The 72,089-nt window shown below is 40.5% G+C and overlaps 1 protein-coding gene across 1 annotated transcript; it reads right to left on the bottom strand.

The window, feature by feature from the left end:
* Nucleotides 1-17,167: 17,167 nt before the first annotated feature.
* On the bottom strand, nt 17,168-66,498 carry CLCF1 (cardiotrophin like cytokine factor 1). The gene is made up of 3 exons (XM_087920682.1): nt 66,233-66,498; nt 23,824-23,990; nt 17,168-18,288 (listed from the first exon to the last, which is right to left on the bottom strand). The coding sequence occupies exons 1-3, from the start codon at nt 66,258-66,260 to the stop codon at nt 17,806-17,808; spliced, it is 678 nt and encodes a 225-aa protein (XP_087776808.1). The 5' UTR covers nt 66,261-66,498; the 3' UTR covers nt 17,168-17,805.
* Nucleotides 66,499-72,089: the final 5,591 nt, after the last annotated feature.

Genomic DNA, 72,089 nt, shown 5'->3' with positions numbered 1-72,089 from the left:
CCAGCGCTTCTTTTCATTAAACTAGACCTAGTACCCAATGCCTGCAACCGATCTTCACATATTTTAGGCTCCAGTCTCCTAATCATCTTTGTTGCTCTTCTCTACACTCTTGCTAAAGTCCCAACATCTTTTTCATATCTTGGCAACCAAAATTGGAGCAGTATTCCAAGTGTGATCTTACCAAGGCATTATAAAGCGATACTAATACTTCATGTGACCTTGTTTCTATCCTTCTATTAATACAGCCCAGGACTGTGTTGGTTTTTTTTGGCAGCTGCAGCACACTGCTGGCTTATATTGAAGTGATTGTCTACCAAGACTTCCTCTGTTCAGAGTTTTTGGAAATGAAGAGATGCATCCTGTTTTAAAACATGAGAAAGAAATAGCAATTTTTTTTCTTCCTTTTTCCTTCCTGGGATAGCAGGCTCAAATGATTGTGGTTACTGAGTGAAAATATTCTGTATTGGAAAGCAAGTTCAGATTTACATGGTTCTTCAAACCATAAGAAAGAATTACCCATCAACTGTTAACGTTTGGGCAGCAGAACATATCTTACCCTGATCTTCAGTTAGAATAGAATAGCACCGGAATGGACTCTGGAGGTCTTCTAGTCCAGTCCCCTACTCAAGCACAAGAACCTATACCATTTCAGATAAATGGCTATTAGTCTCTTCTTAAAAACCTCCAGTGATGGTGTGTCCACAATTTCTGAAGGCAAGCTGTTCACTGGTTAATTGTCCTCACTGAGGCAGTTTCTCCTTAATTCCAGGTTGCTTCTCCCTTTGATTAGTTTCCAACCATTGTTTCTTGTTGCCCTCTGGTGCTTTGGAGAATAATTTGACTGGAATACTGCTATCATATCACCCCTAATTTTCTTTTCTTTAGACTAGCCAAACCCAAATCCCACAGCAGTACTTCATTTATTTTAGTCTCCAGGCCTTTGATCATCTTAGTTGCTCTACTTTCCAATTTTTCCAAAGTCTCAATGTCTTTTTTGTAATGTGGTGACCAAAACTGGATGCAGTATACCAGGTGTAGCTTACTAAGGCTTTATAAAGCAGTACTAATACTTCACGTGATGTTGCTTCTGTGCCTCTGTTTATACAATCCAGGATTGTATTAGCTTTTTTGGCGGCGGCTGCACACTGATCATATTCAAGTGATCATCCTGTGGAACTCCAAGGTCCTTCTCACAATTACTGTTTTTGAGGCAGGTCTCTTCTAATCTGTACATACCTTTGATTTTTTCCTGCCTAAATGTAAATCTGCTCACAGTCATTTTGATAAGATATGAGTAGATATAGATGCTCACTTTTCCCAGGCTTAAAAAAATGCTTTGGGCCCTCTGGCAGCCTTCTCTGTGGAAAACATTTTGAAAGTCACCTTAAATTAATTCCCTAAGGCAGAAGTGATTTAATAAGATGGTGTTACCGACATCCATCTGGTTCCACTGCCTGCTTCCTCTTTGACTTGTTCAAGGAATTCTTTCAAATTCAAATTAAAACTGTACGGTGCAAGAAAAAAACCCCAGACTTGTTGAGTGAACATTGCACCTCTGTTCCTATGACCAGGTATCAGGTCACATCAGGTTTAAAGCAGACTTCAACTCCCAGAATTTCTGGGAATCAAGCCAAGTTAAGACACAGTTAATGGTTCATTTAATCAAAAATAAAGGCTGTTTTCACCACACGACAGAGATGTCTCTTAAGGTAGCTCCTTAAAAGCTGACTTCTGTGACATTTTTCGTTTGCCTAATCTGAATTTAAGGTGAGCGGTCATTATCCATGGTATTATGAAGAGTACAGTCTTGCCCCCATCAAAAATGCAGTTAAAATACATTCTTTAAAATACTACTGAACATCAACAGTGGGCCATCAAATGGGTAAATGGGTAATAGTTGGCAACTCTTGGCAAATAGAATAGAAATAGAATAGAATAGAAAGAGGAATAGAATAGAATAGTTGGCTAAGAGAAGAGAAGAGAAGAGAAGAGAAGAGAAGAGAAGAGAAGAGAAGAGAAGAGAAGAGAAGAGACCTTTGAAGTCTTCTAGTCCAACCCTCTGCTTAGGCAGGAAACCCTACAGCACTTCAGATAAATGGTTATCCAATCTCTTCTTAAAAACTCCCAGTGTTGGGGCATTCACAATGGAGTTAAGTTGTTCCTAAAATGTAAATCTACAAGCAGTTAAAATACAAACATTAAATTTAACATGAAAGCATTGTGGTATTACAATGTTTCTCTTCCATGGAAAGTGAGAAAGTCTATAACATCATAATGTACAGTAAGAGTGGTTTTAAAAGCCTTTTTACTTATCATCTTTGTGGCAATGAAGTAGACATTTCATTTCTGTTTTTTAAATAATAATGTGACAACCTCAAGCATTTGAAACAAATTCTCGGGAAAAATATTTCAGCAATAAATCAAGGATTGATTAAAAAAAACAAAAACAAAAATTAAGTCATAAAAGAACATTGACCACAAAAGATATAATAGGGGTATATCTATCATGATCTTGCCCAGTCACCCACTCAGTACTGGGGTCAGAACTGTATAAAAGTCAGTTGCTTCTGGAGGACAACAAAAAAGCAATGCCTGATCCATGCTTGGAATCATCTGTCCGGAAGACTTGCTGAAGCCTGGTTCCAAATCATGAGTCCACTTCTGATGTAAATAATAGCTTGATAGGTCATTTATATAGTCAGATTTATTCCTGATTTGCTCCACCTGCAAAATTAATCAGGAAATTAAGTGGTAAAATGGATCCTTTCCAAATATTTTGACTACAAGTTATTTCCCTGTACAATCAAGCTGTGTGATAAAATAATGACTTCATTTTCTGCACAATTTTCTCCAGAGAGATCTGGAAGTAATTTAAAGTCAGAACTCCTTCCTTGTCTTCCTTTTTGAGGAAAAAAACAACCACCCTGCTTTCTGGTTCTAGTGGGTCACACACCCCAGATTATGCCTGGAAATCCTAAAGTTGCTTTCCATTTATTCATTTCTCTACTTGTTCCTGTATTTCAGGATAAAATGTGATGTCTTACAAATTGGCAACCACAAGTCAACCCATGCTGATCTTCTAAATGAAAATTAAGATTTTTCAGCACTGAAAAAACAATTTCAGCCACTGATTTCTTGTCTCATCAACTATCCTAAAATTTGCTTCCTGGGTAAGGAAGACCAACCAATTTCCTGGCTAGCAATCCACTTAGTTGCATGACAAAAGGTTATTTATTTTCCTCCATCTTGAGACTATGGCTATGCATAGCTATACTGTTACAAAAGCTAGTTGAAAAACTACATTCTCTTGGTTGCCAAGGAACTCTACCAGTCAGACTAGGGTAATCATAGGTCAGAGAGAATATCAGGCATCACTATAGAAAAAACAAAGCATGGACTGAAATCCAGAAAGAGACTTCTCAAGCAGGCTTTGGGAGGAGGAGGAGGAGGAGGAGGAGGAGGAGGAGGAGGAGGAGGAGGAGGAATGGTCTTTTATGGCAGGTAGCCCGGGATGTTGGTGGCTGGGAGTTGAAGCCACACTTCTTAAAATTGTCAAAGCTGAGAAACACTGGGGTAGTGTGAGCATTGGTAGGCAGTTTTTTTCCATGTCATAAATAAAGGTAACACATAAAGGTGCCCTCAACTCAAGTTTGTCTCTTGAAGACTACCTACCCACATCCATTAGACTTGCTTGGTAGCAACATGAAAATGACTTGCTATTCCCTTCTTACATTTTTAAGTGTTTTATTTTCTGCTTTAGCTTATAGCCCTGTGGTTTCTTAATAGTCACCTAAGTATTAGTACTTGCCTAGCTTCTTTTCAAGGTCAGCCAAGGTGAACTAGATGCTGTCACATCTGGTAGTGTGCAAAGCCAAATCTTTATGATTAGAAAAATAGCACACATTCAGAATTAAGCAGGCTCATCCTGTTCTTTTCTTTTTTGTATGACTAAACCTCAAGAGGAACTATTATTGCTGTTGATAACCTAGGAGCATATTTTAAATGTGAATGTTCCCACTATCCTCGGAAGTAACACAGTCCTAGCCTCTACAACTTAATTCTTCTGCATTTGTAGAGCAGACCTCTTTTTCCAAAACATTTTTTAAAAAAACAGGAAGAATGTTCTTTTAAATGGATTAGGTTTCTATTTGGGTTAATATGTTGATTTTTCAATTGCACAACTCTTCATGACACAATTTTCAATATCTATTGTTCCCAGGTAAGGGTGACCATTTGGTTTTGTATGGATGGCTTCTTTTTCGGAGCATAGCATCAACAACTGCCAATCCAAGCTTGAAATTTCATTTTAAAACTCCAAAAATTAGTCAATATTACTATATTATTTGTAGGAAGTTAGCACCCACCCCTCTTCTAGAAAAATGAAATATCCTGGGAAATATTAAAAAGGCAGCATATTTCCCCTAAAAAGAGTAGAAACTCAGAAGCAGAAACTCACCTCAGAAGCAGAAGTTCACCTCCACCTTTGTTAATGGGTGGGCACTCTCAGCACCTCAGCCTTTTTTTTCTTGATCTCTTCCTTCACCTTGAAGCATGTGATCATCCTTTTCACTCTGGAACTCCAGGCCATGTGGTCCTGTCCACCATTAAATCTTCCAAACAGTCTCCATGTTTCTAGTGTCTTTTTCCCCACTTGGAACTGAACCCAGAAGGAGTTTTCTTCCAACATATTAATACAAACTTAATTATAAACAAAAACCTCTAAGCCCATAACAGGAAGAGTATCAATCCAGTAACAACAAGACAAATAGTTAGGGTAAATTTACTAGAGGCTGAAAAATCCTTAAAAAGCTCTATTTGGGTAGAGAAATTGGTCAAGAGAACTTTTTAAAGGATGTCAAAATCAGAATAAGAGGAATATTTTTGTTCACAGAATATCAGTCCTACTGCCTCTCACCACCAGATGTCACATTTACTCCCATGAAAACTAAGTGACTGGCTTTATTGAAGAAATTCTGAAAATTATAAAAGTTAGAAGTTAACCCTCATTTGTCTGCCTCAACATACTCATGGAAACAGTTCATAAAATCACTGCAAATTATTTATAATTGCTGCAGTTTAACAACTTCTTCTTGTTGGAGATAAAGAAATATAGGTATACAGACATACCAATGCTTTCATTGAAATAAGTCTTACTGAACTCTGTACTCTAAGTGGACATAAGATTCAGAGGTGATATTCAGCAGCTTCTGACCAGTTCTGGAGAACCAGTAATAGAAATTTTGAGTAATTCAGAGAACCGGCAAATATCACCTCTGACTGACCTCGCCCCCATCTATTCTCTGCCTCTTGAGTCCCAGCCAATCAGGTGGGGCTTCTTTTGTTGCCCTGCACAGGAGTACGGAGCTGGAAAGCAGGTTAGTGGGGTGGGGAAGGAATGGGGATTTTGCAGTAACCTTCCCCTAGGAGTGGGGTGGGAATGGAGATTTTACGGCATTCTTCCCCTGCCACACCCACCAAGCTATGCCCACCAAGCCACACCCACAGAACCGGCAGTAAAACTTTTTGAACCTCACCACTGATAAGATTGTATTGGTACCCTCATCTTTACAGTTTTTTTTTCTTTGATTGATTGTTTGATTGACTGACTGAATTATTCATTTCATATGCCACATGCAAAGCCATAGATTATAGTATTTTCATCTGAATGACTTCACTTATCTGCAATAGTTGCTGGGCTGGGTCCAAATAAAAACAGAAAGTAGAAGTGGGTGATGGTGACAAATAGTCAAAAGGAGGAAAGGCAACTCATGAAGTCATATTGTTAAGTAACAGTGAGATGGGTGGAATATAAATTAAATAAATAAATAAAGTCAGGTTTTGCAGTGCAAAGTTGTCCCGAGTATATATGAATCACGGGAAGTGTTTGGCTTGAATTGAAAACAAGGAGGCATTTGCAAAAGACTCAGGCAGACAGCTTCTAATTTAAGTAAGGGCAGGGGGTTAGGGAGTGATGTAAAGATTTGCAAAATTCTGTTATTATAGCCAGAATTAATAACGTTAGTTTTAACCAGGTGGAGTTAATTTCTTGGTATGGTCTACATCAGGGGTTCCCAACCTGGGGTGCTCGCACCCCCTGAGGGTGCGAGATGATATTACAGGGGGTGCGAGAAAAGTCCAGGTAAATAATAGGATATTGGCTATATGTTGGCATTTTTATTTATTATGCAGTGGATTAACTTTGTTTTCATTTTAGAGTTAAGTATCGTTATTTAGGGGGTGCGAGGTTCGAGTGAAATTTCTTTAGGGGTGCGGGGTGAAAAAAGGTTGGGAACCACGGGTCTACATGGTGGGGCTGACTCACATGAAACATAACCAGGGGTATTCCAGAAGAGGTGGTCAAAATCAGAAAGATGGCAAATGGGATATTACAAGGCCAGTCCTGCTTTTTTATATAGTATGTGTTGGTGTTGCACAGATGTAGTTCTCAACTTATGTAGTTCTCAACTGGGACTGGAACCTCTGTTGCTAAGCAAGGCAGTCAATAACTGAGTTGTACAACCTCTTTGCCACAGGTGCTAAGCAAATCATTGCAGTTCTTAAATAAATCACATGGTCGGTAAGCAAATCTAGCTTTTCCCATTGACTTTGCTTAGGAAGTCAACTGGGAAGGTCACGAATGGTGTGCACGTGACCCTGGACACTCCAGCTGTTGAAAATACAGGGGTACTTGATGCTTTCTGACCTTGGTTGTTTTCTTGCAGACATTTCATTATCCAAACTAGGTAACATCATCAGTGTGAAAGTAAGGTGTGCTGTTTACTGTCAGTTTATATTCTGGTGACTTGCTGTCAGTGTTTTTGGGGCTGGTCTTAGAGATTCTCTGGTTGGGTTGTTTGCTTTTGCCTTCTTTGCCAGTTTCTTGATGGGGATATTGTTTATTATATTGTTGATCTGATGTTACCCTTGAAGTTAATCTATGCTTATCTGGGTACTGATTGCTGGGGGAGAAGTGCTTGGGTCTCTTTGTTCCTTTTTTGGCTTGTTGATTGTCTTCTTTCCATAGTCTATAGATGTGTTTGTGTCAATGTGGCTATCGATGGCTAATTTGTCTCTCAGACATCTTTTGGTTGATTTCAGATTTAGAAGTCATAAAGTGCAGACCCTCTGTAAATAATTTTGTTACAAAAATTCAGAAAGCCACTAAGAAATGACTGCAAACTAGAAAATGTCAGCTCTTTTTGCAGTGAATACAAAATCCAGTCTTTGCATCTTTCTCCCATAGGGCCATATATTCAAGGTGTCCTACTTGTATGTGGGAAGAAAGATTTTGACCTCTTCCTTATTACTGAAGTGGTCCAGTCCAGTGGGATTGTTGACTTTTGACCTTGTCAGTTTTAATTCTCACACAATGTGCATATTTTTTTCTCCTTTCAAGGACAGTGTAATATGATTTGAAGCCATAACCTATGAACTCATGCAACTTTAAAATGACAAATTTACTTGATTCCAGTTGGGATCATGACACTACAAGGATGTATGCCAAAGCTTCTCCCCAAACCATATTTCTGATTCTAGAGCAGGATGCACAATCTTTCCGGACCAAAGCGGTGGATGGATAATTCCAGGAGGACATAAACTACATTTTATTCATTCTTTTAAAAATGTAATTAAAATTAAATGCAATGATATGATTAACTTTCCAGGCATGTTTCTGGCACTTTACTCCTTCTGTCCCATCAAACACTGCAATTTGATGAGGCATTTTGGAATGCCTTGTTCAAGGTTATCAAGGGTCATGTGTACCTCCTGAGATTGTTCACTTTTATTCTAAGCCAAAGGGAAGGTGGGTGATTTCTCAGATCACATCATTTAATAAGATCAGGCATTTTTCTTTTTCTTTAGGCTTTGAAAATGAAAGGTTGAGAGTCAAATGCAGAAATCTGAGAGATTCCCTTCCTACAGACGCGCTCACACAGAAAGTGTCTCATTAGATCTGCTGTGAAAATTTCCCTCTGAATGGCCATGGTTTGGCATTGCCGTGTGCCAGCCTGTGAACAATAAGAGGGCAGATGGCGGAGGATGAAGGGTGGTGATGAAACAATAATGGTTAATTCAAGGTTGTTTCCTGGCCTGCTTTATGCTCTCCTCCCATTCTTGGCCATGGCCCCATCCTAGGTCTTGTCCCCTGCTGGGAATCAGAACCAAGTCAGCTGGCTTCCAGGACAAGAGAGCCCCTGAGACAAAGGCAGATGGCAGGAGGCGCCAGCCTCAGACCCTGCCCCAGGCTGAACTTTGCGATCCGGAATCCAATGCAACATGAGTCACCAGCCCCTCATTCTCTCACCAGCCCCTCTTCAACCCACAAAGAGCAAGCAGGGCTCAAGAGAAAGGAGCATGGAGCAAGTTGGACAACATTCAATATATCTTCTGCATCCCAGCCTTACTGCCCTCTCAACCCCTATTTCACCCTCAGTTTCTCCCATCTGCCCTTTATTCTTAGGCCTGTAACAGTGACTAATGTGTTTTATGAGACTGAGCTTCAGCCTTGTTTTATGGAGCAGCCGTGTGGGTCTGAGCCACTTTACTAAGCCAAGTCCACATCCTTAGCTCTTGACTCAGAAAAACAGAACTGCAATTACTGTTTCTAATATTTGTTCACATTCTTCAGTTTTTTGAACCAGTCCACTTCTTAGTCAAAGTCATGACTCTTCTAACAGGCAATTCATGTCCAAGAAAGAGGGCACAATTATTCCTTATTTATGGTCTCTTTGTACTGCTTGCCGTAATGTTTTCGGTCTATATTTCATATAGAAGAGCAGTTTCTGGCTTTAGCTGATAGAAATTAGCTTTCTTCTCTTGATAATAGTAGATGGACAAGGTTTGTATTACAGATCAATAACAGGATCACTTTAGATGAGAACTTCTTCTTCTTCCTCCTCCTCCTCCTCCTTTCCCAATGACTCTGATTGATTCAAAATTTAAAAAACATTTAAAAATACAACATAATGATGATGATAGATATCAATACAGCAAAACTATCCAGGAGTAAAAACCAGCCCACACAACTTAAAAAGGGGTTTCATTCACCCTCACCAAAGACCTGGGGAAGAGCTAGGTCTTCGCTGCCATTCGAAACGATGACAGAATAGGAGCCATCTGGCGCTCAGGGGAAACTTCTGGAGGGCGGATGCTGCTGCAGAGTATTCCAAGGACTCAATAGGTGGGATTGTTTAATTGAAGAAGCCCAGAGCCTCCATATTGGATCAACGGGGGCAGATGCTATGAGAGATAGATGGTCCCTCAAGTAAACAGGGCCTACATCATGTAGAGCTTTATAGGTGATGACCGGTGCCTTGAATCTGGCAACCAGTGAATCTCATGAAGCAGAAATGTTTACATGGACATAGCAAACTAGGTCCATCACTACCCATGCCAGTGCATTCTCTACCAAGTGGAAGTTCCAGATGATTTTTAGGGGCGGCCTCATGAAGAGTGTGTTACAGTAGTCAAGCTGTGACGAGATCAGAACACATGTGACTGTCTGACAGGACGAATGATTTAGCAAGGGGTACAACAGAATAATTTATATAAAGACATCCCTGGCCATACTTGCTACCTGCTTACTGAGCAGAAATAGTGAGTCCAGGAAAAAAAACACCAAATTATACATTTGAATGGGGAAATGTTATCCCATCCAAGATTAAAGATGAAATATCCCAGATCTAGGTGGCCCTAACAACCACAGCCATTTAATGTTGCTAGGATTGAATCAGAGACAATTCTTTACCATTCAAACCCATACAACTATGGTAAATGTGAACATCACTGATTTGCGTGCATAGCTGTTTTTTTGTTATCTGATTATAATATCTTCTCATTGATAAGGAAAAGAAAATTTGGGTTCCTTTTAAATCCCTTATTGCAGGGGTCTCCCACCTTGGCAACTTTAAGCCTGCAGACTTCAAAAAGCTGGCTGGGGAATTCTGGGAGTTGAAGTTCGCCAGGCTTAAAGTTGTCAAGGTTGGAGACCCCTGCTTTATTGCATACTAGACACCAGATCCCACGAGTCATTCCAACATGAGTAGTTCTGGAGGCCCTCGTGAGACGGCTGGTAATTGAAAATAAAGTGGAGCAAAACTCCCAGATTTGGGTGACGATTTGATAAATTCACACCACACTGGAGCACTGGAGCAAATAAATAGAGCTCATCTTTTGATTACCAGAACAACTTATCCAATGTGATTTCATTTATCAATAGCACAGCTGATGAAAACTAGACAGGATCTCAACTAAGTCATTCCGAAAGTAGATTTAGTCATAAATAATTCCTGATTTGCGCTCTAGACCCAGGACACCAGGGATCAGTCATGATTCATAACTGGGAAAAGTAATAGTCTCTCTCTTCCCAAAGAAGGTGACTTTCAATTATCCCTATCATTTTTTTTAGAACTTAAAACTGAGAATCTTCTCTAAAAGAGCATTAGACCCATCATGGTGGGTTTGTTTGTCAACATTCAAGCATAATTCTCTCTTACTATCTTCTCTGCAATGTTTTGCAAACATATTCTGAAATTCAGCATCTCAGGTACAGTGAGGTACAGTGCCAGAGTGTTATTCAGCAGTGTTCTAACCAGTTCTGGAGAACCAGTATCAAAAATTTTGAGTACTTCGGAGAACCTTCCCCCAGGAGTGGGGAGGGAATGGAGATTTTGCAGTATCCTTCCCCCACCACGCCCATCAAACCACACCCACCAAGCCAAACCACACCCACCAAGCCACACCCACAGAACCGATAGTAAATTTTTTTGAATCCCACCACTGTACACTGCATTGGTTTTATTTAAAATTGTCTGTCTGTGGTTGCTGCTTTTCCTCCTTTCCACCCCCTCCCAATCCATATTTCTAATTTCCCTTTAAACATTTTTTTTTTTTACATTTAAACATTTAGAAAGGAATTTTAGTGATATACAATACAGGTAGTCCTCGACCTACAACAGTTCTTTTAGTGACCATTCAAAGTTGCAATGGCACTGAAAAAGGTGGTTTATAACCGTTTTTCACACTTAGGACCAGAGGTGGGCTGCACTTATAATTACCAACTGGTTTGCCAGTTGTGAGAGGCTGAAAGGGAGCTTCAAACACGCAGCTAATCTACTTAGACAGCTCTGGTGAGTACAGCAGGGGCGGAAGTCAGCTGGGCAGCATGGGTGGGGGGAATGAGCCAGAAAGTTAGCTATATATGGAAAGGATAGCGCAGGGATGGGTGGGCAGGTGCAACCGGTGATCACAATTGCGGGTTCACCCGAACCGGTGCGACCAGGCAGCAGCGCCCCACTGCTTATCACCATTGAAGCACCCCCCCCCCCCATGATTATGTGATCAAAATTCAGATGTTTGGCAACTGGTTCATAGTTATGACCGTTGCTCTGTCCAAAGGTCATGTGACCCTCTTTTGTGATCTTCTGACAAGCCAAGTCAATGGGGAAGCCAAATTCACTTAACAACTGGGTTACTAACTTATCAACTGCAGGGATCACTTAACAACTGTGGCAAGAAAGGTCACAAAAATGGAGCAAAATTCAATTAAAAATGTCTCACTTAACAGAAATTTTGGGCTCAATTGTAGTCATAAATCAAGGCCTACCTGTACTATATAACCACCTGCTGAGTGTCCAGAATGACATGAAGTTTGTTAAGTCTTGTTTCTGGGCCTTTGGGTTGCCAGAACTACAGGACCTTTCTTCCTAGTTTCCTCAGAGCTCAGCCGAAGGATGAAACATCTGGTAAAACCAGTGTATCCACACCTACCGCAGGCTACTATTGGGAGGCTTAATCTAATTGGCAGCCTATCCCAAATAGCCATTATCTTCTTGAAAGGGATCTGCCAACCAATTTCTAAATTATCCCCACTTCCAGTTTGTAAAAGAAGTCATCTTGATTCTGAAATGAACTTCCAGAAATGTTACTTCTCTTCAGAAGTTGTCAAAATATAATTAACCCTCCCCCTCCACACACACACACACACACACACACACACACACACACACATCTAGGTTTCCAATTATTTTTCTCCCTGCTGGCTTTTTAATTTTATTGATTATTTTTACATTTATAATTATTTTTAAAAACCACCTTTTTTTTAAAATGACAGAAGCAGCCTAGAAAAGGTGATGATTTGCATTTCATTGAATAAAAATAGACGGAAATAAATATGAATATTTTCATTCCATTTACCAGGAGAATCCTTAGTGTATCTAGCAGTAATTTCTCTTTAATGATGCTGTTACACTGAAATGCAACATTTTACTTTAACTTTATATTTCAAGATTTTCAACTTTTGGTAATGAATATCACATTCATGGAAAGGCAAAGATCAAGTGTTCAGGTATGGGACCTGTGAAATTTATCTTTGTTTCAGGATATGTCTATGTCATAATATTAAGCCAATTTCATATGAATATTCAGTATGGTTCTTAATATTAGGATTTATCAACCAATGAAACCTTGATTTACCGGACTCCTATGCAACAGGCTTGGCACGGACAAATGCACACAACCACTTTTTGCCTTTTACAAAATGTCAATTACATTTCTGTAATTTAGCTAAAGAGGACTGGCACAATGGGCACATTTGCATAACCAACCATCCCTGTGACATACTTTCTAATTCAATGGCCATTGATTAATAATGGATCTCCCTCCCTCCCAATTAGTCTGTTGAAACAAGGTCTTAGAGTATAAATGATTCATGATGTTTCCTTGAAAGAAGCAATAGAAATACTGTAGATTAGCTCTGAAAAAGCAGAAGGTTGTATATTTACTCTGTTGAATAATACTCCCATTAAAATAAAGGCATGTTCTGTCCTTTATTTGTCCTTCTTGAGGTTTTCATTGTCTGAAACTTGGGCAAATACATATTGTCCCAGCACAGAGCAGAAAAGGCATGATTAAAAAAATACATCTTCTTCCTCTTAATGCAGCATGTTCAGTAGAAAAAGGATTACACAGGAAAGCCCAAATCTTGTTTATAAGAACTGTCACTTCTTTACAGAACAAGTTAAATGAGGAGTTTTTGAAACTCCCCCCCTTCTTTTCAAAATCTTAGGTTCCGATGGAATCCTGGAGGATATGCAGACCATGTAACTTGATGCTGTATGGGTCAAGGACAAATGTCCTTAGAAATTATCTCTCCTATTACATGTTGCTGGAGAAGATGCACTTGAGGTTTAGAGAAATTTTCAATCTACAAATCGTGAAAAGTTTTATATGATTTATGTTGACATTTTTTAAAAAATAAAATAAAAAGTTATACAATTTACTACCGGTGTAACTGTAAGAAAAAAAGAAAAAATTCAAAGAAAAAGCTAAAAGTGCAAGCAAGTTGGGGGGGGAAGGGGGAAAAATAGAAAAAAGATCCAAAAATGTGTCTTCCGATATTCTTCACAGCATTTCTAAGTTATATTACTGAATTATAATTATATATTACAATTATATTTGAATCTCTGACTCTAAAATTACATAATAGTGCTCTTCTCTCTATTATCCTGTCTAATCATCAAAGCCATAACTGACAAGTTCAATGAAATATTAATATTTCATGAATGCTGTGATGACAACACTTGAAAAGTCCTTCTTAGTAGGAAACAATGAGACATTTGGAAATCAAGGCATAGTAAAAGAGAGTGAAATTGTTGGGCACTAAGGGATTCTTACATCATAGAATCACATACTGTAATGCTTAACAGTTTTTTCCTACGAGATAATCTGAGACTTGAACTTCCATATCCTTGGAAGGAAGAATTTTATTTAATTCAGCACTGATCAATTTCCATCTTGAGTAGTGTGCCTTAATTCTGCACCAACAGGAAGGATTCAGACCTGCTCAGCAGTGGTGAGATTCATTTTTTTTTACTACCAGTTCTGTGGGCGTGGCTTGGTGGGCGTGGCAGGGGAAGGATACTGTAAAGTCTCCAGTCAGAGGTCATATTTGCATCTGATCATCATTCCCCTTAAGCTAGTGGCCTTGCAGAAAAGGCAATCTGCACAGTAAAAATACCACTTATGGATGAACAAAAAGATGGTAGTGGAAAATTGAAACAGCACAACTGTCTTACATACTTACCTATATTGTCTTACCATAGTGTACCTTGAGATAATATTTTGTTCCCCAGTGCAATTGTGAATATTCTTATTCATAAATATTAACAGTAGAGATTGGATATAAACATACAAAGGAAATGAACAAAAACAAGATTGTCCACAAACTAGCAAAGCTTAATTTAACATCTCAAGGAGCAGGTAGTCTCACTATGGCTAGGAGGGGTCTTTGCAGAAATTTACCCTGTGTACTGTTGGGAATGTAAGTCACCTAACAGCTATTTGGGTTGGAAATATATAAACCAGGATAGACATTTTAATACTGTATCTTTAAGAAAATGCAAAACTGTAATTGGGTGTAGTTTCTCAAATGGCCATAGGATGGAGCCAGAAACCTGGGTTGTCTTCGTCTTAGTCTCAGAAGAGAGTGTGTCTCAGTGAGTCTCTGTTTTCCTTCTGTTGGAGAGTTTTGCTGTTCCTCCATTTTTCCTAATTGACTGATATTCATGGATTTGATGAAGTCTGATACTGAACTGTTTTTGACACTGGACTTTGTTATTGGATTATCCCTGGATTGAAAACTGACTGATTTTACCTGTGAATGACTTTGGACTGCTTGTTTTTGAACTTTGCTTAAACCTTTCTGGAAGTAAAAACCTACATTTACTGTACAGTGTATCTGTGTACTGTGTGTGTATTATTCAAGCACTACTCTCAATACGTCTCCCTCTATGCGCTCATTCTCCTAACGGGGAATGTTACCAATTGTGCCATTTCTGGCTCAGGACGCCTTACAGCAATCTATGCTGTAGTTACCTCCAGATTGGATTACTATAACACACACTACATGCCTTGAAGAACATGTGGAAGATGTGGCTTGTCCAGAATATGGTATTAAGGGCAGTTTGGGATAACCCTCGACTGTGCAACCTTCGGTCTGCAAGCTGTGCCACTTCCTACTAGGTTTCTAGATGCAATTTAAGGGCTATCACCTATATAATTCTACATGGCACAGGGCCAGGTATTTTTGCTCATCCTACCAGAACCAGCAAAGTTTGCATGCTTCAGATCCATCTTTTCAGACAATGCCATCTTGTGAGATCTAGGAGTTGTGTCACTGTGCCTGCTCTGTGAGACAACATTCCCTCTCAGATTTGGCATCAAACCTACTGGTCTTTCACAAGCCATGAAAGACCTGGATGTTCTCACAAGCATTTTGGCTGGGTCAGTTCTTGTCTCAGTGACTGAAGTGAAACAATTTTTCTTTCAGCTCCAGCCATGTAGGATATTAAGCTTTCTCTATATACAGTTTATATTTTGTTCTTTTGGTTTTAATTTTTTTGTAAGACAACTAGAGTCACTGTGGTGAGAGATGGACAGCTATATAAATTGTTGAATGAAGGAATGAACATCACGGATACCAGATAATTAGATCAGAAGCTCATTACCACTGGATCCTCAGAAATAATTAAGAGATAACAAATATTGCTATGAAAAAAACCCCATTGGCACAATACACACAATTGTGACAAAATTAACTACAAGCATCTGGAAGCATCTGGCTGTAATTCTAGCTTTAAATCAACTTTCTAGCACTCAATGAAACAAATGGTAAACTTGTACAAAAGAGCTAGCGTACAAATCTAACAAGGATTTTGGAAAGCGCTGATGAGATGTCTCTGTAAAGGCCAGTTGCTCAGCCCTTCCTATAGTCCAACTCCAAATGGCCACAGAGGGAATGGGGTAAGCCCCAAGTGGTCTAAAATGGCTAATAGGAATTGGTCAGGGGCAGTCTCTGCCATGTCAGTCACCGAATGAAAACTCAAAGCTGTGGGAAAAAGAAATTCTTTGCTGGGATTATTGGAAAGGGGATTGACAATGGTCAATGCTGTCATGCCTACATTAAAAAAAAATCTATGGTATGTCCACAACTGGACTACTGCATTCAATTCTTATCATAACATTGGAGAAAAGATACAAGGCAAGGGCAACCAAGGAGATGGGGAAAGGGCTAAAGTGCTAGAACAGAAAAAAAGGAGAGGGAGGGAGAGAGAGAGAGAGATAACTGAGGTATAGCAAATAATGCATTATATGGAGAAAATAGTCATGGAAACTTTATTCTCCCTCTCTCAAAACCTTGGGAACATGGGTCATCTAATAAGGCTGAATGAAAAGAAGTTATAGACAAAAACCAAGCACTTCTTCACACTGTTCATGAACTAAGGAATTCATTACTATAAAGTACGGTGAGGGCTCTCAGCTTGGAGAACTTTAAAAAAGGAGTTGGAAAAAATCATGGCAGGCAGCTCTATCGACAGTGAGATTGAACTTGAGATTCTTGGCTATCTTCAGACTGGAGGCAGATTGCTTCAAGCCCCAGTTACAGAAACCATGACAGGAAAGGGATGTAACAGAAAAACAGAGTTGGGAGGGACTGCCCCCTGCTCAAGCAGTTGTGTGAAGAACAAAATGCTCGATTAAGGTGGAGCTTGGCCTGATTTATGCTGTTATGGGTTTTAATTCTAGAGTTACCGCTCTAAAATATTTTGAAAACATCAGGATGGATATGGCAGGTTTAGGATCTAGTTGATGAAAACTTAAATCATTATAAAAAAGATTGTAAGTCTAGTGCAAGAAAACAACATAATTACACCGTTTTCATGCAGCACCCACATACACAGAAATTATAGGTTTGAGCCTAAATGTGATAGTGACTAGAGTAGAGCATGCTGGGTTGAGAGAAAATAAAACCAATGTCACTCCTGGAGAAAGCATTTTATTTATTAATACAAGAATATAAATTCTGCAATAAATACAATCTAATAAATAACATCTGAAAATAAATAAATATTAATATAAACAAACTTAGAATAACAACCTGACAGGAGGAGGGAGTGGTGGGCAAAGATGGAGAGAACGGATGGTGGACGGGTCCACATGTGGGAAATTTCTCCTTTGCTAGTGACAGTGTAAACCACAGAGCTTCACCCATCCTGTTTTATGAACAGTGTAGACAAGCGGTGGCCACTACAGCTGGCTTAAACAATTATCCTAAGGTTAGGTCTGCACATGTGATGAATGAATGATCTTACCTAACTGGGGAGAGTAAGAAAGCTGAAAACCTCTACGTGATTGTGCTAAACCAAGTCTCTCATCTCTGGTTCAGTTTGGACATATTTTACAACCTGACTGGAGAGATGCTTCCCATGTAAGTGCCTGATCACTGAATGTCCTTGGTAAGCTTCTAATTGGCACAGCCCCTTAAACAGAATGGGGAGAATACAGAGAAATCCGGCTACGGGGAGAGTGAAGTTTAAGGCAACTGGAGCATCAGCAGTGGGGGCTGCAACTATTGGCTGCCCTGCAGCCAGGGCTTAATTGTTCATCCTGGAGGTGGGAAGGGAAGCACTCTTCCTCTCCTTCTGGAAATTGAATGGCCCCTCTAGAAGAAGAGAGAAAGAGAGAGAAAGAGAAAGGGAGGAGGAGGAGGAGGAAATATTAATTTTACACAAGGTGGAGAAGGAAGAGATGTGAAGAAACAGGCTGTATAGAGTGTATCTGCTCACCCAGAGGCACAGCTTAGTAGCAGAGAGCAGTGCAGCACCAAAAAAAGCACGGGAGGAGGAAGAGGAGGAGGGCAATTTTGAGGAGGAACTGGGAGAAGGCAGTGGGTTTAGAGTCTTTCAGAAGTGCTAGTCCTTGAATGGCAGGTCTGAATGATGTCAGTGAATGAGGTGAAGGCAGGAATCAAAAGCCTCTGGTTTCCAGATGCAGCATAACAGCGGAAGGAGGCACCCTTTTGCGCAGTCGGTTGAAGTCTTTGGCTGAGCGCCACAGCCAGGTCTGTAGCTCTTTGAGCAGCCAGAAGTCATCCATCTTGCGCAGGAAGTGGCTGGGTGGGGTAATCTCTAGAGGGGGCCCTGGAGTTGGGAGTGAATAACCCAGGGAAGCCATGATGCCTGCGATCGAGCCCAGCAGCCCTTGCAGGCTAGCCCGAAAGTGGGTGAGGCTGTGGCGCAGACTCGGCACTGCAGTTGGAGCTGTGCCATCCATGGTCCTCAGGTAGCAGAGCAGGTGGCTGTAGGCCTGGTAATTAGCCGCTAGCCGGGCATTGTCATTCAAGCTGTGCCATTCCTGAATGTCTACGGTGGCACTTGGCACAGCTTCTACCCCAATTATCCGGGGAGGGTCAAAGTCCGGCTCATTGAAAGGTGGCCCCAGGTAGTTGAGCTGAGGAGAAAAGACAAGAAAGTGTTAAACTCACTTGAACAGGAATACCTACTTTCCTAGTACTTTCCACCCACTGCCTCTTATGAATGCTTCCTCTCTCTCTTACAGGCAAGACAAGGAAATGTAAGTCTATGGCAGGGGTCTTCAAACTTGACAGCTTTAAGACTTGTGGACTTCAGCTCCCAGAATTCCTCCTCCAGTCATGTTAGCTCCAGAATTATGTTAGCCCACAAGTCTTAAACTTGCCAAGTCTGAAGACCCTTGGTCTATATGGGATCACAGGACATGTGTCCACTTGCACTTAACCATAAAACAAACAATATCATTTTTCTGCTGTGACCCACCCTCCTAATGTTGCTTCATTTGATCTCCAGTCCACTAGTGGGAAAGCTGCCATTTTTTAAGTTGTTCTCGTGTCCTGCTTATTTTAACAGTCTCAAGCTGTGCAAAAGCTGTCACGCCTTCCATGAGCTGGAAGGAAAACAAGTGACTTGGTAGTGGCCAGGAATACAGATAAGAGAAACTGAATATACATCAGTGGTGCGAGAAACTGGTAAGAGTTTCTGCTAATGGAAGGATGGATAAGACCTTAGCTTGGTTGTAGGAAAGATCATTTGCAGTACACGTAGTCCTGATAACTACAATCGGGACCAGAATTTCAGTGCCTAAGCCAGGCAATTGTTAAGTGAGTTATGCCCAATTTTATAATCTTTTTGCTACAGTTTGTGATCATAAGTCAAGGACTACCTGTACACAGTGCTACATGCAAGAGGACATATTTCTGTACACTGCTGTTGCCCAACTCTGCCTGCTGACCAACCCATCCCTGGGCATGGGCAAAGTGTCCCTGGATCCACTGATTTGCAAAGACCTCGCTGTTATCTGTTGCACTTCTTGCACTTCCATGCTGCCACTGCAGTTCATAAGTTTCTATCATTGAAAGATCCTTGCTTCCCGGCTGATCATCCTGCTACAAACACAGGCGCATGCTGGCTTTATTCACACCTGCCTGCCTGTCCTGCTGGGCTGCGTTCCTGGGATTCCCCCCCCCTCCCCGCCAACAGTGGTGTCCCGCAGGCAGCAGGATTGCCCAGGCAGTGGGGTAGATGAAGCACCAAGCGGAAGGGAGGTGTGTCAAACCCTGCGGGTGTGTGAAGAACCTGACAAGCTCAGGAGACAAATTAATTTCCTCTCCGTTGCCTGAGGGCAAGTAGAGGCTCCCCAAACAATTTTATAGCAGTAGCAGAGATCAGCTAACAGGCAGGCTGGGACGTGGCCATCACCATGAGACCAACAGGAGAAAAGGGGGAAAGGAGAAAGAGGAATTCTGTTATACAGTATTTAAGAATAGGGGTTTCATAGGGTGAAAGAATAGGGAAGGGAACTTGGTGCACTTGGAAGGTTTTTGAAAGATACAATGTTTAAGGAATGAAGTGATATGAGCCTGCCTCTGTCAGGGGCTTTCCTTCTCCTAATAATTTCAGCTTTCACACATGGACAATGAGCCAACTCTTATTAACCTCATTCACTGGTCTCGACTGTTGTCTCATTCCCTGCAAGATTGTGGGCTTAGACAGAAGGAGTGTCCGATCAACAAAAATGCTGATTTAAAATGTGTATGAATCTTAAACGTTAAAATTCTGCTTTACATTTCATCATTTATTTGGGATTTATTTAATTGGGAGGATCAAAAAGCTATCTAGAACACTACAGAAAACATTCTGTGCATAGATGCAATTAGACCTAATTTTGTGTAGAAGGGATCTAGGTAGGTTTTGGAGGATCAGCCAATCAGTGGCCACTAGTTTTGATAGCTATTCAGGCAATCCTTTTAGTGTTTAGAGGGATGTTGCAAAGAGAACTGGCTAGACAACAGCTTTCTTCAGCATGTCACAGGAAAAGGCAAGTACCTTTTAACACTTAATGAAGCCCTTGGTTACCACGGATTCCATTCCTTGCGTGTCCCACAAGCCCAGAAGACCAAGGAAAGGCCACGGTAGAGATCTGGTGCACTTAAACCTCACATTCACAGCCTCTAAAAAGCTTGTGTGGGAAGACCTTCTTGTGTTACCAGTCAATGTCCTTTCATTTCTCCTGGCTGCCTGAGCTGCTTTCTCTATCCATACCACAGGTGGTATTCAGCAGGTTCTGACCAGTTCTGGAGAACCGGTAGTGGAAATTTTGAGTAATTCGTAGAACCGGCAAATACCACCTCTGACTGGAGATTTTACAGTATCCTTCCCCTGGCACTCCCACCAAGCCACGCCCACAGAACCAGTAGTAAAAAAGTTTGAATCCCACCACTGATCCATACCGTCTACGTCAGCCTTTGGAAGTAGTTTTGCTTCTACGGAAATCACTTAGAGAAAGGTTTCTAACATCCCTTCAAAAGCTGCCAGCAGGATGGCCTGCCCAATTGTTTTCCTTCCCTGACAGATTCAGAGCAAAGATCTGGGGACTATGGGGCACTTTGCCTAGCTATCTTTGTGTTGTTTTGCTTTGTTTTCCCCTTCTCTTTGGTTGCCAGCCATAAAGCAGTTGTGAATGCTGACCTACTTAAGATAGCCTATGGGCGGTTCCCCTGACCCTTCACCCCAAGGTATCAACCCAACTTCCTCAACCATTAGACTCATCTCTTTGCCACTCTCTGAATTCCTCGTGTGTATTAATCTCCTGAATTTGCTCTCTCAGTTAGTTGATTTCTTTCTTCCATAATGAGAGGAATGGTAGTACTAACACGAGTCAACTTCAGGTGATTTCAGTAAATGGGATGCTATTTCCACAGGAAAGCGCGGGAAAAATAGTGCTTGGTTTTTCTTGGCAGGTAAGACAATGAACATATAGCCTTTCTATAGGATCTAATTTCCCAACTGCTGCACTTATTGGCCTCAGAAATCTCCTTCATATTGCTACAGTGCTGTTCCTTATCTTCATTTCATTTACCCTTACCTCTTCTGTTTCATTTTCAGATTGGTTTCTATATTAAACATTCTTTCCCAATCTGATAGTCTTCAAATGGTTTGAGTAGAAGTCCCATTAGCCCCTAGCTGAGTTATGAGGGGATATTTATTTATTATTAAGTTTATATTGCCACCAATTCACTAAAGAGTCTGATGCTTAGAATCACAGTTCCAAAGGTTTGGAAACTATTAGGTTGCAGGAAACAATTTTTACTTTGCTTTACTAAAATCTTAATCTGTTTGGCCTAGGTTATTTCTAAAGGCCTGGATCATGCTCTGATTTCTTGACAATTGCAATAGATGGAAGATAGTCTATTATGGTATTGACCTTTAATGCTAATGGCATGAGACTGGCTTATTTGAAGGAACACCTTTCTCCAATTTACCAGTCCCACCAGATCTCATAAAATAAGCATGTTACAGGTTCTAAATGTCTTGAGACCTACATTTGGCAGGTTCTAGGTCAGGGCTGTCAAACTCGCGGCCCACGAGCCAAATGCATCATGTGCTGGCCATGCTCATGCCCAGCCTTTATATATCATTAATCAATTTAGCCCTTGCAGGTGTGATAGGCCCTTCCCACCGCCTTCCATCTGTAATTAACTCTGTTGTTTTTGCTTTTGTCATGTTGGTCAAAGGAGCCTTATCTCTTCTTGTTTTTTCCTCCCTTGCCAGACCCAACCCAGAATGCTTATCTCTAGGAGGTGATGTTAAACTGCCAGCTATTGCAATTTGTTGCCTTGTGGTCGGCCTGGCTTGTTCTTCATTATTCCTGTCTAACTTGAGGCAGCTCTGCTGGACTCCTCTGTATTTGGACAGGCCTGGCTGTGCCTTCATAGGATGAATCCACATGCCCAGGGATGGGGGGGTGGGGGGGTGCCATCGGTCCCTGCTCCCCAATGGGAAATGATCTCTGCTTCTCCTACAGGGTCTTTCCTGGTGTCTCAATGCTTGGTAGGTCGGTGGTAGTTTGATATGCCTATTGATGGAATTGCTGTTGGAAAATCAGGCTTCTTTTAGAAGGCATCCTCTTTTAATTATATCACGCATGCAAGGGCTAAATTGATTAATGATATATAAAGGCAGAGATCTCTGTAATGATAGCTTAATACTCTGACGATGTCAGCAGAGGCTGATGAACGCTTAGTAAGTACAATAAATGTAATTTTAAGTTCCGGAGATTGCAGGATGTCTGTTTCTTCTCATATGTACTGTATGTATGTATGTATATATACATATACATATATATATACATACATATACATATATTGTATATATATATATATACATACATACATATACACATACACACACATACATGTATATATATACATATTCCATATATATATATATATGGAAACCAGCACAAGCAAAATATGTGCAAAGTGAGAGAATTGGCTTTAGATTAAATTTGCTTCTGTTGATCAGCTTCTTTCATCTTATTATTACTAAAATCTGTTTATTTCTGGGACAGAAGTTCTCATCAAATGAGCACATCAAGTAAACTCAGTGAATGGACACTAGTTGCTGTATAATGGCACAATTCTTTAATTTTCTAGACCGTGAAAATCTGACCTTCTTGATCCGCCTCCTTAAAAAAATATTTCTGGAATGTTGATATGCTAGAAAACATGGCTCCTGCATTTTCCATGGTCCAAACCAAGCAAATTCCTGATCGGATAGCTCAGTGATGCTCAGAGTCAGGGAAAGCTGCCAAGGGGTAGGGCCTGAAATGCCAGGTAGGCCAGAGAGCAGGGATGCCATGCAAGCTGATGAGGGGCTACCCCCACTTTCTGCACAGTCGGGCGTTTCCCTGGCAAGTTCTGACAGACGAGGCCTCACCTCACCCCAGCGGGAGATCCACAACGGATTGTAAACAGGGAGACTCCACCGGTGCCTGAAGGCAGGGAGGAGAAAAGATGTCAGATATTTCTGCCAAGAGAGAGCCCTAGCTGTGGAGAGAGAGCAGTATTTCAGCTATTCACGAGAGGAGGAAATTTTAGGTGGCGGCACAAAGTGTCGCAAGCACAAAATTTCCATATTCCTAAATCCCTTTTCAAATAATGTGAAGAATCAGTCTGTTGCCTTTAAACATCCTTCCTTCTCTTGCAATGGGCTTTCAGGATTCAGTATCTGGTTGTATAATCTTTCCGTTCTTATGCACCAGCCCTATTCACAATTTTATGATGCTCCAAATGACACTGTTTTCTGTTTAGAGCACTTACATCTTTCCCTACCACTTCTTGCATCATTTTAATTTCCAGAATTTGGGGGGACGACGACAACTGCCTGAGTCCTATGGAAAAGTGACAAGAGGAATCCTCCATGCAAAAGTGACCTGAGGTGCACTGAGCCCCCGTGCCAAGAATACACATGGATGAAGCCTGGCCTTCCCTTGCTGCAAAGATATCCCAATGGAGAGAAAGAGGGAGGCAGAATTTTCCAAGGAAGCCAGTTGGGTGGGTGGGTGGGGAAATGGAGATGGTTCAAGGAAAGGGGGAAGGAAGCAAGAAAAGAATTTCCAAGCAGTTGCTCAGCTCAGCTGCTTCCATTCTCCCAAAGCATCTACACTCACATAAGTGGCCGCAAGCATGTGCAGCTGGTGTTCCAGATAGCGAGTAAGGTCGTACATCTGCTGGATGGACTGTCTGGTGGTCACTTGGTCCGTGCGGTTCAGGGCAGGCACCCCAGGCAGGTTCCAAAGCGTGGCACACAGGAAGGCAAGGATCCCCCACGAATCTCCTGCAGGGAGCACACTTGTAAGGAGCTGTGGGCAAAGGGAGCACTGTGACCGGGGGAGCAAAGCCTGCATTCCCCATCCCTCCTTCCTCCACATCCCGCCACTCCCTCGAGAAATTATAGGAGAAAAGGACTTGCCTTGTTCACTCCCATGTATTTTCCCCAAACCCATTACACAAATCAAATCTACATGCGTGGCTCACACCCTGGGAACAGATAGCTCTTTTAGCTTGGAGTGATTCAGGATATTTCAATGCTGGGGGGTGCGGGGTGGGGGGGAAGAGTTCACCAGAAAACCCTTTTGTCAAGCAATCCTTATTCCCCATCAATCCTATTTCTTCCATCCTTCTTTCTTACAAGCAAAATGGCTGCATGGATTTTTGTACTAATCTGACATGTCAGCAGAATTTTTGTGTGTGTTTTTTTCCACAGGAAAGGTTTCCCATAGCAACAGTTAAAAGCAATCAAGGCCAATTAAGACTTCCCCAGATGCAAATAGCAACTTTAGAGGATGTGTGCCTGCATGTGTAGGTTTCAGTAGGGCCAGGAGAAGAAAAATCCCTACTACTATTTGCATGAAACCAAGATAGCTTTTTTCATTATAAAACATGTTACAGTACTTGGATTCACCTCAAATCCAATCCAGTGTAGCCTAAAGGTTACCTTTAGATTGTTCTAGGATGAAAAGATTCTTACATAATGTCTTTTTTCCTTCTTCTCTTTTGGAAATTCCTATTCTTGTTTCCTGCCCATATAGTGCTAGTAGATTCTGAAGATTTCCAGGTCTCTCTGGAAATATGTATGTCAATTTTGATTCCTGGCAATTGCCAGGACTAGTCCCTGCAGTTTTCCTGGCAACATTTTTTTGGAAATGATTTGCCATGGCCTCATTCCTAGGGTATACAGAGAGAGACTGGCCTAAGACCCCTTAGCTGGCTGCATGCCTAAAGTAGAATTAGAACTCATGTTCTCCCGGTCTCTAGCCATTATACCAAACTGGCCCTCTTATTGTTAAGGGGAACACTGTCTCCTTAAGGATCCCATACGAATTCCCAGTGAATGTTGAAAGCTGAGGCAAAGGCTTATTTTCAGCAAGGCATAATTTTAAGTGATCGAATATTTGACAGAATACAACAGACTAGTCAGAGATTGCGTGTTAGTGATTTGAGTTCATTGATGTACATTAAACATTGTATGTTTTATAGACAATGAATGAATTTTTGAAATACGTCCATCATATACCTTAAACCATGGGTCCCCAACCTCAACGCCAAGGTCCAGCACTGGTCCATGGCCCACTAGGAACTGGGCCGCACAAGCAGTGCAAGTCCCTTCCACTCATATGCAGGATGCCTGCACTGTGTGAAACCATCACACACACACACACACACACACACACACACACACACACACAATCTTCCACAGAAGAACCACTCTCCACGGAACCAGCTCCTAACTCCCAAAAGGTTGGGGACTGCTGCCTTAAGCTACAGCTTTTCTGTCAAATATTTAACTATTTGGCTGAAATAATGCTCTTAGCCCAAAAGAGAAACTCTATTTCCTAAGTTTATTAGCACACCATAAATGATGTAATTCTAAAAAAATAAAACTTAGCATTTTGAGAGTGAAATTTTGGATGCTATTACAAAAGATAAATACGGCCAAAAACTCTAAGTAATATGAAACATTATATGGAAGAGTAAGGCACATTCCTGCATTGTTAGGAATTCCACAAAAAATATTCTTCATTTAGTTTGCTTGGTGTTTCTGTTTTCCTGTCGGAGACAGAAATATCTAAAATATATATCTTTATTTCCAGATCAAGGATAGGAATATGGTTATGCCTGTAAAGCTGCCATAAAAATCTAGCGCATTACTCATGCCAATGCCTCCCACTTGGGTGAGTCACCTACAAAGCACGCAGCCCGCCCCGGCCACTCGCGCTTCATTAAAGACTATCCCGTGGCATGTTTCAGGGTACGCCACACCCAAGCCTAGCCCAGCCTCACTGATTCCATCTTACCTCAGTGCTTCCGCTGTTCTTCTGCCCACCAGGGACAGCAGTGCCCACTCATTCTCCCTCCCACGCAACCCAGAGATTTCCTTGCCTTTTATATAAATTCTGTACGAATCTGTATCACTTTCCTTTTGTAAGTTTGAAGAGAGCAGGGGTGGTGTCTTAACAAAAGGAGCTTAAAGATATTTTTAGTCCCAAATGGATGTCAGGTATAGAGTACCTCCTGCCTGATTCTTGATCATTCTTTCTAAAGAGAATGGAGGAGGCTTTGGAAGCCCCTTGCTGTGGCATGAGAAATTCTGTTTCATCACCAATGACGTTTGCCAAGGAAATATTCGATGTCCCACCCTTGTCCTCATTCTGGAAAGTTCCACTTAGCTGCTAGGCCCTCAGATATGTTGTCAAAACAATTGTCCTTATAGTGATTGTATTCATCACTACTGCCTAAGAAATGGCAGTGGCCAACAACCAGCAACCAGCAACCTGGCTCTATAAGGTAGGGGGAGAATAGTAATGCACTGGCGAGAGTTCCCAGATAGCTCACCCCCATAGTTTATCAAGCAAATGCACCAAGATAAATTCCTTGTGTGTCTAATCACACTTGGCCAATAAAGAATTCTGCTAGACTGTATAGCTATCAGACTTTTTCTTCAAAGAGTCAATACTTGTGGATGGGAAAAGAGTGGAACATGATGAAAAAAATGACAAGCCCCATCCTTTTGAAAAAGTTGCATTGAATAAGATGGATGGAAACGCTTAGATGCTTAAAAGAAGGTGCTAGATTTTCTGGAGGGAAACATCACTAGTCTCTATAAACATTGGTGCCCTTCAATGTTTTTTGGAAAATGCTAGTCATGTAAAAGGAGAAGTGTCAAAATCAATATTTAATATTTATATGAATAAAGGGAAAATACAGTATTTATCCTATAAACTATGATGGACATGTCTCATCTATATTTTTCTCCACAAAGCCAAAAAAAAATTAAAAATATTTTATAATACTTGAATTCTGAAATATATCTGATTTGATGTTGAATCTATTTGTATCTTACAACAATGATTTCAATGTGCTTCTGACAGCACACAGAGATTGTTAACCATTGTAAAAAAAAAATCTTCACATTCACATTACTTTTTAATCTCCTGTTATATGAGCCAAACAGTTAACTAAGATAAGAACAAAGTCTCCCTCAAATTGAGTTTGACATACCTAGGTTGTTTTCTTGTAATACTGAAGTCTGGTATTGCTTTTGGTCTCCCATCAAAATAATATGCAGGGTTTACAATGTTGATGTGGCTTTTAGATTAGTGAAGGTAAAGTGGGTGCTACCACAAATAAATTATTTTACATCCCACTGTGTTCATTTGAAATCTCTCTCCACTCTGTCTTCTAAATTTTGCTTTTCTGGGATGGGATGTCTCAGAAAAGACAGCATTAAAAAAATGATCTTTACTAGCAGAAAAGAACAGTATTTCCTGCCAGATATCTCAGTTTGAATGTGACCACAAATCACATTAGCACTATGAGCCACAGCATCTTCCTGGAAATTCACTGTGAAATAAAGTTGTACCTGGTCTAGTTTTCCTTTCAGGCTTCTTGCTTTCCAGGTTAAGTTTCCCCTGCATTTAAGAGATGGGTGAATAACCATTTCTTTGCATCTCTCGTAAAATCTGCCTTGCTGAAGGTTGTCAGCATAGTTTCCATCTTTTTGAGACTGGAAATAAAATACTGCAGCATAACACGTAGCTAAAGTAAGTTTGGCGCCATTCAAAAGAAAATAAATCTCACAACCCCCAAACAGGAAAAACTTTGTACTGCCCGTTTGTACATGATGCCCTGCTTTCCACCTCTTGCTTGATCGTGTGGTTTTGCAAAGTGTTCAGCCTGGATACCAGTCACTAGAAGCCACTTGCCCATCCCTATTCTAAGGGCAGTTTCAACCGAAGGCGCCATCCATTCTGAATCAGAACATTTAGTACCTGTGAACTAAATTAGGGCTATCCTAATCACCATGCTGATTGCCAGTGGACTACAGCAAACAAGAAACTGGCAGACACGCTAAGGATGATTCATCTGCTTTATTCATATAGCTTTTCTGACAGCTTTTGATTGAGTGTGGTTATTCGGCCTCAGATTGTCTCTTACTCTTCCTTTTTAGACAAATGGGAGTCTTTTTTTTCTTTTCTTCAAATGACCCTATGATATCAACTATTTCTACCACTACCTATGCATAAGACCAGCCACACAGTTGATCATTACTCTTTCTTCTTCACTCCTTACATTTCCCAAAATGCACATTTAGTGGAAGGCAACTTAGGTGTTCCAGATTTAGAACAGTTTTCTCCCTTCTTCTGACACAACTTTGGTCATGGATGCAATCTAGAACATTTCATCAGTGATGGGACCGACGACATGGCCTCGCTCAGATCTGCCCAGCTCCAACAGAGGCTTCGGTTTCTGCGGTCAGGTCCTTCCCCTCTGCTCAGGCGTCTCTTTCCGCCAGACCATTTTGGCTCGGAGTACAAGAGAGGCTGATCACGTGGTTTTCATAGAGACCTCTGTCCATAAAGGGCTGACTAGCACCTGTCAAAATGTTTGCTGGGTCTTAATGTCAAAGTGCTTTTTAAAAAGAACACTAGACGTGTTTTTTTTTTCTTGCTAAAAAAATAACTTCACTGCTCTTTTGAACGTATGATAGTCCTATGCTACGCAGGAAGTCAGTTTAAACCAAGAAAGAAAGCCTGGTTTTGCCAGATGTTTGTTCCTGATTCTGACATCAATGAGTGCATTAGAGGCTTTTTGTTTATTTTTGTGTATTTATTAGATTTTTATTGCACCTTATTTTTATAAAATGCATAAGCTGGCAAACATACACAATACTCCTTCCCACTCCTGCTTTCCTCACAATAATCCTGTGAAGTGAGTTGGGTTGAAAGAGACTGATTGGTCTAAGGCACGCGTGTCAAACTCATGGCATCACATTGCCGTCACGTGACATATTGCAGCATTTTTTCCCCTTTGCGGAGCTGGGGTGGGCGTGGCCTGCATATGACGCATCTAGCCCATGGGCCACCAGTTTGACACCCCTGATCTAAGGTCACTGATCTAGCTTTCATGCTTAGGATAGGACTGGAACTCACAGTCTCCTGGTTTCCAGGCCAGCATGCTAACCACCACCAAACTCCCTTTCAAAGGTTTACCACTGTATCTGCAGTTTCACATGACCATCCTTTTTTAAAAATTGTTTCTATTATTTGGGACAGGAATGTAGTCCCATTTTGTCTTTTCCCACCACCTTTTGCTGATCCACAGGCAGCTATTGTGGTGTTTCTGGCAATGGCCACTAATTGCCAGCATTGCCATTCCCTTGCAGCACTAACCAAGGATTCACTGTTTATCCAGGTCTCCTTCCCATTCCATTTACCTTCCCTCACATCTGCCCCACCACATCCTAGCAGATGATGCCTTAGTGAGTGAGAGGAAAAACAAAGACTTCACCAATTGATTTCCTTACGTAGTCCATTCTAAAATGGTTAGGACAATGCTACTAGCAACCACGGAAGAACTGGAGGCATGCACTTCATGCTCGTGAGAAAGAGCCTTTAAGATAATAAAGGAACCAAGTACAGCCTTATGGGTTTCCCATGGCATAGCTCAAGATTATTGGTTTAATTGCTAATGTCTATAGGAAGCTGCAGTAAACACATGATACTTGGGCTGACCTAATAAGACAACTGAATGTGGAACATTGTGAAATGGTATTTCTGCAATGCAATGTCACATAGTGAAACATTTCATATACATCATCAGATGCCGTCTCCAAATTCTTAACGTAATGGAGAAACTATTTTTCCCAAACAGAATGCATTAGCAAACTGACACTGTATCTCATTGTTTAAATAAAGATTATAGTAGCCTTTTCACAATAACACGTAATCGTACCATTTGCCATTGCAACAATAATCTCTTATAAGAAACAGGAATAAGACCACTAGCTCAAATCCAGCACTTTAAGTACTATGTGAACTTTAATCAACACAAAAACATACACACAGAATGTGAGAAAATGGAAACAAAATTCCATTCTCTCTCAAAATTCAATAGCAAGTTGTACAACATTTCAGGTTCATTTTCTAGAATAAGGTTAGAGATCTGGGACCTTCCAGATGTTTTGGATATAATTTCCCCAGTCCATTGATACTGATTATGTTGACTAGGCCTGTTTTAAGTTCAAAATATCTGGAGGATACCATTTTGTCTATCCCTAGGTGAACTAATAGTCTGTTTCAATATACAAATGCCTCTTTTGTTCACAGTAAGGCTACAAAGTTTTTCAAACTAGAGTTCAGTGAGAATTTGGTGGGGTTTTGTGAGACTAAGTTTTAAAAAAAATTCACTTGAATGCAGCCAATTTTCTATCATTAAGAGCTTTGCCTCTTAATTAGAGATTCTGGTTTTTTTAAAAAAAGGTAATTAACAGTTTCCAAGGCCAGAAAAAAATTGAAAAATCCTGTCTTTCGTTTAGGTGATATGTTTCTTCCTATTTCGCATCCTACCGGTATTGTCTTTGTATTTCTCCTACTTTAGATCTTGACATCTTTTTAAACCCTGCAGTGACTGGATTCACACAATCTGTTTTGAGCATTTGTTGAAAAATGTAGATGATCATTAGAATTTACCAAAATCAATAGTTAACTCTTCCCCTCACCCCCCAAAAATGAACTGCACGTATTTTTCATACCTTCAGTTCAGGAATAACTCAATAACTATTTTATTTAGTTTATATCCATTCTGACAGAAAGCACAAGTCCATTTTTTTCCTTGTAAAATTAGTCTCTGAAAATTGACTATGTACTAGGACTTGATTTCTTTGGGGAAATTATATGGAATTTCTTTGAAGGAAATAGAGACATGTTTGTGTCTGTGTGCATGCACGCACTTATGTATAATAGAAAAGCAGATTCAAGGTTTTACAGAGAACAGCTACAAGGAAGAAAAATAGCTTGTGAAAAACAAGAGATTGGTTCTCCAGCACTCCTCAGCATCAGACATTCACTACTGTATCAAAATCTGCCTTAAGCAAAGGCAAACGTATTGGTGCATCACAAGGCTGTGAAAATGCCCTGGTGGGTTTTCAGTCCAAATATTCCTTTTCTGTTGAAGGATAACTTTGGGTGGGGTGGAAAGGGGGTGAATCCGAAACTAAAGTGTCTGATGTTGACTTGCTGCTACTGATGAGTCACTAGAAAACTTCCTGATGCCTGGAACATTTTTGCAGCTTTAAAAAAAATTGTTGTCTCAAAAGATGATGATGTTCAATGCAAGAACATTCAGCAGGAGGAGGTGGGGAAAAATGAACAATAATAGTAGTTTGGGTGTAATTCCAAGAGATGGGGAGCACCATCAGTCAATTGCAAAAGTCAGTTTTACTTGGAACAGCTGATATCCTGCAACAATACCTTTAATACTGTTAAACAACCATATCTGCCTATCCTAAGTTCTTGGAAAGGACTTGGTAAGTGGATAAAAATGCCAAATTTAGCCTAAACATCTGACTGATTGTGAGACTAACAATATTAATGTATCATCATCCTGAGATGAAATCTTTTAAATATTATTAAACACCTGCGTATCCCAGGTCCTTGGGAAGGATTCAATAGGTGGACAAAAATGCTTAATTCGATCGAAACATCTGGGTGATTGCGTGACCAGCCAGAATAATAATAATTGAGGAAGCAGCCACCTGAATCATACGGGGTGGAGCAACAATGATAGCTCAACCACTATTTGATTTACAAGCATGTATGAGCTCTTCCTCCTGGCCACCCACATTAAAGGGCTTTCCTCCAGGCCTGGGAGTGTCAAAAAAAGATGATGGTTGGCATGTACTGCAGGTCCTTATTGCTTAGCCCTGTTCTGCTTCAGTAACCAAACCAGGGAAGGGTGCTGCGTTAGAGATTAATGCAGGACAAGCAAGGAAAGTAGCTGATTGATCCCACCTCCCCCAGGTTTCCTCTCCCACCAAAGATCAATCCTAAACCAAAGCCATCACCAATTTCCTTTAATGTAGGATGTAGCTGGGGTTGAGGAGGAGGAAATGAGAGCCTGTCCTTGGGCTGCCCCCAATTGCTGAGTTCAATTGCTTTCCACCTACCCTTTGACTGAAAAGTTTGAGAACTGGAATGGGCAAGTTGTCTAGTCCTGAGGTTGAAGTACAAGGAATCCCTATGCAGAATGTATACTTGGCAGTAAGAAGAAAACTGAATTCATGTAATTGCAGGTACAAAACCATGAAATCTGGTTTTAGATACCGGCCATTAATTTCTGCAACTTACAAAAAATATTTTCAGTAGATATTTTTCCATGGAGGTTGTTTAAAAAGTACTTCATTTTTGTTCATAATACAAATTACATTGAACTTTCCTCCCATAAAAGTCCCATGATCTTGGAGTATAAGTAATCTTGCAACATAATCCTGCATTTAACTGACCGTTTCCATATTATCGTTACAGAATGTATAGAATTTTATAACCATATTTTTATAATATAAATAATTTATATGAACATTCAAGATCTTCTGCTTATCGTTTATCATAATGTACTATATCAAAACTTCTAAATTGGAGGTGCATTTGTTCTGTAATTTCCTTTTCTTTTTGCTAATAATACCCGGAGGTGCATTTGTTCTGTAATTTCCTTTTCTTTTTGCTAATAATACCTCAGTAAGAAATGTTTTTTTTTACTAATGTTTAAATGGCTAACAAAATTTCTAAGATATTTCAGATGTTCAGTTGTAAAATATCTGAAATTTCTAAGCAAACTTTCCCAGAATTTCATTCATGCCTTATCTCGTTTTTAAATGTTGGAAAACTGCTTGTTTCAATATTTTAGTAACATATGTGCTAATGGTATGAATTACTGAGCCATTGTTGTACGATAAGTGCAAAAAGTGTAACTGTTGCATTTAAATAACCTTAATTATTAAGTTTTTAGGAATCAACTTAATTTTTAAGATAAAATACATTTTAGAGCACAGGAACATGTAATATACTAAAGTTTTCTCCCTTTCCCTGAGCTATAATGTGCCAAGAAATAGAGGTCAGGCTCCACACAGATGCTGTGATACATTTGGTGAACGTATGTGGTGTGCTACACTGCTACCTGTATTCATTAGCTAGCCCAGGTCTGTTTTAGATAAACAGATTCCAAAGTCAAATTTTAAAAAGGAGGAGGAGGTGGAAGAGACCTAGCCTATGAGGAGCAAAACAAAGGGTTAATAGAAAGCAGTTGAAAGTTAAATGAAATTAGTATAGAAATTGTTTTGTATAACCCACTCCCCACCCACCCTGTAAAATATGTTAAAACCTGCTTGATCTTTCCTTTTCCCTCACTTTAACATCTTCTTGGCTTTCACAAAACCTCCTGAGACTGAAGGTGGGAACAATTAACAATAAAAATTGAAAGTCTTGATTCACAAGGCCCGTAACTGTGGGACAGATGTTGAATTAACCTGAGCTGCAGATTTCCTACACTGGCAAAGGACAAATGCCAAAGACTACATTGCAACTCATGTTAGGTGTGTTTTGCAAGGGGGAAATTGCGCACTTGGTTTTTCTGGCATTTTTCTTTTCTTTTTGGGGTTGCTGAGAAATGATCCTTTGCATAGAGCTTTTAAGAAGCAACACACCCCTTTGCAAACATGTTGCAGAAGGAAAACTGTTTCCTCAAACATACCAATCCTCTGTGGGAAATGCTACACCCCTGAGAATGCCATTGCATCTGCAATAAAGCAGGAAAGGTGTGTTTGGGTTTGCTTAGCAACCTGAGATCACAAACCATCAAACAACAGTAACTGTTTGCGATTATCAGTAAGATTTGCCAGAGAAGCCCACATTGAATCTCTGTCAATTTGGCAGTTCAGAGACTCACATGACTCTATCTGCTCACACTTTAATTAAAAGCTGTATCTACAGAGCTGGTATCAAAAGCAACATCTGCTGAGCTATGGGACTTAATGAGAAATAGAATGATTGCAATTTTTTTAAAAGAATTGGTAATATTTCTTGTGAAGAAGTAGACATGCAGCTTTATCTTTGAGAAGATGCCATAGCCAGGGAACCCATTTGGTTATATTTATACAGTATGATTATTTATATTTGTGTCAATTTGTAGTGCAGATTATATAATCCCATGCCATTTTACCATCAGTCAAAACATGTGGACTATTTTTTTTTCACTCCCCACCAATTTGTTTTCTCTGAATTATGTATGAAGATTACATAAAATGCACAACTGACTAAAAGCCCAAATTCATGTTAGCCGAACCAAATTAATGAATGCAGAAATATAGTATATATTCATGTAGTATGTATGCACTGGTAAAATCCAGAAATTGTCATCTTGATTAAGTTTGCCGTTGTTTCGTCGTAGGATTAAACTTGGCTCCATCTTTCATTATTCTTGAGCCCCCCCCAAAAAAACAGTATTGTCTACCACTTCTACTTTTCCATAGTCAATTGTAAATTTACTAAGTATACTGGCTAGCACTATCGTATCTTCTTAAAATTAACCATTGGCCACAATTAGATTTCCTAATGAGATTTTTAAAAAATCGTCTACAGTATGAATTTAGCTAATAAGTAGTATTACTTCTAGTAGTCAGTGGCAATAGCCAAATTTTGAACTGTGACTATAAAAACAAGGTATTTTCTAATAAATTAATGTTTTGAGTTTTTAAATGTATTATAGTTTCTATTACTTTACCTAAACTGCTTTATTTTCTATCAAGTTCTATTTAACTTTTAATTATATTTGTATTTTGCTACTTGGGTCTTTTGGCTGTAAAAAAAAACATTATTAGCAGGAATATTTTTTATTCCTATTATTTTATTCCTATTTCCATCTAAATATCTCAACTGTTAGTGCGTCCACCCTCCTCACATTAGATTCCAGCTGTCATCTCTGCCAATATTGCCATTCATTAACATGTTTGTTGTTTCAATTAAACAGATATGGGCTCAATGTGCATCTTTATCTTGCTATCTTCTCTATTTTGAATTCCATTTCCTAAGATTCAGTTTTTACAATTGCTGCTTCTTCATTGTAAAGAATATTTACTATAAAAAATAATCAGGTATTTTGGTATGCCCAATTCATCTCAGTATGTTCCATATGTTCTAGATCTAAACAATCATGTGTTGCTGTAATCAATAAAGAAAAGATAAACTTATTTCTTAACTTGCTTGCTCCAGTATCTATTGTATGTTAGTAACGGATAACCCATCTCTCTCTGAACTGCCTTTTCTGAAACTTGCCTGTTCATCTCTTTCCTTGTACACCTATATAAGGTTTTAAGTAAAGTTTTGTTTGCAAGTAGAAGTCAGTGAAGTTGTTCAGTATTCTGCATGTTCTTGAATTGCTCTACTTCAGTATACACACAAACACATTTTTCAGTCATTCAGTCTTGTTTGATATTTGTTGACATAAAACTGTTAGCATTTTAATTGCTCCACCTTCTTCAGCTGTAAACTAGGTAAGAGGTACTTCATTCGCGCCTGGAACTGTCTTATTTTATAGATGTGGGAGAATGACTCTGCATTCTTCATCCATGTGCCTCTGCATACAATGAAATTCTCTTTCTACTCTCTGGGCTTTTTAAGATGGTCCTCAAACATTTCTTTTGGAAGAACAGAAAGAGCTACATGGAAATCACTTGGAATTCTTCAATGGATAGTAGGAAGAAACTATAAGGGAAGATTAATTTCTACATGTACAAGGTAGTATTGCAAAATGTTAGGAATAGAAGTTTAAGGACATCTGGATGACCATAGATGTATTAGCTGCTGGTCCAGAAGAGTTCAATATATTAATTTTTACTAGAGCTGGGTATGTTTCAATGCTTCAGACACTGCACAGCATCTACCTGTTAATGGGCTTTTTCAGGTTTTTATACAAACCTGAAAATAAGACCCCACCACTTTAAGGAGACCACTGCTTTAAATTCAAGGGACTCTTAAAAAGTGCCTTTTTCTCCAGGCTCCTGAAAGAAGCTGAAAAAAGTCATCCTGCTTTAACAAATAGCAGAGGTGTTGTGCTCAAATAAGGTTGAAGCCTTTATTTCAGATCATTTTCCCTACTTTTTACCATCTCATGGTAAATGGAAGGAGGCTCCTTATCTGATCGTGCCTGTCTATAGCAGCCTTAGTACTGGTATGGAAAGTGACTTCTGCATATGTGTTCAAAAATAGAACATCTGGTATCCATCACAGTGGCAGCCATGATCAAACTCAATAACTCTAAAATTTAGCCCCCTGGCACTAAACTGCAGAAGAAATCACATCTTAGTAGCGAGTGGGAATGAGAGATAAGTAATATACAGAGCAATAATCCCAGGTCTATAAACAACTACACAGCTATGTTCAGTGTTATGTAAATATGATTAAATACTCATCAAATCTAAAAAATAGTCCTATATTCCTTACATTTAATTGTTCAGCAGGCTCTAAACATTTAGACTGCAATTTCTACTTTATTTTTTTTGTACCAGTTCCATTCCCATCACCCTTTTGCTACAGAGTGGGAAAGCAGAAACACTTAGAAAACCAACATGAAATCCCCAAAATCTTATTTACATAACCAGCACTAAGGTTATAATTCAGTATAACATTTGGAGATTTCTGAGATGCCACATTATGCTTTAGTCTCACTTTTCCTTTATTTATTTATTTTATATGTTAAATCATAATTGCACTACTGGTATTTTATAACAAGTATAATTTATAATTTATTTAACTTATGTGTCACACAATTGGCAACTGGTGCAGAATTCCTTTGTTGTAAATCAGGGGTGTCCAACCTTGGCAACTTTAAGACTTGTGGACTTCAACTCCACAAGTTGGCTGAGGAATTCTGGGAGTTGAAGTCCACAAGTCTTAAAGTTGCCATGGTTGGACACCCCTGTTGTAAATAAAATTGCATATGCACCTCACAAATAGGGTTTAATTTCTCACTGTCCAGAAGAAGTGGCAATTCTTGTAAAAACCAAGGATTGGGAATCTTACATCTGAAACTTCTTGCCTTCAGGTTGTAATTGGTGAGGAATAACAGGGTAAGCAAACAGGCATCTTTAGCGTGACTTTTATTGGTCATTATTTTTTTCCTGGGGGGAAAACAGAAACTTGTTCCTTTGCCCCACTGTCTTTTGGAGTTAAACTGAAATCTTTGCACTTTTTATAGTCTATCTTAATTAGGCCCTATTTAACATTCAAACTATACTGCACCAGCAACGTACAGTATTTCCCCTCCCTTTTTTCTTGCTTTGTTCAAGATTCAGTCTGTAAGAAAGTCCCAGTGAACACAATGTTTGGTCATGACAGATCTAATCAAGATAATGCTCTATGGCAGATCTGGGCATTTTATAGCCTGCCTGGCCCTTCCGCTGTTCTGTCCAACCTGCAGTGGTGGCCTTGGCAGAGCAGCCCTCCACAACAGTTTTGGTTTCTCACGTGGCCCCTTGGGAAAAATAATTGCCAACCCCTGCTCTATTGTTACATCAAGAGGATCTTTCCCTTAATGATGTAACATGAATAACTGCCACTTCCATCCAAACCTTTACTGTGCTCTCTTATTTTGGGACCTAATGGTCAGTAAACTACCAATTTAAGGATATTGGAAAGAGATTGCAGAGATTTATTGCACAATATATTGCAAAGCTGACTGGCCCATCATATGTACAAATTTTACATTTTTTTGTTGTTCCCACTAACCATATGCATGGCCATTTACAGAATCAAAGCATACGTCACTGCAAAAATCACAATGAAATATATTTGCACCAACTTTTTATACTTCCCCCACCGAGTACCTCACTGCAAGGTGCCAGATAGATCAAAAAGAAGTCTTCTAAATCAAAGGAAATAATTCTTCCTCTGTGTTCTGCAATGGTCAGATTCCATTCTGGGCATTGCACTTTAAAGAAGCATTTAGATAAAACTGAACTAGTACAAAGAATGGCAAAGAAGGTGATCAGAAACAGAAGACTACCCTGTGGAGAGAAACTGCAAGAAAGGGACAAATTTTGCCTTCAGTAAAGAAACCGAAAGGGAAATATGATTGTCAAGGATGTTACATAAAAGGTGATTGTGACCTCTATCACTCCATGGTGCGGGGCACAGGATAATGGTCTGAGTTATAGAAAGGCAAAATTTGGTTGGGTATTAGGAAAAATTCCTAATATAAGGACATTTTAACAGTGAAACTATTTCCCTACTGTGTTACTCAGCTGCCCTTTGCCAGATGTCTGCAATAGAGCTATCTATCAGAGTTGCACTAATTTGGATTGCTAAACTGAACAGGATGCTGGACTTGACATCAAAATGGAACCTTCCAACCCTAACATTCTATTAAAATGTGCTTACGTAGAGAAAGCATTTTAGCTCCATACAAAATAATTACACCTATCTTTCCTGACAAAATATTTCATTTTTCAACATGATTTTGGCATAAACAAATTTGACAGGAATAACTATTTCTCTGCTCCTTCCCCATCGTTTATATTTCTTCCAGGAAAGACTTCACCTCTTCATTTGGCTGTCTAAAAAACATAGGAGTCCTTGCTGTTGTGGTTTTGCTGTTGTGATTTAAGGATGAGTAACTACCCCAATCCAATCTGGCGATCACAGGTAAGTATAAAGTACTATTTATGCCAGGATAGATTAATAGGATAAATTTTCATCCCAGGAACTGAAAACACCACTAAGGCATAGTCATGGCTATGGCAGAATAAAGCCTGCCTACATTTGTAACACAGCACAGCAGTGGTGAATGACATTAAGAGACTTAAAGGGAGCCCTCGACTTACAACTGTCATTGAGCCCAGAACAATGGTCATAAATTGTGCTGGTTAAGTGGTCACCACATGACCCTGACTGTTTCTAGTACCATTTTGTGGCGTTGTTAAGCAAACAGGGCTGTCATTAAGCAAACACCATGGTTATTAAGCAAATGCAGTGGTTAAGTAAATCCATTGTCCGTAACGGACAGTTTTGCAAGAAAGTAGAATACCAGTTTCCACCAAAAAGTCATAAACTGTAGTCACATGACCACAGGATGCTTCAAATAGCCGCAAATGCCAGTCAGTTGCCAAGTGCCCCAAGTGCAATCCTGACTGCGGGGAGGTGGGGGAGCTGTCATAACTTTGAATCTGAGTTTGGGAGATCCATTGCTAACTTTGAATGGTTGCTAAATAACCAGTCAACAGTTGAGGACTACCTATATAAATCCCTGCTATAGTAACATCCTCGATCATGCAATACTTCCTGTCAAAGCTTTGGTCTAGCTATTCTATGCCTGCAAGTATTGTGCAACCTGACTCTTAATGGGCTAAGGAGGACCCTGGTATTAGACAAGCCAGTCAGTGAGGATGTGCCCATAGGCCTGTGCAACATTCTATAAAATCTTTGGGGCCTACATCTAACCAAGGCACTATCACTCCCTGGCAGTATTCCTCTTCTGTTGTGTCCCTAGGAAGTTGCCTTAATCTCATTCCCAACTAGTATTTCCTTCCTTATTTCACTGCTACTCAAAAGTGTGCAGACCCTGCTAAGCTTCCTCACGCCTTACCTTGAAGGGAAATCAGGTGCTTGACATTGACTGGAAAGAGAAGCAACAGAGGCAGCCATAGCTTCTTGCAGACTCCAGAGTGGCCAACAAGCACTTCCCTTCAGCTGTGGAGAAAGGCTTGTGGGTTGCCCTTGCTGTAAAGATGTTTATGTGGGAGTAGCTTTGAACGCGGTAGGGTACCCCCCTCTCCAAGTACACCCACACACTGGGTTTCACAAGAATACGTGCAGATTTCCTTGTTAGGCAGCTAAGTTCGCTGGAACAATCTTGATTGAGGTTTTAGGATGGGCAGCATTATCTATACTAATCTTCCCTCTGGCTTTCTTTCTTGGGTTTCCAACAGAGCGGCAGCTTGTGCCGATTTCTGCCAGGCAGGCAAGCAGGCGGGACGACCCCCCCCCCCCAAAAAAAACAAAAAAAAACACGGCAACGTTGAGAGCCGTAACTGGCTCAGAAAGCGCGGAGGTCACCAACCCTGGGCCTTAAATAGGGGATCTGGAAGGGTGGAATGGCCGGACGGGGTTGTATCGGTTCCGCGAGCGGCAGGAGGGGGAAGGCACGAGGGAAAAGAGTTCGCCTTTCTTCTCTTCGCAGCGGAGCTCAGCTCGCCCTGCCAGCTGCCGCCTCAGGAAGCGAGCACGTCCAGCTGCTGGGGCTGGGTCGGAAGCAGGCGAGGGACAAGGATCAGGGCGGCGGGGTTTGCTTTGTCTCCTTCTTCTCGCCATTAAATCATTTCCCGGCGCTCTTCTTCTCCTATCCTCTCCTATCTTCCTCTACTTCCCCGCCGCAGCTCCACTGGCCTGCTCCCGCCCCACGCGCCGAGCCTGCGGCTGACCCCCTTCCTGCTGGGCTTGGCTAGGGTCCGGAGTGAAGCTGGCCCTGGTTCAGCGGAGGAAACCGGCAACCCATTAAAGCAGGTGTCACATGTTTCTTCACCTGGGTCACTTGGCATGTGCAGACTGCAGTTTCCCTTTAAGAGCCTAGCTCGGAGAGGCCAAGGAGAGTAGTGAGTGAGTTGTGGTTCCATCGCATTTCTGGATTTCCATCCCCACCCCCCCATACATACACACAAACACACACACACAAAATTGAGGGGCCCAAGCAAGTCTAGCATGTGGGAAATTTTTCTATTCCCACCCACTTTTTTCCACTGTATAGCAACTCGTGCAGGCACTTGTGGGTTTTTTTCTTTCAACCCCCTCTCCCCCTATTACACACACACACATTATAATCATCTACAAGTATTGTTCCCCAGCCATACAGCTTCTGACCTGAAGATCAAACCTGCAAAACTGAAAGGGCTGCAGATGCCAAACCAACAAGAAAGACATGAGTCATTGGAATGAGCAATTCAAATCCCCAGCCAAAATGGGCTGCTTCGGATGGATCCCTATACAGAATAATTGTTGAAGTCATGGCAATTCCCACATGCTGGGTCACAAGGTGTTGGGGGTGGAACATTTTTAGGAAGTCATCAGCCTGCCAGGACTTACACTATAGCACAAGAAGTTGGAATCAATGTGAAAGTTATGAACAAACTCAATTTGGAAGGTGGGGGCTCCTCCCTTAGCATTTTCAAAACAGCAGGATGCCTAATTTCACCTCCACCAAACCAAAAGCTGCAAATTCTCAGAACACTGGCAAGGGTACATGTCCCATTATGAACATTAAAACACACTACAAGCTGACAATTAGCACATAAAAAGCATCAATAAAACTACAAGTGAATCATACAACAGCCCAGATGCTAAAAGGAACAACAGTGCAGCCAAAACGAATATGCCATATCAGAGTTGGCTAGTATGAACATTCCTAAAAATGCTTGTATGCCATTACCAATATCTAGCACTGGAAGATTCCAAAAAGGAATAATTAATGTTACTTATAAAAATACTCTAAAATCATGTAGATGTTTCACCTGGTAGCCTGTAGAAATATCCAGGATGGGACTCTAGCAATTCTGTATGGTTGCAGAAACAGCCCCTAGTTTTGCGTGGCTACTTTCAAACTCCCCCAAAATATCTTCTTAAGACCAAAAAAAAAAAAAAAAAAAGGCAGAATGAAGATGTCTCAACACTATCCTTATGCTTCCTGCTAATTTTAGAAAATATTTTCTTTGCAAAAATGAAGGGAAACCATGGTGGTTACTGGGATGGCTTCCCATCTATTTTGCCCTATAAGAAATTACTCTAGCGAGAATTAGAAGTTTTTAAGAAAATATTGCTGCTAATGTAATCATCACTTTCTTTCCCAGACTACAAAACTACTACAGAAATAAAGAGACTGCAGTAATTTAATGGATATTTGTAACCTTTTAGAATTACCTTTCCTGAAATAAAAGAGCCAAGACATTGTAAAATATACTATGAAAGGAACATGCCATAGGAGACAACAGAGCACAAAATTCAAGCTGGGATTGTAAACATCAAAGCTATTTTCTTCACCTCATTAATATGTTTTTTTTTTCTTGATCAGAAGATAACACTGGATCCCATTTCCAAACTCAATTCAAAATGCCAATTTTGATTTTTAAAACTTGGACACCAAAGAAAATAAGGCATCTAAAGAATCTATTGTCTCAATATGCTCTGTCCTGAATATGAACATTTTCAGCTAAGCACTGTAACCAGTATATTGTACATGGACTTCTCTCTGATGGAGATTCAATGTTTAGGAAGACATATATCTACTCTAGTCATTCATTTTTGCTTTGGTCCCAAGGGGGAAAAGCAGAGGTGGTATTCAGCAGGTTCTGACCAGGTCTGGAGAACCGGTAGTGGAAATTTTGAGTAGTTCGGAGAACCAGCAAATACCACCTCTGACTGGAGATTTTACAGTATCCTTCGCTTACCACGCCCACCAAGTCACGTGCACAGAACCAGTAGTAAAAAAAATTTGAATCCCACCACTGGAGAAAAGATTTATTTGATTTGTTTTATCTTGGCAGAGTTTCTATTTTCTTATGCTGTTTTTATTAATTTTGGTATATATTGATTTTACAGTAGTGTGTAGTATATAACACACCTGTGGAGTGTTTGGTGCTCTCTATGCGTGATTGTTTTGCTTGCTGATGTTTCATTACCCAACTAGGTAACATCATCAGTGTGAATTAAAGTGGGATTTGCTGCCTGTTTATACAAGGAGGAAACTACACCTCCACCCAAACTGACAAGGCAAGCAATGGCATATAAACAGCCAGCAAACCCTACACTTACTTGCAGTTAAGATGTTACCTAATTTGATAATGAAATATCTGCAAACAAGCTCAGATGGTATCAGAATCTCATAGTTCAACCCTGAGCTACGGATAATCTCTTCTATTGGAACATAAATGCTTGTGATTCTGGTTGACGTTAGCTACTGGGTAGGTATGGGATTTAAAAGGATGAATGAAAGATAGCATGGGGCAATTTCAGATGAACAGCAAGAATCAGAAGACAGTATGCAGCAATTCTTTCCATCAAAATAGTTTTGGAAGAAGCAGTGGAAAAAGAGCTATAAATGAAAGACTTCCATAAAATTATGAGAATAAGGCAGGAAAATGGAATGTTCAAGTTGTCTGGAAACACTCACTGTCTGCAAATTCCCTATTATGTTATAAACTTACTGGGAGGTCACTGAAAAGGATTAAGAATGAAGATCCCCTGCACAGTGAACTATTAAAACAGAGGGAGAATGAACAGCAGTAAAGATTAAGAGAAGAAAGCCTAACTGAAGGGATAGAAAACAGAGATGCTCTGTTACTTCTGCTGTAGCACTATGCTGTTTCTTCCTCTGCTTCCATTTCAAACCCAGCTCAGGTAATATGTTCAATACATAAATCTCAATATGGGAGAAGCAATGAACAATTCTTTCCCTGTGTCAGATATGCAGTGATCAGTGGTAGGATTCAAATTTTTTTACTACCAGTTCTGTGGGTGTGGCTTGTGGGCATGGCAGGGGAAGGATACTGTAAAATCTCAAATTCCTTTTCCACTCCTGGGGGAAGGTTACTGCATAATCTCATTCCCTCCCCACCCCACTAACCTGCTTTCCAGCTCCGTTCTCCTGTGCAGGGCAACAAAAGAAGGCCCAGCCAATCAGCTGGGACTCTGGAGGCAGAAAATAGATGGGAGCGGGGCCAGTCAGAGGTGGTATTTGCGGTTCTCTGAACTACTCAAAATTTCCACTACCAGTTCTCCAGAACTGGCCAGAACCTGCTGAATACCCACCTCTAGCAGAGATGTCTAACACTTGATCATCTCTATGGCAACACAATGGTTTCCATCTCGGAGCCTCTGTGTCCATACCAAATCTTCCATGTGACTGGCACCTCCTATCATGAGGGCTCCAGCTCATGGAGAGAAAAAACCTAGTGTACCCCAAAACTCCTGGCTGAAAGCAATTGTATCCTCAGAGGAAGATTTTTCAGTGACAGAAATAGCAGGAATTAGAGAGTGGCAGAACACCTCACTATTTCTCTCAGGCTGAGGATTACACACAGAGGTATTGCTTAATCAGACTCCAGACATTCCAAGTACTATGAATTTTAAAACTTGATATGCTTTTGTCCTCTTCCCTCATATTTCTTTTTAGTATCTTCCTGTTTAGATCCTATCAACAGTAAAGGAAGTAACAGTCCAGAAATACACCACTGGATAATAGTTGGTAGAATAGCAATAAAAGTCTTGGAAAAAATATTTAAAATCTCATGATATGTTTATAACTACTAAGATCAGAATCATGCAAGCAATGGTTTTCCCTGTGATCCTCTATTGAAGTAAAAGAGATTTTGAAGAAGCAGGATAGAAACAGTATTGACACTTTTAAACTTTGAGGATGGACAAGACTTGACAAAAACTACAGATAGCTAAGAAAACAAGCCAAGGATCATCAATCCAGAATTTTCATTCAAGGCACAAATGATTAGGCTCAGATTACCATATTTTGAGCATATTATGTAAATACCTAGATAGCTCTCTGGAGAAATCTATCATGCTGAGAAAGATATATAGAAAGAAAGCTAGAAAGAAAGAAAGAAAGAAAGAAAGAAAGAAAGAAAGAAAGAAAGAAAGAAAGAAAGAAAGCAAGCAAGCAAGCAAGCAAGCAAGCAAGCAAGCAAGCAAGCAAGCAAGAAAGAAAGAAAGAAAGAAAGAAAGAAAGGGATATCAGCAGCAAAGAGAATAAACGCAATAACAATGGAAATGATGCATCACTGAAAGTTCTGAAGAACCTGGCTGGGGGACACAACATCCTGGAGAAGGCTTATCTTGAGATCATAATCAGGTCTGGTTAAGATAGCAAATTTAAGAGTAGACAATAGAAACATATACACATTAAAGCTTAGTCCTTGACTTTAAAAGGTTCACATTTTGCTGCATGCGGATGATTTTGCTCCACACATGGGCAATATTTTATAACCTAAACAAAAGGCCTTCAGGCCTTGGAATGCGAGATGAAGTCAGTAAGGCATGTGGCATAAGAACTTTCTAAGAAAACAATGCTGGATAAAGCCAAGATTTCTTTCAGTAAAATGTTTCCTTTGGTCTCCCCCAAAAATAACTTATGTATCCGATAGATCCACTTTATTCCTGAATTTTAATGTGATTGGGAGAAATCTGTAGATTTTTCCTCTAAGCCTGAACGTCTGAAACTGCACTGAGCACATCTTTCTTTTGAGCCCCCAATGTTCACAATTTTCTTGGGTCTCTGGGACCTCACACTCAGAGCTGCGATGGCACATTCCCCAGCCTGGGCTTGGTTTCCCCAGCACAGCAGGCATTGTGACTTCATCCTGCTGGGTAGCAGTCAAGCTCAGTCTAAAACAGCTCTTCTTTGCTCTGAAGCAAGTTGGGAAACTACGTGGTCTGCAACTTGCTGTCTTATTGGGCAGTATAGGGTTAATGTCTGCTTTAAGTGATCACCCAATAATAATGTTCTGTAACAAAGAAATTGGACTGTCTTTAGCATTGCAAAAGGCTTCTGTCCTCTGCCACCTTCCTGTAAACCAGCCTCACCCCAATTTGCTGACCTTTTCCAGTTCAGGGCTCCCCATAAAAATAGTTCTGACTCCATTCTGTGATTCCACCCTCATCCTGCTATTCTAATCCTCAGCCCTCTGTAAATAGCTCTGCTTATGCCCATGATTCCTGCAAACCTGTCCCTGGGATTACAGATGCAAATAACTCAGCTTCACCCCCTGTTTCTCATGTATAGGCCGGCAACCAACAATGCCAGTTCTAATATCCCAGAACAGCACTGCCCACAGCTCCAGTATTTTAACAACAGCAAACCTGCTCTTTCTAGATTCTAGAATTCTGCCAATATTTTCCATGACATGTTCCACTGCTTTCCATTTTCTGTTTGGTTTTAAGTACTGTGAACAAGCAAGATTCACGTAATTGAAAAATTTGCAACCTGGCCTTGGAGATGTCAGTGCTTTATTATTTCAAAATTGAAATGTGTCAGACAGAATTGCTTTCTTCTTTCTCGGAGAAATCCTGTTTATGAATCTCACTTTGTTAATGCATATGTTGTCCAGTTCCCAGGAACAAAAGGAAGGTATTGAAATACGACTCTGTGTGTTTTCAGATCTGCTTTTCCCACTCTGCTATTCCACCACAGACTGACTACAAAACAAAGGTATGCATTCCATGCCACAACATGGATCACTCCTACTGACTTGATAGTAGCACCTGCTCTTTTTCTAAGTATCTAAAACACATTTATTAATGTCTATTTGTTTTTAAAAATTAGAATCTGAAGGAGAGATGTGAGATAGTAAAGAAGGGGCCAGGGATCGGTGATATCTGAGTGTAAACATCTGCTGTCTTTGATTGCAGGAAATTACATAGTTTGTCATTATAAAGCAAGAAAAGTGATATCTTTTTCTGCCAATGGAGGAGTTTGCAAGAATTGAGATATACAGAATGTGCCATTAGCACAATGGAAAGGTATATCTATGCCAAAATGTTCTGCAGCCAGCATTTTAACAAGCGGGTGGTGGGGAGAGAAAGCATGGTTCATTCACTCAAGGGCTTTGATTTCTCATTACTGCATCATGAGTCACTGGTTTGCATAACAAGAATCTACTGATGCAACTTCTCCAATTGTTGGAAGGTGTGTTCGGGCAACCTGGAAACGAAGGAAAATAACTTGTACCCCAAGTGGGTGAAGCCCACCCCCCTTTCTTGCAACTTCTTGGGCGAGCCTCTGCATAAACAGGAATAGCAGGAAGAGGAGGGGGAGTAAGGGAAGCAACAGAGATTGTGCCTGGTTAAGCCCTGGGATAGATTGACCCTGACAGATGTTTACAGTGGTGCTGAAGAAGGAGGGTTATTACAGAGCTGCAGACTAAACATCTTCATGCAGGGAGGGAGCAATAACCCCCCCACGGCCCCCCAGTTCTACCAAACCTACATCTGAAAAGAGAAGAGGGAGATGACAATTCCAGAATGTGGCCTCCAGGTTCCATGACAGGGCCAGAGCCACCTGGTGAAATTGGGAGCATGTGAGATGCCCACAGTTGCCCCAGGATTATGTTCCAGAATGTTTCAAAGTTCAACTCGCTCTTGAGGAGTGGGCAAAATTTTAAGTGTTGAGCTTGGGAGTAAAAGATGTCCTGAGGAATGGGCAGAAGGCAGCATGATTCAAATGAGAGGCTGGCTGGAGGCAATTCCTTGTGGGAAAGAGAGGAAGCCAGGCAGAAATAATGGTCTATTTGGACTCAAAAAATCTATGGATGCTCCTGATGTCAAAACCTTTGTGAAACATAGGGAAAGGTCATGTCTGGTGGCAGAACATTCTGATTTGGCAGACATATTTCTTGGAAAGGTTTGGCCTGTGCATGCATGTGAATGAGGTGGGATAGAATGGGATGGTGAAGGAATTCCCATCATTTCCCAGAGCTAAGATTTCCCAGGATTCTGGTTCCTGCCAGCAACCGTCTGTCATCCTAATTCACTAATCCAGATCCATGGAAGCATTTCAATCCTCAGTTCAAGGTCAGGATGTAGTTTTGGACCACCACTGTGTTAACATTCCTCTACATATACAAAGCCTAGAAGCAAACAAAGTTAATTTGCTCACGTCCATTTTTGCAAAATTGCATTTGAAGATTTGGAAGGAAGGAAAACATTCCCTCGCTTTATTTGCATTCACTTTTATATTTATACACTATCCATTTTGGCTCTGTTCAACCTTCCAGAGTAGGCTTGTCAGCAGTTTGCCTTCAAAGCATCCCCTGCTCCAAATCAGTTGCCAATCTTGAATGTAGTCTCTAACTGCTGGTTGCTGAAATCAACAACTAGGTTCACATGTACAGCCATGGTTTATCAAGTTTTTTTTTTTATATTCCACAATTAGCTGGATGTACACAACCCACTAAGCTGTAGTCTACAACTTACTGCACACAATGACTAAATCAAATCAGTAATGTTATGTGAACTAGACCACAATTCGACAGAGGCACTGGGACCTTTGGACTTTTCAAAAATGTAAACTTGACTATATAGATCTTTTGTACAATACAGCAGGGCCATTCCTGAAAATGAAATGAAATTTTGTTCACTTCTATGTGATGGCCGTTCATGTATTCTGTCTATTATTGTGCCCTTCCTTCATCTTATCTTCTTTGGGTTAAGCATATTGGGTTCCTTGAATATTTCCTCATAGGACTTGTACATACTTCTAACCATCATCATCAACTCCCTGTTTGTCAATATCCATTCTTAGAAACTCCTTCACATTAATAAGCAAAAAGTCAAGTTTGATTTTTAAATGGACACCTCCTCGCTGAGCACTCTTCTGTGAAAAGAGATGGGGAAGAGAAGGAAATTGCAGCTTAGCATAGCCTTGGAGTGAGTAAGACAGGTTTACCTAGTTTAAATGAATTCAAGACTCCTTGGCCAGATGGATTACATCCCAGGGTACCAAAGGAACTGGCAGAAGTATTGTGGAACCACTCTCAGTATTATTTTTAGAATTCCTGACATCCTAGTAAGGTCCCCATTAAAGTGAGCAAACATCTGCATCTTCAAGAAGGGGAAGGAGGAGGACTTGGGAAAGTACAAGCTTGACAGCTACACTCTATTGAGCAAAGTATCCTCAAAAATTTTTTTTTTAATATTAGTGCATGCTACAATTAACAGGAGTCAGCAAGGTCTGTCACTAACAAATTATGCTAGATTACGCCTCTTTGAAAGAGCTTTATAGCTCCTGCTGCCTTAAGAAAGTTCAAAACATTCTCAAAGATCCATCTCATTCTGGGAACCCTTTTTTTGAACTATTACCATCTGGCAGACGGTACAGAATAATAAAAACAAGGACAAATAGGCCGAAAAACAGCTTCTATCCCAGGGCAGTAGCTCTTTTGAATTCTGCTGTATTGTGCAGTGTTGGTGTAGTGTCGGGGGTTTCTGGTTCAATGTGTGAAGGGTGAAGGATGTATGTTTGCGTTTATTTTCATGCTCATGGTCCTGATGTGCACTGAAGATGGTGTTTGATTTCGTTGTATGAGGTGCGATGACAATAAACTAAACTAAATTAACTATATCTATATATATTTTTGACAGAGTTACCAATTTAATAGATTGAGGGAATGCTATACACAGAGCCAATTCCACAAGGATACACAGGAAGGTTTTCCCTTTAAGCAGAAGCTGGAAAGTCTTCTACTGATGCTAGAGCAACTAATCATGAAGATGTTCTAGTTTGAGAATGGGTTTGCATTAAATAGCCTTCATCATTATTCTGTAGTTCCGCACCATGATTATCCTAAAGGAAGTGTATCTTTTTTGCTTGGCTTGGTCCCAAGTGAGTGAAAAATAGTTATAAATTTCCATTCTCAAATAAAACCATTTGGAGCTGAAAGAGAAAGGCAGACTGGACAAACAGGTACTGGGAACTAATTAAATTTGGAATTAGATAATAATGTTGGATTAAGGTCTAACAATACCATTTTTTCTCACTCCCCACCTGCAGTGATTACTGAGAATTTCAGGGTGCTCTGTGGATAAATCATGGCAGACTTATCTGGCAGACTTATAAGTTCAGGGCAGAAACTGACTCTGGGGACTTGATGGGATTTGGTTTCCATTTGCTTCAGTGTAAGGGATAGCTGATCTCATATAGAGAAAAGGCAAGGCAAAGTTTAGGAAGAATTGTCCTTCCTTTTTAGTGAGAATTTAACAAAAGGAATCCTAAGTACTCCCGAGAAAGTCAAATAAGGGTTTAATGCACACAAGAGCAATTAGCAATCTTTGAAACCACATAGCATTTTATAAATTCTAAGCCTTACATTCCAATCTAATCCCACTCCAATATATGCATAATCTTACCCATTTTAGAGCAGAGCTGGGTGGGGAGAAAGTTTGAAGAGGATTACATTCTGAGTGGTTGCCTCTTCCTGTTGGCAGTGTGCTTTTCATATGGCATATACAGTTGCCACTTAAAGGAGCTTAATACTGAATAAGAACACTCCTGTTATACAGGTAGGCCTCATCTATGATCACAATGGAGCCCAACATTTTCAGTTTTTAAGCAAGACAGTTGTTTAGTGAGTTTGCTCTATTTCTTACCACAGTTTTCAAGTGAATCCTTGCAGTTGTTAAGTTAGCAATATGGTTGTGAAGTGAATCTGGCTTCCCCATTGACTTTGCTTGTCAGAATGTGGCAAAAGGCGATCGCATGACTCTGGGATATGGCAACCGTCATTAATATGAGCCAGTTGCCAGGTGTCCAAATTTTGATCACGTGACCATGAGGATGCCTGCAATGGTCGTAATTGTGAAAAAGGGCCATAAGTTGGGTTTTTTTTTCCAGTGTCATTGTAACTCTGAACTGTTATTAAACAAGCTGTTGTAAGGATGAGGACTACCTGTATCTGGACAATATGCCAGAATAGCTGTGAAAACATCTTTGAGGCATTACAGTAGATAATCTGCCAAAAGTGTTTTTCCCCTTTTGAACTCTTGGCTTAAGCCAGGATGCACCTCCACTCCAGAGCTTTTTCCTGAGTCTATTTGTGTTTCTTGCCTACACTAAGGCTTGCCCATTAACAGATTATTAGCCACCTGCGCAAGAATTGTGAGTAACTAGCAAAGATAGTCTGCCTGTAGACTCCCCCCTTTCCTGAAAAGCAAACAGGCAGGACTGGCTGATACAATTCTAAAATGGCTGATGAATTGTCCTTTGAAGGTTCCTTTGTTTTCTTACAGACGTTTCATTACCCAAAGTAGGCAACATCATCAGTGCTAGTAGTAAGGAGGCAGTTTGTTCTCAGTTTTTGTTCTAGTGGCTTGCCCTATCAGGGAATGGGCTTGGAAGTTCTTGGGTTGGGCTGTCTACTGTTAGCTTGATTGGCAGCTATTTGTAATTGTCTTTTTGAACATCACCTATGTTACTGACAATAAGAGACAATGGATTCGGGCATGAAATCTATGAGACTGAGAAACAACCAGTTTTCATTTCTGGTTATGGCTTTCTACAGAACTGATAATACCAGCAATGCTATCAGACCTCAAAAAAATTAAAGCAGGAGCAGGATTGGGCCATTAGGAAATCTCAAGTTTAGATTTAGAAAATCCCTTGGCCTTTCAATGACTAAGCAGTAGAAAGCCACTTCTATTTTGTTGCCAAGAATATCTACTGAAATTACTGGCGGTTGACTCTATTTTTTTTTACTTTTGCTTCACATTACTTGTAAAAACCTCTGCATTATTTTGCTGAGATAAGCTATGTTTCAAAAAGCATCTCCTTCTTGAATGAAAACCGAACATCTTCTTCCAAAAGATTTTAAAATAATAAACTCCATGAGAAAAGAAACAAACAACTTGAGCAGGATGAAAACAACACATCGCTTGGAATAACCCATCAAGTCTCTTCTCTAAAATCTAAGACCAATCTTCTACATGTTTACTGTGAAGCAATTCCAGCAGAATTCAAACACATTTACTATCAACTGAGAGCAATTGTCAACGTCATGCCCGCCCACAACATTCGTTTAATCAAGTATGAGAGTACATATTGTTGCTGTCTGTTCCAGCCTAGCAAAAGCGAAGGAATTGCAGCATGATTCAGTTTGGGTGATTCTTCCTGCTGATTTTCCTAACCTTATGTCACTATGTTATGCCTCTTTGCCATAAATACAGGATCCTAGCCTGCATGACAGTTATGATGTAAGACGCTTCATGGATAGGATTTCAGCCTAAGTAATTATACACCGGACAGTGCTGCCTCTCAAACTCTTTGTCTGCATATACGGATCCTGCTAATGTTGGCTGGAAGGCAAAGGGGAATTATCTTTAAACAAACGTGCATGTTTTTAGTTTGTGTGGGTTGCCCATGGATATATGAAACAGAAAAATTATTCTACAATGTAACTCGATGCATGGATAGTTAGAAGAAAATTTGTATTTTCTTTTGTAAGTTGTTTTCCCTTTTTCGGATGGGAGGCTAACAGCTTAATCTTACGTATTGGCAGACTAAAGGTGCAGCTGGATCTGAAAGCTTTACCATAGATGAGCAGCATTTCTGACTCTTGCACAATTTCAATCCCAAAATCCCTTCCCTTGAAATAAAGCAAGCTTGGGGAAACTGGGAATGGATATATATAGACAGAAGCACCAGGAGCTCTATGGAGTTCATTTAATCCCTTTTATTCAATGTTTTTTTGCACCTGGCTCCATTTGGTGGCTCTAGTTAAAAAGAAAAAGAAAGAAAGAGCGAGTGGATCTACATGTGTGTAATCTTAGCCACTTCGACTCTACATGTTCCAACAGAAGTGTTGTTAAGGTTGGAGAGAGCACTTACAGTCGTGCATTGATATAGGTTTATGTTTTTACCCTCATCCTACAGAGAAGACCCACCCCCCAGCCTTCCATAGCAGGATGAAAAATAATTTTGCATCTGCACAAAGTGTTTGTCAAACAAGAACCCAAGGGAAAATGAGACACAGGACTGGATTGTTCTCCTACACCAGCCATCCAAGCCTTGCTGGTTAGAACTGTAGTTGGTAAAGAGTGACATAACTGGAAAAATATATCAGGTTTGGGAAAGTTGGCTTAGGCTGAGAAAATTCTGCCAGAACCAGTGGTGTGATTCAAAAAAATTTATTACCAGTTCTGTGGGCGTGGCTTGGTGGGCATGGCTTGGTGGGTGTGGCAGGGGAAGGATACTGTAAAATCTCCATTCCCTCCCCATTCCTGGGGGAAAGTTACTGCAAAATCCCATTCCCTCCCCACCCCATGAATCTGCTTTCCAGCTCTGTTCTCCTGTGCAGGGCAACAAAAGAAGACCCAGCTGATCAGCTGGGACTCGGGAGGCAGAGAGTAGATGGGGTCGGAGCCAGTCAGAGGTGGTATTTGCTGGTTCTCTGAACTACTCAAAATTTCCACTACTGGTTCTACAGAACTGGTCAGAACCTGCTGAATACTACCTCTGGCCTGAACTATGACAAGAGTTCAGTGGGCAACTGCCACACTGGTACCCTGTAGTACCATTTACTGCTACCTGTAGTAGCATTTAAGCATTTTTTCATTCAGTAGAGATGGTCTTAATTAAACTAATACAAATTATGCAGAGGGCACAAAATATGAGAGTAAGAGGTAGAACTAGGATTCACATATTGTCGTCTGGTCCTTGCTCCTCAAATCAATGAAGTGTAACTTGCTTGAACTTGACCAAGGCTAAAGCTGATAGTCATCCAGTTTTACCCAAGGTCTTTTATAAAAAGCAGGTACATTCAATATGTTGGAAACATAAAACCACAGTTATTGAAAACTGTTTTATATAAAGTGCATTAGAATATATAATGAAATTATATAAAATATATAAAGTTATATGGAAGTTATATAATCCAAAAACAGAACTTTTTTTTTCCTATAAAGGAGAAGGGACATGTCACGCCTTCAAAATGTTTAGCCCTCCATTTCTGTTCCATAAGTGGGGTACATAAATTTATCGGAGAATAACCAGAGTAATCAGAAGGCTGTTTCAGTGTGCACATAGATAGTTGGAAAGGAAAAGGGCAAAGTTAAAATGGAGGTTCAATGAATTCATGCAGGTAGACCTTGACTTTGTACCATATTTGAGATCAGCATTAAGAAGGCTTCCCTGGGGCTCAGAAAGGGGAAAAAACAGAGCGCTCCTGCGCTCCATTTTGGGGCCTCCTGGGCCTCGGGGGAAACTCCCAGGGTGGCGTTTTTGCTCCCAGAAAGCTTCTCTTGGGCTCAGGAAGGCAAAAAATGGCGCATGGGGGGGCACACAGAACCCCCCCCCCACGCACCATTTTGGGGCTTCCTGGGCCTCAGGGAAGCCTCTGGGGGGGGGTGTTTTGCTCCCAGGAAGCTTCCCTGGGGCACAGGAAGGAAAAAGAATGGAGGGGGCAGGGACAGCTGCACCCCCCTCCATTTTTTGCCTTCCTGGGCCTCAGGGAAGCCTCCTGGGCAAAGCAATAAGACAGCAAGGGGAATTCCGACACAGCTGATCATAGGAACAGCTGATCATTGGGAGGGTGAGAAAAAAGAAATATCTTAAGGAGTGACTGGGTGGGGAAGAATGCAACCAGCGATGTCAGGCATGCACGCAATGTTGTGACTGGGCAGGGAGGGCTGGGCAGAGAGGGTCAGGGCCAGCCAGGGGCACGATTTGCTGGTTCTCTGAACTGTGCAGAATCATAACAACCAGTTCTATAGAACCAGTCTGAACCAGTAGAATTCCACCCCTGGTTGTAAGTAATTATGGTTGTAAATCAGGGCACCCATGTGACGAGAAGTAATTTCTGGCCTTTTTCACAGTGGTCAAAGCAAACCCATTCATTTGAATGAGTATTTTTGTCATAAACCAGCAAAAATGATCAGAAACCAGAAAAAACAGTTGTGAGTCACAATCAGATTACTGTGGAATACTGCTGGGATGGGTCATAAAGTTGACCTTCCCAATATTTGGTCATATGACCACAGAGGAGATGCCACGACCATTTATGATGGATGGCTTTACAGACTGTCAAGCACCCGTCCTGCAGGCGTGGTAACTTTGAACTGCTGTAATACAACCAGTCATTAAATGAGGACTGAGTATACATGAGATAGAGACATAACAAGAACTGAACTTTTAGAAGGAAACTGTACTTCTTTAAACAAATTCTACTGATACAAGACAAATTACTAGCACTCTTTAATCCTCACTGAACAAAATCATTACAACATGCTAAAAGTTTTCTTTCTAATCGTATTTTCTGTAGCATTGTGCGTTGAAGGCCTGATGTCTTAATAAAGAAGGCTTCCAATTTAGAACATAGTACATCCTTTCCCAGACTGAAGCTTTCCAAATAGGTCAAAGATTATTTTGGAAAATTTAGGATGCACTAAAAACGTGGCACACTGAAAGAAAGGTTATCACTTTTCAGTTTCCAGGATAATCTTAGGTGAGAAAAAAATTTCATTTACAAAGGGCTAGCAATAAAAAGCATAGTTCATTAATGTCGTTTATCCTTATCCTTCTCTGCTTGATTTAAAGTGTGTTTTTAATATATACTGGTTGCAAGAAACCTCAGAAATATGCTTGTTTGTACAGAGTATAATGCAGGGATTTCTCCAAGAGCCAAAAGGAGCCAAGCAATGTAAAATGTCCAATGTCCCTTTTCCAATTGCGGAACACTGGTAGTTCTGTCTTGCATATCTTACATTCAAATGCCAGTTCTGCAAACTTTTTGGTGCTACTTTAAAAAAGCTTATGAAGATGGAATAAACATCAATATACCATCGAGGATCATTATAATATATGTAACAAGATAATCTTTTATTTATCAAATGTAGACACTGCACATCTCATTATCCAAGCAATTCAGATACAGGCGATAAAACCATATAAAAGAAATAAACTTAAAAGCAGAATTAAATCAGAATGAAGAATGAAATAAGAGCAAAGTTAAAAGACAAGTTAAATTTTTTAAAAAAATTCAGAGGGAACGCTCTTAAGCCACCAACCAGCCCCAGGGTTGTATATTCTTCAACCCCCATGCTATGGCAGAGATAGTCTTAATTCTCTGGTTTTAACGCTTACAAGGCCAAAAGAGTGGGGGCCCAAACTCATATCTGGAGATATGATATTCCATAGGGTGGGGCAACAATAGGGAAGCCTCTTTTCCTAGATACAACCAGGTGAAATACTATAACTGATGCTGTTTGTAACATATCCTCCCTGCCTGATTGGGTTGGATGGGTTGATATAATTAAGACAAGATGATTCTTCTGGTTCCATGCCATGAAGGGCTTTAAAGGTGATAACCAAGATCTTACATTGGTCCCACAAACAAAACATCATCCAATGCAGCACATGCAGCACATGTGTTACATGCACAGTCCTCGGAGTGGCCAATTTTTTTTATCAATGAGCCATGTTCATTCATAGATAGATAGATAGATAGATAGATAGATAGATAGATAGATAGATAGATAGATAGATTATGATGGATTTTTATGAATCTTTGAGGGGGTCTCCTATCTGACTATGGCACACTGCAAATGATATGGCATCTGTTTTTAGCATCTGGACCCTTACAGGGAATCAGTAGCATTGGTCAAATGCTTTTATTACGTTTCACTTTCAAAACCAACCAACTGTGGTCTATATTTCACTGTGGTCTAATTTATTTTCATTTTGCAGCCCCTAGACTGAGAAAATACTTGTCCACTCATTTGGTGAATTTTTGGCCAAAAAAAAGGAGCTATTAGGCTGGAATAAGTTGGTTTGTCGTTAGATGCATATTGTCCTTACATCTATTTTGTTCCCCCAAAGTTGTTGCAGGCTGAGCAATGAGGGGTTTGCAGATGATACTGGGGAGCCTCAAGCAGCCAACAGGCTTGTTTGCATCGGTGACAGAGTCAAGGCTATGCAAAGAAAAGAAAAAAAAACCAGTGAAATTAACCAGATGGAGGCTGTGATTTGTAAGGATTTTTTCCATTCTGAGGTAAGCTGTTTGCTCCAGGAGAGGTGGATAACGTGGATAGTGACAAGGAACAGAAAAAGTGTGAAACTGAATGAGGTATCCGGAAATTCCTAGATGAAGAGAAGATTTCTGTAGATTAATATGGTCTACTGGGGTACTTCCAACTGTTTATGTAACAACAACACACTGAAGATATGCCAGGATGCTGCTAGGAATAAGAAAGCCTTTATTAGATCTTCCAGCAGATGTTAAACTTCTATGTCAAACTTAGAATTTCCTAGTCACATATGAGATGAAGGGTCATTGATTCCAGGTTAACTTGCTACCTGGTAAATATGACTAGGGTTGCAACCTTAGTGAATATATTATATTTACAGCCAATGAACAAATGGAGGACCATCAATAACCACTTACATATCAGCAGCTGCAGAGAAGGGGAAATGTGCCCAGAATAGAGAAATGTTGCAAGGGAGGTGAAAACAAACAAGGTCAGAAAAAAGCAGGGCTGGGCACCTATGACCCTTTACAATCTATGAACTTCAACTCCCAGAATTCCCGAGCCAGCCATTCTTAAGAATAAAGGGTGCTGAAAAGATTGCAAGCTAAGGCAGCCTTTCTCAACTTGAAGTAAATTATTTAGCTACATGCTTAGCGTCACTAATTTACTTGCACACCAATATGCAAAAGACAATGTCAGAAAAGAATAGGGAAGCAAGGTGCACTAAAGCTATACAAGTGTGCTCTATTGTGTCATGCCAAAAAATATGTGGATACTACAGTATAGTTCCTTGACAAGTGAAAAACAAGTTACTTGAGACAAGTTTGTGAAGTGATCCTTTTGGACTAGACTCATATTTGCAAGTGAAAGCAAAGAAACTAAACATTTCTTAGCTCCACACTTATGAAGCAGGACCACCAAGCGTGTCCAGTACCCCTGGATTACAGTTGACAAGATCATGTCTAGACTATATAGGAGTTGTGGTGGCGCAGTGATTACAATGCAGTATTTCAGGCTAATTCTGCCAACTGCCAGTTCAATCCTGACTGGCTCAAAGTTGATTCAGTCTTCTGTCCTTCCGAGGTGGGTAAAATGAAGACCCAGATTGTTGGGAGCAATAGGCTGACTCTGTAAACCACTTAAGAGAGGGCTGTGAAGCACTGTGAAGCGGTATAGAAGTCTAAATGCTATTTGCTATTGCTATATAATGCAAATATAATTTTAGATATGGATGCAGGTCAGGAAGATTGGCAGTTCCAGTTCTACAAAAAAAAGAAAATGCCGAACACCTTTCCCCTTCCCTCTGCACCTTCCAGATCAATGCTGAAAGGTTACTTGAGATACTAAATGCTGAGGCTATAAGAACCTCACGGAAGGCCTGCAGAACACGAAAGGAGGCATTCTGCACATGGTCCAAACACTGGGCATGAAGTCGTAGGCTATTCCTCTTGTGTACTTACTCAGTGGTAAATTATGCTACGTTCGGTGGAACGTATCTTGCAAGGCTTGGCATTTTATTGAGTGTTAGTCTCCCCTTAGGGACTTAAATCTGGGAAGAATGAGCCTAGGGTTGCAGCCCTACTTCTACACCGTGTGCTTAGCATCGCATTCTGTGTATAACAAGAGGCTTCCTGCAGTGTGACATATGATGGATTTCCATTGAAGGAAAGCAACTGTTCTGGATGAAAGACCTCAAGCATGCAGAGAACAAGCCATGTGTTGAAATGCTGCAAGGAAACACTTTATTTCAATTGCTGCATGTGGTGAAGGGTTACCAGATTTTGGCACCAGATTTTATAGCAAGGCATTCTTAGGAATGAAGTATTGATTGGAAGCACGGACTGATAACAAAGGACAGAGAGCAGTTCAGGGATTGGGAAGCAATTGAGAGTACAGTGGTGTTTCTTTGAAGCCTTCTCCGATGGCTGCTTTTGCTTTATATAAAACTCATTCCCGTGCTTGCTTGGAGGTAAGCTTTCTTGATCTCAGTGGGATTTACTTTGCGTAAACTCAGAGTAGAAGAGGCCTGCACAGCCTCAAAACCGTCCTCGGCCCCAGCAACAAATTGAGGCCCTGTTTAGTTGACTGCAGAGGCTTTCTTGCAGGGAGGCTCCATAAGTGCCTTTATAGTTTAACGCAGAAGCCAGCGGAGCTGAAGTAAACACTGAGCTGAGCTCTGCTGAAACTAAATCTGACCAGCTTAGTCTAAAACCACAGGGTGATGTGAGCTTCCAAGAGTATCAAGGCTAGAAGGCGGGGCAAGAGGAAAATCCAAATTTCTCAAAGCCAGGAGGAGGGGAAGGACAGAAGCCACACTGAGGAGAAGCCCCTTTGTACAATATGATTTGGTACAAAACCATGTATTAATCCTAAGAAAAAGAGAAATTACTAAGCTTAAATTCTAGTGCCCACTTGGTTACTTGAGACATGTGCAAACAAGAGCCAGTAATGGCCTCTCTTAGATCAAGCCCAGATAAACTTAAGTCAGTTGAAATATCTGCCTATGAAGCAGGCAGTCAATACAAAGAGCTGAAGGCATCTCTGGATGTTTCCCTTTTGCGGTGCAGCAGATTCTTTGACATGGAAGCATCAGTGGTGCTTTCTGGATTTTTCTGACCGAAAACTCTCCCAAGAATTGGAAGATTAAGGCAAATTGATTCCCTTTCATCTTGTGGACTGTTCCCTTGGGAGAAACTGAGCTGTTGGCAGGAGCTCATGAGAAGCCACTTCCCATGGAATTTCAAAGTACTTGTGAAAATAATTGCAGGATAATTTGTGATCACCTTACTCAAAGAATGCTGGGGAGAAATCTTCATTAGTGATCTTTCTATCTAGCATAGTGCATTCACAGAAAATCTAGTGTTCTAAGTGCCTTTACAGCTGGATTTGCAGATTAACTCTGAAGATCCGTAGAAGGGATTACAGACAGAAGGAAAAGCCAACAGGCATAACCCTCTCTTGATCTAACCAGTTGTATGCCAGAGCACAAGAATGCACAAAATATGCTTACAATAAATAGAGCCTCCCATTATTACAAGCTAAATGAGAAATTGTTAGCCTTTTCATGATCTGTCTATATCAGTGCTTCCCAGCCTCAGCAACTTTAGGATGTGGACTTCAACTCCCAGAATTCCCCAGTGAGCCATGGTGGCTGAGGAATTCTGGGAGTCAAAGACTACACATTTTAAAGTTCCCAAGGATGAGAAATGCTGGTTTATATCAAGAATAAAACCAACACTGAGATTAGACATTAGACTGGGGGAGCGGGGTATCTTGTTTCTAGTTTCTATAGAAAACAAACTATCTTTCCAGATGGGATGAAGAGGCTATGGATCAGGGCTGTCAAACTCTTGACCGGTGGGCTAGATGTGTCACACATTCACCACGCCCATGCCTGGTTTAGCGAAGGGAGGGGAAGTTGTGATACATCACCTGATGACACTGTGACAACATGAGTTTGACACCCTGCTATAGATTGAGGGAGGTGGTTTTTTTCTTTTTAAAGTGTGGAGGTAACCTTGAATTAAGGATACTATCTCATTCTGCTTTGCTTTTAAAAATCTGTGGGTTTCTTAATAAGTGCAACAAGCCAATGGTGGCTTCACACACTTATTTTATCGCATTTTAAAAAGCAGGAAATTGCCTTGCTGTAAGTTGGAAGTACAGTTAGTCCTCCACTTACAACCACAATTGACTCCAAAATGTATGATGTTCAGTGAGTTTTGCTCCATTTTACGACTTTTCTTGCCATATTTATTAAGTGAATCACAGCAGTTGTTAAATTAATAACACGGTTGTTAAGTGAATCTGGTTTCCCCATTGACTTTGCTTGTCAGAAGATCACAAAAGGTGACTGATTACATGACTCCTGGACACTGCAATTGTCACAAACATGAGTCCATTGTCAAGCATCCAAATGTAAATCACGTAACCATGGGGATGCTACAAGTATGAAAATCGGGGGTGCTACAAGTGTGAAAAACGGTCACAAGTCACTTTTTTCAATGATATTGTAACTTTGAATGGTCACTAAGTGAACTTTTGTAAGTCAAGGACTACCTGTACAGAGTTGAGTAAACTTCCACAACAAAATGCCCTTGCTGTTCTAGAGTAGATCCCAACAGGTGATAGCACTTAGCTAACCATCACCAATCTCAGAAAAACTAACCAAAATCAATCCGGTTAACTCTTCAGTGGGAGACCACTAGGAAATCTCAAGGCGGTAGCTTAGCCTGGGGAAAAAAAAAACCTTATGGAAAGAAAACAATGACCGCCCTCATTGTATTGCAACCTACAAAACAATATGGTCTATGTAGTCACTAGGCCTAAAGCAAGAGAGCCTTTACCTTCTACCATTGTGTTGATTCCTCCTCCTCGGCAGCCCAGACTCATTTAACCATTTAAGCCTCATTTCTTTTCTTTTTTTCTGCAGATGTCCCGAAGAAGTTCAGGCCCCTTTCCAGAGTACTCCTCCAAAGAGCTAATAGTACCCCTTCAATCCCCTCTTTTGCGATCAAACTCACTAGCGACTCCCTGCCTTCTTCTCTCTTGGGTCCCCCATTGATCTCCTTTTTATGGCAATCTCCTCTCTCCTGGGGCTCCTCTCTCCTGCCTGTTCTCCTGTGTCACTATTACTACATTCAGACAATTGTGTGTCCTCCCCCCACCCCCGCCTGCACCTTTGTGTTCTGTTCTCTTGGCTTCTCCTCAAGGCCTCGTGAGACTGTCCTCCTCGGTTGCCTGCAATTCAATGCGGTCAAAAAAGAGCTTGATTTTCCCATATATAGTCAGGGTAAGCACCATGTTGCCTTTTGTTCAAGACCTCAGACATCTCTCTCTGACTAAGTTCCAGTGACTAATTGTTCCACATCTTCTGGGCTATCATCCAAGCCGCCTTTTGCCCATGACCTAGCTTAATACAGACTTGCTGTTCCTACCTGTGATATAGGCTCTGTCTCTGCCAACCAACCTTGCCTACTTAGGCGATGCCTATTGCTTGGACCCCCTTGCCTTGCTTTGCCAGATCTGCCTCTCTGCAGTTTAAAAGCTTCCCAGTGTTAACAATGTTGTCATCCTGAGGCTGTTTGTCTTCCTGACATCCATCTCCCCTTGATGACACCTTAGGGATCACATTTCACCTACAAAAATGGATCACAGGTGGCCTAACATGTTGCGATTGACATCTGTCCAAGAATGAACAAACTATTCTTATCTTTCAGGAACCAAGGAATATCTTCATGTGAGAAACTGGCTTTTTAGAATCCTGGCTTCTTCTGGCTACCATTAAGGCTATTATGTCAGTTTTTGACAGAGAGCTTGATAGAAACAGTTATACTGGTCATCCGGATTTTTATACTGGACCTTTGCTCCCAGATTTAGCAAATGCCTGGGCTATATGGGGTGGGGGGGTGGGGGGGCTTCGGCAAAAGTGAAGCTTTAACCTGATCTTGGTTGTTAGAAGCTAAAATAATTGTGACCACAGAATTATTGTGCAGACATGTTACACTTCTTGTGGTCTTGGAAGGGAAACTGAGTTTTTCCTAGATTGGTTTTACAAATTGGATTTTGTCAAGAATGTCTTCAGAACCCTTGCATACACCAGAAAATACGAGTATAAAGAGAACATCTGGATGTCTCTAAATTTGAAGACTAGGTGAGCTGCTTTAGCTGTGTAAATGCCATGGCATCATTCCTGTTCATGCTAGTGACTCCATTGATGGAATTAATAAAAAGCACAGGAGGTACTTCATAGAAAAAGCATTGGCTTCTTCCCAGAGCGTGCCTAATTATGTGTCAGACCTGGCCCATGAAACAGTTTATTAAGTTTTGGCAGTCTCATCTGTTTTAGCCATGTGGTATACATTTTGCTCCAATTTTTATATCTAAGCAAAGGAAATTTGTTTTCAAAGGTTGGGAGATACAAAAGTATAGACACTTTTAGAACATTTGTTTGCAATTCATTGCGATGCCCTGGTGATGGGTATGCAGAGATTCTGTTCTTAACCCTGGCCACCTAGGTTATGGATCAGACTATATTTATGGTTTCTCCACTGCTGCGTGAATAAGAGATTTTCTATTTATTATAAAATTGATATACACCCATCTCACTATCCAAAGCAATTCTGGATTACTTACAACACAATAAAAGCAGAAATATGAAACATTAAAAACATTGAAATTGAGCTTGGTACTTGATCGGGAAGCTGCTGAGAATATGCCCCCTTAAAACTGAAGTCTCATTCGAAATGTCTTAACAGAGCCTCCGTTGTTTTGTTTTCCTTGCTCAACTGCACAATAACGCAAAACTGTCAAGACAGTTTGTACAACTTTTCTTCTCTTTAATTTACTGACTGAGGGTTCAGGATCAGAAAACTTAGATCAGCAAGTAGTGAAGAACACCTCAGGAAAAAAGTGTGTACATAAAAAGTGTGTGCCTCTGTGCGTGTGCACCAATGTGTGCATGCAAAAATATGAGTGTGTAGGAGAGGTTGATCTACTTCTCAAATCTAAACAGCTGCTTTCAATACAACTGTTTGTGAGATGGAAGGCAGCAAGAAAAGGGGACAGGGAATTTACTTATACAATTTTGCTCTGAACCTTCCTCCAAAATCAAGATTTAACTCCTAATAGGTAAGAGGCATTAATGAATGTTTAACAACGGTGCATTAGCGTACCAGGTTTGATATTCTGGGTTGAAGTTGGCTTTCCATAACACCTGTTATCAAGTTAGAAAAAGAATTCCTCAAATACATGCAGGAATACCTTCTCCACAGAGCTAAATCTAGAATTTCCAGACAGTCAAGTCCTGGCAGCCTTCATTTGGGGATATGAAGCAATATCTGTGTCAGGGTATTGGAAGAACTGTACAGAGATCCCTGTATAGGACAGACTGTATGAATTAGTCTGCTTCCTGTCGTGTATCTGATTGTCCTGACACTGATAGTTTACATTCTGTCTCTTTGCTAATTTTAAATAGCCATGTGGAGACTCAGATAGGCTGGGTGAGAGAGATGCCTATGAGATGAACAAGGTCTGATATTATGCAGATTCCTGCAGTTCTTGTGGTTTTTTGATGTTTCCCCCACTTTGGTTTGGAGCAGGGCCTGGTGCTACCATTCCCATTCCTTATACATATGACATTCATGTTCATTTTGAAATCCAGATATGCCAATCTCTCTCCAAACAATTGGTCAATAGCATCAAATGTGCTTTACACGGAAACAGCTCTTCAACTGTACACTTGCTCTCTATACTTCAAATCCATTCAAAGGGTTAATATATCTTCAGTTTGCCAAATTGATGATGGTCACCATCAAAGCTGACACCAGCCAGAACATAGAAAAACTCAAAGAAATAGTGCAAGGTCAAAAGATGTGGACAGACCTGATCCATAGAATCGCCAAGAGTCAGTGTCAGACCTCCTCAGCTTGAACCTCTAAGTAAGAAGCTGGCAGCTGACAGTCAGACAAGACTGAATGGATATCATCATCATCATCATCATCATCGTCATCCTAAACCAATGATGGAAACCTCCTTGCCCTGTCATCTCTAAGCAGCAAGATAAATTTTACTGCATAGAAAGGAGATGCTGATGTGGTATATACATGTTTGGAGCATGTATATGTGCTTTCTTGATGAGGATGTTCATATATATAAAGCTGAGTATTTGGCTAGATAGTTAGGCTTTTAGCTTAGGTATTTGCTTCTTAGATAATTTCATATTCCTGCCTATATCACAGAATTTGTTTCCTGTTAGGACACTGGATTTCTAACCATAGTATTTCTCTGTGGAGAAACTTCTTGGGTTTAGATGGAACTACAAGTTCTCTCTCTGGACAAAAAGGGCTCCTACCTTTTCTTCCACATGCTATACAGGTCCCTGTAATTCAGAGAAGGCCACGTGACTCAACAGTTTGTGTTTGGCTACGTTATGGCGCTAACGCACAGGGTGGAAAACTACTTGCCAAAAACTGAAGACTTCAGCAATAAGAGGTGTCTTTTTGTCTGACTGGCCATAGCTGCATGCAAACTTGTATAATCTTACACATATGTGTGCATGCAGGTAAAGAGAAAGTATTGTTTATGAAAAATTATGCCCTTTCTTAGAACCTTTCACCTATATCCTCCATGAAACTTTCCCTGTAGTAGCTTCCACAGCATACAGTATGATCCACTCACTCTTTGTTCTGCTACTCCATTACTATCAAGTTGGTCTAAAGCTGTCTTAAAGCTTAGTTACCTCAGAGGCTAGCCATGCCGGCATGTTGTTGAGAAACATTGCCCCCTAATTTTGTCTATCCTACGAGAGATGGGGGGGTGAGGGACAAGAAAGCTGGTCCCAGGTTCCTTTCTGCAGCTGCCGGATGGGACTGTTAGAGCCGTAAATAAACGTTTTATCAGTTGGGCGTCTCTTCTTCTCTCCTTCTTTAATTTTGCTATCTATCTCAGCCAAGGATCAGAACCTTCTGGCTGAAGAGAGTCCCAAGAGGCAATGGGCAGCATCGCTTTCCACTATACCTAAGAGTTGGGTCTCTCACTCATTACATACTGGGTTTGCCTGACTGCTCCTGGAGGAATGAATCAAAGCTGGCCTCCCTGGCCTCACGTTTTCCGGCATTTTTCTTTTCAGTTTCTTTCCTCAGCCTTTTCCAACATCCAAAACGGAAAAATAATCCCAAATATTTTTGTTTTATGTCCTTTAAAAAAAACAAAAAACCAAAGCTTTGTTTGCTCTTTCTTTTCAAATAACTAATTATTGTAGGAGCAAAAGGGTCACCTATTGCTAAATGGCATGATTTGATTGTCAAAAAAGCCAACTGGGGAAACAAACCACTTTTGACCTTTTAAGGTTTCTTTTTTACATTTCTATTTTATTTAAACACAAGCCCTCTCCCAGAAAGCCCGGGGTGTTGTCTGCAAAACACAAAAAAACTATTGCTTATAAAAACTACACCCTGCCGGAAAAAGTACTCTCATTCTAAGTAATCTCCCCACCACCACTCCAGCTTTTCAACCTTCTCAAAGTAACAGTGAGAAAAGTTTTGCTAACCGGGCTAAAATGTTAAAACTTTACCAAGCAACAAAAACAACACTCCAAACCACTCACAGAAACCACTCAGAAAGATTCAGGCACTTCCTAAAGTTGCGATTTCTCCCCCCCTCCATTTCTATCCCCTCCCAGAAAAGGACATTTCCTCGTTTTTGGTGGGGTGAGGGGGAAAAGTGTTTTGGGGTGGGTTTTCTTCCCCTTGTCCCGTTCTTTGTTTAAAAATAAACGAATAAACTATCTTTTAATTTTAATAACCAAACATACTTTCTTTCTGTTTTGGGAAAGCAGTTAACTCAAGCCATGGGGTGGGGGGGGTGGGAGAGAGGACGCTTTTTAGCTGTTTTCTAAAATGTTGGTGACTTTGATTTTCCTCTGTCAGTTTGGGATGATATTCCCTTGCTAAACTGCCTTCTCCTCTCTAAACGCGCCCCCCCCCTTCGGTAATCACAAACACACATGAAAAAGAAGGAAGGGGGGTAGAGGTCTTAAATCAGTCTCAAAGCCAGACAGACGTTTTAATCAAATCAAATTAGAATCAGCAGCGTTTGGAAAAAAAAAAAAGACAAGGCGCACAGCAAGACCCCCCCACCCCACCCCACCCTTCTCAAAACGGAGCGAGATGCGAGCCCTTACCTGAACCCTCCCCAGCAACACATAGCATAGTAGACTCAGAGTGTGGGCTGGGGGCGACACGGCGGGTTAGCAGACCAACGGTTGTGCTCCGAATGATCGCTGCAGATCCCAGCGCGGAGTGAAAATTTCCCTTTCTCTCTGGCTGGCTCTGCCCCGGGTTCCGTTCCTTCCTTCCTTCCTTCCTTTTTTCCCCCCCTTCCCTATTTGTTTTGGTTTTTGTTTGCTGGGTGTTAGGTGGGAATAGCTGTCTGTACTTTGTTTTGTATGTATGCAAAGTTTTCACCACGCAGTCTCTCTCTCTCTCTCTCTCACTCACTCACTCTCTCTCTCTCTCTTTCTCTCGCTCTCCTCTTCCACCTCCTGTGATTTCTTCTTTGATTGGTGTCCAGGAATGTAGGAGAAAGAAAGAGAAGGAAGGAAGGAAGGAAGGAAGGAAGGAAGGAAGGAAGGAAGGAAAGAAAGAAAAAGAGAAAGAAAGGAAGAAAGGAAGGAGGAGGGAGAGAAAGAAAGAAAGAAAGAAAGAAAGAAAGAAAGAAAGAAAGAAGAAAGAAAGAAAGAAAGAAAGAAAGAAAGAAAGAAAGAAAGAAAGAAGAAAGGAAGGAGGAGGGAAAGAAAGAAAGAAGAAAGGAAGGAGGAGGGAAAGAAAGAAAGAAAGAAAGAAAGAAAGAAAGAAAGAAAGAAAGAAAGAAAGAAAGAAAGAAAGAAAGGCATAATATTCTTAAAGTAGCTGCCTTTTTAAAAACTTAAAAGTGTTAAACAGAACCAGGTTGCTTTCAAGAATGTATTTGGTACCATTGTTGACAAACACCCATTCATTTTCTTCCCACCTCCTGCTTGCTGTTCAGCCTGAGGTGCCCCACTTCAAACTTTGGAGTGGGGAGGGGTGCAGGAGGAAGGTAAAAGTCCTACTTAGCAATAGGGCTCTTCTGAAAGGAAAGAAGGAAGGGACTTTTCTTGGGTTATTTGTCTAAAAACTATCCAGAGGAAATGCCAGCCCACCATACTCCTCCCCACCCTATTCTCTAGATCTCTGGATGCTGCCAAGTTTTCCTAGTGGCATTTTAAAAAATCAATTAAAATAAAAAAGAAAGGTGTGGGGATTTCCAGCAAATATTGGAAAACCCAACCTATTGCAAGGTCTTCCTTGAGCTTCTGAGTGAGGAGAGAGGGGGTTGCCAGTTGCCCTCTGGATGGGGGTTGAAGAAAGGGACCCCAGGCTCTCCTACCTGCTCTCCACGCCATCTGGTTAAAGCCCCAGTCCGGTGCAGCCCTTGAAGGTAGGTGTGTGACTGGATGCTTCCTTTCGCCGAAGGGTCTGCATGGAATCTGCTGCCTCCTTTATTCTGGGCCAGGATTAATAATCCCATTTGCCAATCCCACTCACTGGGATTTTGGTTGTGGGGTGGGTTGTGTGTTTTTTTGTTTTTTGAAATGTGGATGTGTGCGTGTGTGTAAGCATGTGTACGTTTTAATTTGGGGAAGATAACTTGTGCAACCTTTCTTCTAACCCCCCCCCCTCCTTTCTGACGTGTAAAGCTTTAACCACAAAGCTAAGCCCAGTCCCTGAGGGGGGGATGTATGTGGGGGGCATAGGGGGAGGAGAGGTCCTGCAGATTGCCTCCCCTCCCCTACAAAGAGACAAGGCGAAGTGAGTGTGTGAACCCACCCTGTCTCAGGCTGAAATGCCAGATTTGGGAAGGGGGGGGTGGAAGGAGGAAAGGGGTGGGGATAGAGCAAAGAAACTGACCCATTCTTGTTCTCCATTTCTTTTGCCTCCCTACCGTGCACTTCCCAGTCTCTGCCCTAGAGTTGCCTGTCCACAACTCCCTTGGACCAGACCTTTGGCCTCGACTATGAAAGGCTCTTCCCTCACATGCCAGTCTGAGTGCCAAGCACTGGGCTTCCTCCTGATGCCCCACTGCCCTTGTGTAGGAAACAAAGCACAATCGCTTGTTGGTGGGTTGCCTTCAAGGGCTTACCCCATTCCCGTAAACTGAGTGGCCTTTAGTCATTGGCAGGTGACTAAACTCACTCCCCCATCCTGTGGAAAGGAGGGTGTGCCTCTACTTTCTGACTGCGGGGAATATTGGGAGCAAAAGGTGACCTCCCCTCCCTCCAGGCAGAACAAAACAAAATAACAACACACACACACACAGTATTTTGTACCCACTTCTCTCTTTGTTCAAACCCATGGTTGTTCTTCCCATCCACTCATTCTGTGTCTCATATCTGTGGGATCCAACACTAATTCATTACTCAGCAAAAGTTTTTCCAGTCCTCTTTCACCATGGGTGACTCAGCTCTTTGACAATGGGGGGGGGGTGACCTCCCTGACTGGATGGGTTTCTTGGAAAGGGGTGTAAGGTGGAAACTGGGGAGGTTGCCTAAAAGTTTGGGTGACTATAGGAAGGGGAAAAGACGGAGGGGAGGGAACCCCAGATGGATGGATGGATGGATGCTAAAGAAGGACTTCTTTAAAAACCCTACCTTGCAAGTATAACCTGGACAAAAGAGAAAGCACTCTCTGCTGAGGTGATAAACAGCACTTCCCTATATTCTCAGAAATGTGCACTATATGGGCATGATCCTTTTAGCAAAAGGTAGCCCTGCTGATTTCAACAGGGTTTGTATACTGTCAACTGAGTGGAAACTATCAAATTTTGGAGAGTCCCCAGTTCTGCGGTTCTTGCACACACAGCATCTCCATTAGCAAATTAGCAGCATAGGTGGTTGGGATCCATCTAGCTTTTGCTGCATTGTTTTTTTCCCTTCCCTACTGCTGCTCTCCAAGTAAAATATCTTGAAGTGTTGACCTTTGAGATTTTAGGAGAATTCCCTTTTTGCAAAGATTTTGAGCAGCGTTGAAATGGTTTGTTTGTTTTCTTTAATTATGTCTAAAAAGTTATTTGACCCAAGGAAAAAAAGCCCACTCTAACCCTTTCTCTGAATTTCAATAGTCAAGCAATTGTTTGTTTTCAATTACCCTCCTTTGATTAGAACCGACTTTGCTGATGGGAAGCTTTCTAACTAGATGAGGACTTTAGAAGTAAACTTTATATTTAAAATAAACTGTCACATGTTATTAAAGCTGGCATGCCAGGTATAGGGCGAAAGTGGAAAAATACCAAAACTCTGTTTATTCTCCTTACTAAATATTTACATATTTACCAAGCCCAAAAAAAAGTTTAAAAGTTTTGTGTTGTTTGAGGAAATCCAATCACTTCAACCCGAATTAATTGCATTTGTGAATATATACGTTTTTTCATTGTTAAAACCTGTCTCGCTATTTACATGGAAAAACTATTATGAGGCTTTGAACTTTAAGGAGGAGGGGGGTGGAAACCTATTCTTTTTTTCTCCTTGCAGGCTTTTGCGTAATGCTTTGTGTAAAAACAAAGGAACTCACAGACACAACTAATTGTAATGCTTTTTTTTCTTTTTTCTTTTTCTTTCCCAAAAAGTGTTTTGTGCCTCCAAAAGGTAAAATTCAGAATGAATCTCAAATACAGTCTGTGCTTCAAGTCCTCAGGTTTTTAAAAGTTTTGTGCCCCAACTTCACCGTAGTCTGGTTTTTATTTAAAATAACAGTTCCATCATCACATGAAGATTTATGTATCTCTGATTTGGCTGATGTAAGCAGCCATAAAAATATATTTATGGTAAGCAGTGGTTGCTCAATGTATATACTTAAGGGAGTATCACACAAAGCTTGTTGCTTAATTATTTGTTTGTTCATGAAACAATTCTACGTGTTTATAAATATATAGAGATTTTAGAACAACACACTTGCTACTCCTTTGTTTTTCAGCCCATTAAACCAAAAATATAAAATAAACTAAAACTGATTATTATGGGGCAATAGGGATCAATCTAAAACCTAAATTGTGAACTTTTAGTCTTTACCTAAAGAAAGGATACTTTTATTTGTAAATGTCCCAAGTTTGCTTTCCTAGGAGGAAAACACCAAAGACAGAGCTGGAGTTTTTAAAATATATCATTTACATGAAAAATGTGTAATGTATATTTTGTCCTGGAGGACTGTGAAATTGTAGAGCAAGAAACTCTCTTTGAAATAAAGAATATCTGCAAAAATACATATGGGTGACAAACAGCAAGAACTGATTTTGTGTGGTGTGTATATATCAGCTGTCAGGATAATTAATAGTTTTAACAAAAGTAACAATACTATTCACGATAGTATGCTTATTTTGTAGTACATACAGAAATTATATATTCCTTTAGAGCACAAATTTTTGGCAATCCTTGATAAACTAGAGGCTTGGATCTAGATCCCAATTCATAGTTTCTTACTCTTGGAAAGATATGATATGATATGAGGGCATTTCTAGGCTTTAGGAACTACAGTATGAACTGAAAGAACATAATTATTTCAAGCAAACTACTTGTCATGTGCATCCTGATCCAATACGTATCAAGATATCTAGGACAGAGAAAATGCTGAAGGAGTTTAAATTCTATTGGATAACTTGGCCTCTTTGGTAACTGCAACAAATGTGTTCTCCCCCTCCTCCCCAAAGGCCCTGTTATCTTGCCCTAAAACAGGGGTTTCCAAACTTGGCAAAGTTAAGACTTCCCTATGCTGGCTGGGGAATTCTGGGAGCTGAAGTCCACAAGTCTTAAAGTTGTAAAGTCTGGAGACCCCTGCCATAAAATGACTTGACTCATTTCCTTTAGGTCATGAGTGAGGAACTTCTAGAAGTTGCTGAACTATAATTCCCCACAATCCCAGTCAGTATAGCCAGTGATGACAGATTTTTGGAACTGTAGTTCAGTAACTTATTGACGTGGGTTTTTTTTTTTTTAGGTTTCTAGCTTTAGTTTTAAGTCAACTTCTTGCAGAGATGGGCTCTACAACTAACAGGCAGCCAAGATTATATTTGTGACACAAACAGCAATCTTTTGCCATCTAAGATGATAATCTTCCATCATTTGAAATTGGACATATTTTGTACACTACTATGTACCTGAACAGTCTTTTTCCTGTTGTGTAAGTTGTGGGACCATCAAATTTTTGTAATTATAATGCATAAAAAATTACTGCTAGGATATTTCATATCTTCTTCTGTTCTTCTTCTTCAGTGTAAAGCAGTAATTTTTAATGTGTTTTTTGCTGAAGGAAAATATGCTACCAAGTGTGAGTTGCTACTGGAACTTGCAGGTCTTGAGATGGCCTGCAAACTATAAAATAGTTAGAAAACTCATCTTCCAAAAAGTAGACACCAAATATACTTCTAACCATGATCACTCTTACTACATAAAAGGTGGTGATGTACCTCCCTCAAGCCCTATAAAATGGCTTCTGTTCTCTCTACTTCATTTGAAAGAAGCAGAGCAGCAAGAGGAAAATTCATTCCTATTTAACATCAGCAATAAGACTATAATAATACAATCTTCTCCCTAAATCTGTGAGTAAAACCCATCATATGCTAATGTATAAAGCAGCAGAGTTTCACGCATCTTGTGTGATAATAATATTCAAGAGTTTACCCGTTTGTGGGAGAAGAAGGAAACAATGTACATCCTTTTCTGCTCTGTCACAGGACGGTAATAATCATGCTTAAGAGCAAGTAGAATTTTCTATGAGTTCACAGACTGATTCATGATTCTATGGCAGGCTTGTGCCTCAAATGATAGAAGCAAGCATTCAAGGAACTGTACATTTTAGAAACACTTCAGCTGAAATTATCATGCAAATTGTGTCCTCATAGTACACTTTTTATATATTTTATTCTGATATTTGAAATATAGGATATCTGGGATAATAATAGTCAACAGCACTGTGAGATTGGATAAGATACACAGAATGAATTTGTAGTCTCTCTCCCTCTCTCTCTCT

This window comes from Pseudonaja textilis, chromosome 1, assembly GCF_049901715.1.
Source record: "Pseudonaja textilis isolate UNSWEBS1 chromosome 1, rPseTex1.2, whole genome shotgun sequence".
In the NCBI taxonomy this organism is placed as follows: domain Eukaryota; kingdom Metazoa; phylum Chordata; class Lepidosauria; order Squamata; family Elapidae; genus Pseudonaja; species Pseudonaja textilis.
This window is presented reverse-complemented; position numbering and strand designations above follow the sequence as displayed.

What these genes read in the sequence shown, in the direction of transcription:
- CLCF1 (XM_087920682.1), bottom strand. Translation starts at nt 66,260, where the DNA reads ATGCTATGTGTTGCTGGGGAGGGTTCAG. An exon ending in TGTTGCTGGGGAGGGTTCAG is followed by an intron (nt 23,991 to 66,232) that starts GTAAGGGCTCGC and finishes TGCTCCCTGCAG; the next exon opens with GAGATTCGTGGGGGATCCTT. An exon ending in ACATGCTTGCGGCCACTTAT is followed by an intron (nt 18,289 to 23,823) that starts GTGAGTGTAGAT and finishes TTTTCTCCTCAG; the next exon opens with CTCAACTACCTGGGGCCACC.